This window comes from Gymnoscopelus braueri, assembly GCF_963280865.1.
Source record: "Gymnoscopelus braueri genome assembly, chromosome: 22".
In the NCBI taxonomy this organism is placed as follows: Eukaryota; Metazoa; Chordata; class Actinopteri; order Myctophiformes; family Myctophidae; genus Gymnoscopelus; species Gymnoscopelus braueri.
In genome coordinates this window covers 43,621,983-43,694,071 of record NC_137624.1, presented here as the reverse complement: position 1 = coordinate 43,694,071, position 72,089 = coordinate 43,621,983, and the positions used below count along the sequence as shown (strand labels likewise).

The following is a 72,089-nucleotide window of genomic DNA, read 5'->3' as shown; positions in this document are numbered from 1 at the left end:
ACTGCGCCCCCTACAGATCTGGTCAATAGATAATTTACATTGACCAAATCTGTAGGGGGCGCAGGTGAGTGATTAAAATAATTTCCGTCCGGCGGACATAATTTTCTGCCCAAAACGTGTATTATAGAGAGAAGGTCGGATCCTGAGACGTTTCCCACCCTGGAGAATAGACTTTCAACAACACAAAATAGTCTTGTTTTGGTGAGTAGCGAAATGATTTTGTTTCTTTTTTTTTTTTTACTAAAGACGGAGACTTCGCACGGCAGTGGAATAGTTGGAGAGAGAACTCACTACGGCTCTGGACCAGGGCTAGTGTAGGGAAGACTGTATTGCGTGCAGTGGTTTTCAACCTTTTTCGCGTCAAGGACCCCCAAATTGACACATATTAGCCCACGGACCCCCCATTTGAAAAGATATGCCAGGGACTCAACCATTTTGATTTCTTGGGGGTCCCAATCTACACTGTATCATCATCATTAGTTTAGTGTTCATTTAACTCTGAGAGGAACCAAATGGACCCGTTAGGGTCTAGTGCTCTAGTGTTCATATATCCATTTGAGTGAAGAACGGTCCAAATGGACCCTTTACAGGTCTGTAACTCCAAGAGTTAAAATGGACACTGAAGATTTTACTGTGTGCATACCACACCAGTGGTCTTCAAACGTTTTAATAATAATAATAATAAATGCATTTGATGTATATATTGCACTTTACATTTGAAACACATCTCAAAGTGCTGCAGTAGCCAAAAAACAAACAAATTGGGGGTCGGGACTCCCAGGGGGGTCCCCAAATTATTTTGGGGGGTCCCCAGATGATTAGCTTAAATGTGCAAATTGGACAAATTGTCAAATATTAAGTAAGAAAGAGGTGAACTTTGTGAAAATATTTATCCACAATATTTATCTGTAAACCCGATCAAATGGGGGTCCCCAGTTCAATTATGATTATTTTGGGGGGGTCGTGGCCTGAAAAACGTGGGAACCCTTGGCCTACAGTAATGTCAATGGCACCCACATTAATACCTAGTTGAGCCTATTTTACCACTATTTTAAAATGTTTTGTCCCAGGGACCCCATATAAGACTTATTTTGTTAAAAAGTGTTTTAAAACAAAAACAAACCCAAAAAAAACTTTTTTACATTTCTTCAAGAGTTTTTGAAAATAGCAGATGCAAAGAGAGCTTGTGGATGGATGGATGGATGGATGGATGGATGGATGGATGCATGGATAGATATAGGGTTAAAGTGGTTAAATTCATTTTGATGCTAAGTTTACAAATATATATTTGCTGGGACCCTGCAGAAGGGCACTGCAGTATAAACAATTACAGAGAAATATCAAATAGCCTACACTGCAGACATGATAGAAATAACTGTTGGCTATACGGCTTCTTGAGCTATCTTAAGTTTATGGAGCGTCTGCTATAACTTCTCAAACCAGTGATTGGACCCCCACATTGATATGTATTTGGCCTTAGACACCCATCTGAAAACGTTTTGTGCCAGAGACCCCCCCAGAAGAGGTGTTAAAAAATGCATCATGAAGTGACGCGCTGATGTAGAACTTGTAGATCTGCTATTTTTCAATAGCCAACCTATACATGAATAAAGTGGTTTAAATGATTGTGATGCTGTATTATATTAACACATTTTAGCTGGGGACCCCCTGGAACCCCCCCAAGAACCCCTGGGGGTCCCTGGACCCCACTTTGAGAACCATTGTGCTAAATAACTTAACTAACTTAAATAACTTATAACTTAAATAACTTAAAGTAATACTAGGTAACGTTTTCAACAAAACTAAAGTTAAATTGTATATCTTTTGTCAGTGGCAAAAGTTTCACAACACCCACTCCATGAATTTCACCCCCGGAAGCCTTTTATTTATATATTTTCTATTGAAAGTGGACTGGGGGGACATTCCCGGGGAAATGACGTTCCTGGCCAACGTCATGACGTCGTGGCCGACGTCCCCAGGAACTACCGCAACGGTTTCCTGTTTGGCCAGGAACTACCGCGGTAATAGCAAAAAGGAACCTCACGCTGATGTTAAGAGAATGTAGGATTTGAAGATCGAAAAAGAACAGAAAAAGAAAGCACAGCTCATGGTAACTAATGCTCCACTGGCTAAGAGAAACGATCCGTAGATAGTATAAAACAATTAAAAGATCGCTTTTTGAAACGCTTCCGGCTTCCGGTGAAAACAAATGGAATTCTGGGTAATCGAGGATTACGGAAATTGTATGCAGTGACGGTAGTGACCAGCAGAGGTTGCTAAAAATCGTTATTTGGGATTCTGCATTGTATAACTTTAACATAACTGCACAACTCTGAAAGTGCACAAATGGACCCGTAAGGTCCATTGCAAATACACTCTCAAATGGATAAATTAACACTGAGGATTTGTTTTTACTGTGCAAATATATAAATGGATGAGGATAATTCATGGAATGACCTTTCTTGTAAAGGATAGGTGTAAACCATGTCTCCAAATAGACAAAAAACAAATGTTGAAAGAAAGGCAAAAAATATTATTGTGAAATTCCATCAACTTTTCACCATCTTGCGCCAGTGTTTCTTTTGGCCACTAGGTAGAGGTATTGAGTCACTGAACAGCACCAGGGTGCTCCTCATGATGCTCTTGTTGCTCACGTCACGTCACGGAACACAGGCTACGTAACGTAACGTGACGTAATGGTTTGTTGTTCAGTCTGGAGGATGAAACGTGGCCACGCTGCATTTAAGGTAAATAATGTTTGATTCATATGAACACGACACGTTTTTATCCACCGTTATTCAACACAATTATTATTGAAGCATTTGGGGCTTTAGGGCTGTGTATTATTAGGACACCAAATGGACACGAAATGTGGAATATTGTTGTTTTTTACAACCGAGGATGAAACGAATCAAACGCACGTAGTTCCAAATGATCACAAGCACAACTAAATGTTAAGCCTTTAAACCACACTCACTGATGTGTATAGGGTTTGTAGATCAAACCCTCGCCATAGTTTATTCATTCATTTATAACTTTAAGCTTTAGCCTCGGACCAGGACCGCCACCGCCAGGGAGTTGTTTATCGAGGCCAGGGGTGAGCTGAAGGGGGCGCTATAGGGGGGTCGGCGACCCCTTAGTTCTTCTGACACTATGGGGGCTGGGGGCTCGCGCGTGCTCCACATGCACGAGCTCCACGTGCGCGCGCGAGCACACACCGTCAGCCGCCCGCGAGCCGTCAATCATTAGCACAACAACGCACCGTTAGGGGCGAGCCGTCTTTAACACCTTAAACAATAGACCACCGAAGTCCTGACGTCATTCGCTCATCCCCAGGTTTGCGGAAGTAATTTCTCTATGGAGAATAACATTGGGTCATCTTAGAATCGTCTCATATAAGAATTGTGGTCCAAAAATAAACACACTGTCCCGGCGTTATTGTCAGGGAGGAGGTTCTGTATGGTTTATGATAGTCAGTCACTTATATTTGATACAGTCTGTTTCTGGCGAAAATGTAACTAATTCGGCGGAAGTAACATTAGCGTTTTCTCACCGTCAGTTGATGCTTCATATCCATAAGAGTCAACCCGCCGGGGTCATTTGTTTATTTTTGGAACACAGTTCTTATTTGACGCAATATTAAATACGTCTATGGGATTCAGAACGGGGGTGGAAAACTGCGAACCAGGTAGACAAACAAAGGATGTGTAAATGACGTCAGACTTCGGTGGTCTATGGCCTCAACCTGGCTGCTTTGCATAACAGGCTTCTCGAGAAAAGCCATGGAGTGTGAAAGGGTTAATCGCTTATCAGAGGACACAAGCGCTACAAAGTTATCCCTGTCTAGCTCTGGTCCATGGCGTTAGAAGGAGTTCTCCTTAACTTTATGGTACTTTCCATTCTTTCCCCTCGCACCGCGGTAGCGCAGCCTCTCGTCTGTAGTAAAATAAAAAAAATACACTTTTGGTACTCACCAAAACAAAGACGGTTTAATGGAGTTGAAAGCCTATTCTACTAAGTGGGAACACTCTGAGCCCCCCACCTCACGTCTAAAATACACCTTTTGGCCAGAAAAGAAAATATTTCACCGGAAGGAAGAATCTGGTCAATAGGAACATTCCATTGACCAGATCTGTAGAGGGCGCAGTGGAGTAACCAAAAACAGGTTTTAATTCTGGTGAAATATTTTCTTTTCTGGCCAAAAAGTGTATTTTAGACGTGAGGTGGGGGCTCACAGTGTTCCCATTTAGTAAAGTAGGCTTTCAACTCCACAAAACCGTCTTTGTTTTGGTGAGTAGCAAAAGGGTATTTTTTTTATTTTTTACTTGTTTTAAAAACCACTGTTTTGAAAGCAATGTAAGTCTTAAAAAAAAAGTAATTCAAGTAAAGACAAGTTGACTGATTATTTTAAGTACTTATGTGTGGGTGAAGCTATGTAAAGGGCTTTTATATAAAACTAAAAGGAAAATAAAATAATTAATTAATTGAAACAAAAATAAAAACAACAAATTAACAATGCAACAAAATAATAAGAAATATAAATACATTAATAATCACATGTTGAATACAGTATTTCAACTAGCACTGAGCTGAGTGGATATGTGCACATGCGTGCGCAGTGCGCACGCACGTGCCCGCGCGCACGCACGTGCCTGCGCACGTGACGTCATAAAATATAGCCCCCATAGTTCAAAAATCCACAGCTCACCACTGATCGAGGCTGATGTGTTTGTAGCCCCATTACGAACCTCTCACTCCGCTATGCAGCTCCGAGATGAGGTCCTACTGCGAGCTCTACCGGAATCGGTAGAACGGCCGCAAAGGGTCCGTGGTTTACCCTTTTAGCCACATCGTATCCAAAAACTAATGGTAGTTCCAAACTGTACAGATGTTTGAGGTATGGTCCGGCACCCTAACTTTTTGGTCGGGGCACGAAACAACCGTTTAAATCTCTTATTTAGGCAGCCTGTGGCCATGTTTTCCCATTGTAGCAGAACCGGTAACAGTACTGGCACCGGACGTAGGGAGGTTTTCCCGGGTTGAATGGGAAACATGGCCACATGTTGACTAAATACGCGATTTAAACGGTTATTTCGTGCCGGACTAATACCTCAAACATCTGTACAGTTGGAAACTACCATTAGTTTTTGGATACGATGTGGCGAAAAGGGTAAACCAACCACGGACCCTTTGCATCCGTTCAACCGATTCCGGTAGAGCTCGCAGTAGGACCTCATCTCGGAGCTGTATAGCGGAGTGAGAGGTTCGTAATGGGGCTGATTTGTTTGTAGTTTTTCTTAACGCCCCTTAATAACAACACATAAAGTGGTTAAACCCAAAATAGCAGATCTACAATCTCACAACGCTGCTGTGAGCTTGTAGATCGGCTATTTTCAGTTTTTTGTTATTTTAAGATCAAAGGGTATTTGAAGTGTTTAAACTAGCTATAGAATACATGTTTAGAAGCATTTTCTATAAACATGAGTGGTCTCAGAAATGTCATAAAAGCGAAGGTCAAAGCCTCAATGTGTGATTTCTTCAACCCCGTGGCTGTATGTAGAACATGATAATGATAATACATTATTACACTTTCACTCATGACATTTTAATTTGCTTTATTCCATGTTCGCACCGCATTTTGAGCTTGTAGATCTGCCACTTTTGATGCTTTTGTGTGATGCTGTAGTATGATCAAGTAGGGAGTTTTTTTTAGGGAGAATTTACGAAAAAACACAAAGGTTACTATTAACTTAGAATATGGCGATTACCCTGACTGTTATTATACTTAACATAAAAACTTTTTTTGGACCACTTTTTTAGTTGTCAGTTGTGTTGCAGTAATATATATATCTCTATCACACACACGTGACATTGCATTAGTTATAAAAAATATTTTAAAAACATTTGTTGGAACACAAACTGTAACATAACAGAACTAGAAAAAAAAGGAATAATGTTAGTTTTTGTAGATTTGTTTTTAAACAATTTTAATATTATATGAATTCTACGATATATAAAATCTGGGGGAAAAGTGTAATGTTGATATATATATACACGTGTGTCTTACAGGTTATTCATCTGACTGTGGCGTCCATACGGTGACCTTCTGCAGAGTGGACTAAATCTGCTTTATTCGGTCAGTCGTACTAAAATGGCGCAGCAGGGAGTTCAACTGGATCAGGAACGGTTGTGTTGTTCTATCTGTCTGGATCTACTGAAGGATCCAGTGACTGTTCCCTGTGGACACAGCTACTGCAGGAGGTGTATCGAGGGATACTGGAACCAGGATGATCAGCAAGGGAGGTTCAGCTGTCCACAGTGCAGACACCTGTTCATCCCAAGGCCTGTTCTGAAGAAAAACACCATGTTGGCTGAGGTGGTGGAGAGCCTGAAGAAGGCAGGACCCCAAGATGTTCCTCCTGATCACTGCTACGCTGGACCTGGAGATGTGGCCTGTGATTCCTGCCCTGGAAGAAAACGAAAAGCTGTGAAGACTTGTCTTCGGTGTCTGGTCTCTTACTGTGACACTCACCTCCAGCCTCACTATCAGTCTCCTGCCTTTAAGAAACACAAGCTGGTCAAAGCCTCCAGCGAGCTTCAGGAGAACATCTGCTGTCATCATGACGAGGTGAAGAAGCTTTTCTGTCGTACCGATCAGCAGTGTATCTGTTCTCTGTGCTCCATGGACGAACACAAAGGTCACGATACCATCTCAGCTGCAGCAGAACGTACTGAGAGACAGAAGGAGCTCGATACGAGTCAGCAGAACATCCAGCAGAGAATCCAGGAGAGAGAGAAAGACGTGAAGGTGCTTCACCAGGAGGTGATGCTCATCAACCACTGTGCTGACAGAGCAGTGGAAGACAGTGACACTATCTTTACTGAGCTCATCTCTACCATGGAGAGAAGACGATCTGAGGTGATGGAGCTGATCAGAGACCAGCAGGAATGTGAAGTGAGTCATGCTGAAGAACTGAGGAGGCGTGTGGAGCAGGAGGTCACTGAACTGAGGAGGAGACATTCTGAGCTGGAGCAGCTCTCGCTCACAGAGGATCACATCCATTTTCTACAGTGTTACACCTCCTCCCTCTCAACGATCAGTGAATCTACACACCCAGTCAGCAGCAATGTCCGTCCTCTGAGATACTTTGAAGTTGTGACTGTGGCCGTGTCCAAGATGAGAGACAGACTAGAGGACATCCTTACAGAGGAAGGGACAAACGTCTCAGAGAAAGTGAACAGAGTGGATGTTTCACTGTCAACTCCACCAGAACCCAACACCATAGCTGAGTTCTTACAACATTCACGTTCGATCACACGGGATCCAAACACAGCTCATCAAATCCTGTCTTCAGAGACAGTGAACAGAGTGGATGTTTCACTGTCAACTCCACCAGAACCCAAGACCAGAGCAGAGTTCTTACAATATTCACGTCCAATCACACTGGATCTAAACACAGCTCATCAACTCCTGTCTCTGTCTAAAGGGAACAGAAAAGTCACACGAATGTACAAACCACAATCATATCCTGATCACCCAGAGAGATTCACTGGATTTAGTCAGGTTCTGAGTAGAGAGGGTCTGACTGGACGCCGTTACTGGGAGGTAGAGTGGAGTGGAGACCGTGTTAATATAGCAGTCTCGTATAAAGATATCAGCAGAGCTGGGAATGGTGTTGAATGTGGATTTGGACACACTGATAAATCGTGGTCTTTACGGGGTAACATACGGGGTAAGAAACGAGGTTATGTTTTCAGACACAGCGGCCTTGATACTGACCTCCCAGGCCGTGTGACCGCCAGAGTAGGAGTGTCCAGAGTAGGAGTGTACCTGGACCACAGTGCAGGTACTCTGTCCTTCTACAGTGTGTCTGGCACCTTCAGTGTGTCTGACACCATGACTCTCCTCCACACAGTCCACACCATGTTCACACACAACCTCCATGTTGGATTGTATCTTTCATCAGGAGCCATTGCAGAGTTGTGTGACCTCAAGTAGATCACACTTCTGTTTTGTAGATCTGGTGTCACAAGTCCAGAATGATTTCTTCATTATTATTTTGTTTTAGTTTTTCTCTCAGCCTGCTTTGTGAGCTTGTAGGTCAGTTATTTTTGCTTTGCGTCGTATGATGAAGTATAATAGGGGCTTAAAGTGGCTATGTTAATATTTTCTTCTCTTGTATTCATACACCTTCTTGGTACCATTTGTCTTGTTATGATGTAATCATTACCTTATGGATTTGATATTCCATGTGAAATATTGATTTAATTTTTCCATATTTTCTTACACTCAGAACAAACATTACAGAAGAAATGTGACATGTTGGAATTAATAATTATATTATAATTAATTTATAATACATAAAAACTAACCAACATGATAATAATAATAGAATAAATGTTAGTGTATGAGTATAGTGTGTATATTATCATAAAGAACTGGGGACCTGCAACGTGAGGAGTTGTGTGCTTGTAGATCGGCTATTTTCACAATGTGTGCCTGTTTCAAAGCTAATATTTCACAATTTGGCCAACTTTTGAATTTTTAAAAATAGTTATATACTTATATTTAAGTATAGTTTGTTGATAGCTTTTGACCCAGTAATGGTCATTTTATTTTAGCGGTATTAAAAAAGTCTTAAAATTCCTCCAATTGTCACTTTATAAATGTGCAGATACCCTGTGTTTGAGCACCACTGATCTAGGACACAGTATAAATAATCTTGTGAATAAAGTGACATTAAAGATGAACAAACCAAACATCTCTGATCACTTCTTTGTTCTTCTACTCTAACAGTCTGTGTAGAAAGGTTGACACGGCAACTTTGACTCTAGTTAAATGAACGTAACCACTTGAAGTAGGGATGCACTGAATATTCGGCCAAATATGGGCAAAAAAAGCATATTCGGTATTCGGCCGAATAGATTTTAACACCGAATACCGAATGTATATATATATTTTTTAACTGATCTCAATATGGACCCATAGTGATTATGAGTTTTGCCATAATCATGTAGCTCTATTACAGAGGCACAGCCATGACAGCAATGGTACAACATTTAAATAATTATATATATATATTTTTATATATATATTCGGTTATTCGGCCAATTGTTTCCTATATTCAGTATTTGGTTTCGGCCAAGAATCTCCCATTGGGTGCATCCCTAACTTGAAGGTTAACCCATTAAGACCTGGGACGCATCTGTGTCATTTTTTGAATTGAGCTAAAAAGCATTATTTTACACTTTGGCTATTCAAAAATAGCAGATATACAAGCTCATAGCGCGGCAGCTTGTAGATCTGCTATTTTTGAAAAATCGTGAAAATATGTGTGATGGGTATGTTTTTGTACCATTTTCTTATGGATCTAAAGTGTACCATTTTCCAATTGTATGTGTTAATATGGTTAAAAGTGTCAGTGCCTCTCTGGCAGCCTGCAACAGTGTTTTGGTCTGCTGGGCTCCTTCTGGTATGTCAACAATATTAGATAGCAGGTTAACCTCGATACCCCAACCTTGGTTGCCCAGGAAACTGAGCCATTCAAGCCATAACTTACGGCTGACGTGATGACGAAAGGCGTAACACCACGTTATGTGTATACTTACTCTGTATCTCTGTTTGAACGTCAGAAGAATATATCTGGAACCATGCATGTCCAACGCTTTGTAAGATCTCTTCTCTGGAATAAACCCAAATACTATTATAACACGTTTCCTTCCTCCGTTTATTGATGTAATTAATTCTTATCTGACCGATAGATATGGACCGGTATTTAGTAGGAAAAATAAAGCTATCAGTGTGCAAATCTTTGAATATTCTATATTATGCTTTTATTATTGCTTTTTTCCCCTACCATTTGATACAAATAAAATGTAGCCTGATTATCAGACTGGAGCTGCGTGGAGCTTCAGTCTGCATTGGCTCCAGTGTAGGCCATTACAAGGGGGAGGGGATTAGCCTAAACCCAGTGGTGTTAAGTAACTAAGTACATTTACTCAAGTACTGCACATAAGTAAAATTTTGCGGTATTTTTTACTTTACTGGGGTGTTTCCAATTTTCTGTACTTTTACTTCTACTCCACTACATCTCAAAGGCAAATATTGTACTCTTATTCCACTATTATTTGAAAACTTTAGTTAGATTTGGATTATTATTACAAAACATACAGTAGCCGCTTCAACCCTATATACATTTCTGCCATTTGAAAATAGCAGATCTTCAAGCAAGCTTGTAGATCTGCTATTTTCAAAAGGTTTTTAGACATTTTATACATTTGAAATACTTTTATACTTTACTCAAGTAAATCTTGAATTCTGGCGGTGTGAGCTTGTAGATCTGCTATTTTTCTTTTGCCTCTTTCTTATATTATTAGACAATTTGGCCTGCTATGTTTGACCAGTTTTTAATAGTATAGTTTGTTGATTACTTTTGATGCAGTTATGGTCGTATTTATTTTCTTTCTTTCTTTTTTGAGGTATTAAAACAGTCTTAAAAGTCCTTAAATTGTCACCTCACTCACTGTCATCTGGTGCCCATCATGTGCCCCGACCATAGAGTTAAAAAATAAGGCCCCCGACCCACAGGTTGAGAGCCACTGGCCTAAACCAATCACAAGCAGAGATCCACGGATCCGCCTACATATGACGTCATGTAAAGGCGACCCGTACGGGTGCACACACATTTGTGCGCATGCGTGAATAACACTGTATATGGAGGGATTTATGAGCGGAGAGAGAATAAGGACTACAAAAACTACAACTACACTATTCATTTCACAATGGAAAACAGCGACGATAGTAAAGGAGTGGAGGTAGAGAAGACGTGCCGTCTGTGTAAGCAGAGCCTGTTGTTTAACGGCATCGTGTCGAACAGCAGGTTGTTGTTCAACAGTCTGCTGAAGAGGAGCAGAGAGAAGCCCCTCAGTGAGAGGTTCAGAGACATAGGGGTCTCTCTGCCCTGCAGACCAGGACTCTGCTCCTCTAGGATCTGCAAGGTATGCAGTGGTGGAAAGTAACTAAGTACATTTACTCAAGTGCTGTACTTGAGTACAATGTTGAGGTATTTGTACTTTACTTGGGTATTTCCAATTTCCAATACTTTTACTTCTACTCCACGTACATCTCAGAGGCAAATATTGTACTTTTACTCCACTACATTATTTGAAAACTTTAGTTACTAGTTACTTTTCAGATATAAATGATTACATTATAAAACATACATTTACCAATTTAGCCCTATTTTATACTTAGGCTATTTGAAAATAGCAGATCTACAAGCTCACAACGCGTCGCGATGCGACTCGTTGTGAGCTTGTAGATCTGCTATTTTCAAATATTTAGTACTTTAAGTACATTTTGATGCCAATACTTTAGTACTTTTACTCAAGTAAATTTTGAATTCTGGACTTTAACTTGTAATAGAGTATTTTTTATATTGCAGTATTGGTACTTTTACTAAAGTAAAGAATTTGAGTAATTTTTCCACCACTGAAGGCATGTCTGAACGCGCTGACCAGGGTGGAGGGCTCCTTAAGCACTCTGGACAGGTGGAAGCGTGAGCACAACAACGTGGCGGCGGAGGAGGAGACGCCCCCAGACGACGGAGGAGAGAGGAGCAGAGAGGAGGAGAACACCAATAAGAGGGACCGCGACACAGACACGCCAACGGAGTCGCCACCACGTCCCAAGAAACTCCTTAAAAGTCTCAACCCGGAGACTCGTGTCAGCACGACAGAGGTAAAGTAAACAGTCTAACACAGTGGTTTTCAACCCTTTTCATGCCAAGGACCCCTAAATTGACACTTATTAGCCTGCGGACCACCCATTTGAAAAGATATGCCAGGGACCCCCCATAAGAGAAGATTTTTACGGCTCTAGCAGTGATTCTCAACCATTTTCATTTCAAGGACCCCCAGTTTGACATGCATTAGGGCTACGGACCCCCATTTAATGGCATTTCTATCTCTGGGACCCCAATTTATATTGTAAAATCATATTGTTAATTTAACTCAGAGAGTGTACAAATGGAACCAAATGGTTCCATTTGTACACTCTCAGAGTTACAGACCCATAAGGGTCCATTTGGTTCCTACCCATCATTTACCTGGGAACCCCCTGGAACCCCCTCAAGTACCCCTGGGGGTCCCCGGACCCCACTTTGAGAACCAATGAACTAACAGGACACACTGTCATGCTGAAAGGTGTCAGTAACCCAACATGTTTGACTGTAGTTTAGTTATCTTATCTAGCCCTGAAACGTGACTGTCATATCATCATCACAGTCATGGCGCTACTTGTTCCTGGTTTTTAGAAAATGTTACATTTACAACCCGTACATCTACATAAACGTTCAGATTTCAAATATAAAGTGCTGACCCCACGGCCACGGATGTAACAAGTTAAAGCGCCCGGGTCTAAGTACCTGTATCTCCCGTATTGTTCAATAAAAAGCATTTTAATCCGATTGGTGGCCATTTTCTCCGACTTTAGCCTTATGCTTTCATTTATGCCCCTATCGGTTGTGGGGTGTATTGCACTCTGATACATTTTCTGATACAATAGAAAATAGCCGCCGATCGGATTAAAATGCTTTTTATTGAAAAATACGGAAGATACGCGTACTTAGACCCGGGCGCTTTAACTTGTTACATCTGTGGCTTTGAGGTCAGAACTTTATATTTGGAATCTGAACGTTTATGTACATGTACTGGTTGTAAATGTAACATTTTCAAAAAACAGGAACAAGTAGCGCCATGACGCTTGTGACAGACGAGCGTGTCAATAACCCAACATATTTGACTGTAGTTTAATTGGTATCGAGCTCCATTGAGCTGTGAAAGGTCTGGCTATGTGAGGCTGTTGTTGACTAGTACTGTTTGTAGTGTTTATCATTTTAATAATGATACACCCTTTTTTTTCTATTACTATTGTTATTACTTTAACCTTGTTCAGGACCAGTTAGAATTTGAGTTTGATCATTAATAATGTTTCTCTAGATTAATATTTAATACATACATTAAATACGTATGAACTCCTCTCTTATCCCATTCATCTTTTTAGTTGGTGTATTTAATCCAGACCCAACAGTTGATGAAGTTAAAAAAGGAAAAGTTCATCCCAACGTATATATTTGTGGACTTTTCTCGCGCCTCACTCTCTGTAATCCTCATCCACATTTTATGTCCCTAAACACATAATATTTGACAGGGGGGAGAGAGAAACACAGTGAGATAATGTAACATGACATATATATTTGATTCTCTGTCAAAAAATATTTGGGTATTTAATTATATTATATTATATACTATATTGAATTAATACCCGTTCTTTTGTGGTTTTCAAATATCTTTTGACACAGAATTAAATCTTTCATTGTCATGATTCACCAGGATCCTGGATGGCTTAGTTCTAGGCTTAAAATAATTTATATAAATATTTTCTGAAATCTATGGGAAAAATGTATGGGTCTTTCTATCTGTGGCATCACAAAATGCCCCCCACTGTGCTTAGCAATATTATAGACATACCATATTATAGGCTATTATGTTACTGCAAAATAACTGACTATGATCCTAATGAAAAGTCTTGTCTTTTATTTCATCCTTTTTAGGTGTACATCAATTACCCCAGTAAGACCGCCCCAGAGAAGTATACATGTAACCCTGCCATCAGTGGAGTCATAAACAATCTGGCAAAGAGCAAGTTCACCACAGCAGCCAAACTGATGGTGCAGCATGCAGGTAAAGCATGGCTTCATCATCTCAACACTAACTGATGGTGCAGCATGCAGGTAAAGCATGGGTTCATCATCAAACTGATGGTGCAGCATGCAGGTAAAGCATGGGTTCATCATCAAACTGATGGTGCAGCATGCAGGTAAAGCATGGCTTCATCATCTCAACACTAACTGGTCATAGTTAGATTCTTACCCTTGATAGCCTGCACCTCTGGCTGCGTTGGATTCTACTCTTAACACATTGAGTGCCAAAAACGGTCCGGGCTGTTTTTCATAATCCAAACGAGGTGTGCCGTTTTTGGATTTTTTTTTTTTTTTTTTTTTTACAAATTATTTTCCTTCACAGCACCAAGAGATATCATTTTTCGAAGATTTAGACTTTAATCCACTTCCTGGTTAACTTATGACTTCAAAAGCCTGTATCTCGGCTCCTGTGTACATTTTTTTTTTACTATGTATTTTTGACTATTTTTGACTATTTTCAACTGGCTGCAACTATGGAACGGATTACCGAATGTTTTTAATTTTTTTCCCCCGATTGTACGAGACCTCTATGTGTGTAATGAGGGGATCACCGTGAGGACGGTGATCACTGACAATATTTTGTGACTACTTGAAAAAGGTTAAAAAATGGTAAAAAAATCCAGGGCCTGACTGTACCCTGTTTTAAAAAACCCCTGGCACTCAATGTGTTAACCCAATAAGACCGGGAGCGCATCTGTGTAACCACTTTAACTATTATTTTATACTTTCGCTATTAAAAAAATAGCAGATATACAAGCTCATAGCCGTGCTATGAGCTTATAGATCTGCTATTTTTGAAAAATCGGGTAAATGTGTGCAAATCCTTGAATATATATATTCAAGGATTTGCACACATTTACCCGATTTTTCAATATTATTGTATTATTATTGTCAATAATATATGATTTATATATATATATATATATATATATATATATATATATATATATATATATATATATATATATATATATATATATATATATTTATTTATTTATTTATTTTTAAAGCAAAACATTTTTACTGAAATCTTTGCTTCTGAGGGGTCCCTGGAACAACATATTTTGAGATGGGGGTCCACGGCCAAATGCATATCATTCTGGGTGGTCCAAAAAGTTTGAGCACCACTGATATTAAAGCAACATAGGTTTTTTTTCAGAAAACTGTTATGATTTAGAAGACATTTGGAGAATCCCCCAGAAGCAAAGATGTCAGCTGTTTGCTTTAAATATACCGGTATATACATTCAAAGATTTGCACATATTTTCACGATTTTTCTAAAATAGCAGATCTACAAGCTTATAGCGCGGCACTCTGTGCTTATTGGGGATAATGCTTGCAAGTAGTTGCATGTTGCAAGGAGTTGCATTGGTGTGGACTGGCCTATCGTGTACATTTTGTCCTGTATTGTTCCAAACTTTATATACTGTATAAGTATTTCATTTCTTTTGTTTTAGGATTGTTTGTACAGTTTGTTGCATGCTGTTCTTACAAGTGAACCACAATGGGAACAAGCTTCAGCGTTTTTGTGTATAATCCACATAGTTTATTTTTTTAATGGTGACATTGTTGTGATTTTTTTAAATTGCCAATACATTATTCTATTCTATTCAGGTCTTATGGATGCCCTCAAACCTGTGATGGGAGACGTTATTGACAAGGAGTGCCAGAGTCTCTGCCATCGAAGTGAGGGTTTCATGCTGTGGAAGACTTCCCCAGAAGAACTGAAGAAATTCTCCTTGCACAACCTTCAGGAGGATTTGGAGAAGATGGCACCGTTCATGTTCTCTGTGATCTGCACCGTGTCGGGGATGCAAACCAACCATGCCTGTGCCGCTGCTTCCATTGCCCTTCGAGGGAGAGAGACCCACCTCTCTGCCTTTGCGTACCATATCAACAGTGTACTTCAGTATGGCGGTGCCAAGAAAGCAGTCTTTGAGTGTTTGAGCAGGATGGGGATCACCACCACACATGCCAATGCTGTCCTCAAACGACACGCCATGTCAGCACTCTGTGGAGAAGACCTACAAAAACCAAAAGCTAAAAGCGAAACACCTGCCACAGCACAGGAGAGCATAGAAGAGTCGATTACTGCCAGTTTTCAGGGTAGGTCAGAATCCGAAATGGACAGTTTTCAGAGTCCGTTGTCGGAATCCGAGATTTCTATGTTGTCGGAATCCGAGATTTCTAGCCTTGAATGATGATGATGACATAACACCAACCCTCCACCTGTCTCCTCCACAACCTACACCACCACCTCCTGCTGTGTCTGGAGATGGCACCATGCCAACTCCAACCCTCCTGCTGTCTCCTCCACATCCTACTCCACCTGCTGCTTGTAAAGAGGGCAAATCATTCTGAAAAGGTGTAGGTCCAAACCTGACTGCCTTAAAGGATCAGTAAGTCCCTTCCCGTTCTTACGGTGCGTTTTAACAGCGGGCGATTCAGGATAGTATTTTCCGGAAGTGCATTATATGTCTATGAGATCCGGCAACTACTGGCGATAGGGCGAAGTGGGCGGGGGGGGCGATGAAAGATGGATTTTCTTTATCTTTTGGACGATGTCGCCCGCCGATCGCCCGAGAGTCGACCCGCTGTTAAAACGTACTGTTAGAGACCTAATGGACAATGTTGACCAGGAGATAGGGGTCACTAGTCCATCTGGATATCACAAGAATAGCAGAGAAGATGAGGACATCTTGGCTCTTGTTGAACTATCCATGGAGACGGGGCTTTTCCAGAATGTTCCTGGTAGAGAGCACACAGCCTTCCCAGCCTTTAAACCCGTTTAGGGCGGGAACCCCTATTTGTAACTATACCTTTCGAGACAGGAACCCGTTTTGGGGTTGTTGTTGCCATGTACAGTATATAGCAATATATATTTTTTTATATTTTTGAATAGATATTTGACGTTTTTCAGAAAACTTAGGTCAGGATTTAGAAGGCGTTTTTAGAATCGCCCTCGGGTCTAAAATGGTTTAAGAAATATCTCTTCTCCAAGCTCAATTACAGTGAGTTGTGGCAATGGATGAAGAGCAAGCTAAATGGATTTAGCATGGTACACATCTAAGATGTGAAAACCTTTATTTCCAAATGCCACTTTTTTTTCTTTTATTACTTTGTTGTAGGACAGCATCATGCAAACAGCCCCCTACGAGCCCAACGTGCTGCGTCGCCATGCTTTTTGTTTTAAAGCATGTCCAAAATGGGGCCATCAGGTTGAAAATGTTCAGGTCTATCCGTGGGTTTTAGGTCTATCTGTAATTTAACCAATGAAAAGTATTAACAAGAGCTTGTGACTAAATAACTACCCTTGAGGATTTGTTTTAGTTTCCTCTACTTGAAATGCAGCCGTTTTGGACACACACTGTGTCTAATATTTGATTGAAATTGATAGACATGTTTGTCCAAACCACGAACAATATGTGTTGATGCTTCACATGTATTGAGCATGGATGAATAAATACAGTCATATCCACAGTAAATTTCTTCAGTAATTGTGCACTTTCAGGTCTCACTTTTAAGCAGTGGTGGAAAATAACTTAAGTATATGTATTCAAGTACTTTTACTTCAACTCCACATGTCAGAGGCAGATGTTGTACTTTTACTCTAATATAAATATTTGAAAACCTTTGTCACTACGGTAGGTACTTTGTAGATATTTATATAAAATGTGCATTAACCACTCGAGCCCTTTTCAAACTCTAGTTTGAGAAATGGATCTACAAACTCAACAACGTGTCGCGATGTGACCATTTTCAATATATATTTTACATTTCAAAATGTGTGGGACATTCTGTATTGAGTACTAACACTTTTTTACTTCAACTCAAGTACATTAAGTTCAAACCCATCCCTAAAGACATTGTGGCAACGACCGCGCTACACTTTCCATCACCATTAAATGACGATAAGACATGTTTTTTGTTTGCTTCCAGTGTACCACAGGGTTCCCACGGTCATGAAATTCCTGGAAATATTTTGAAATTAGAAAAACAGTTTTCCAGGCCTGGAAAAGGTTTGGAATTAATCTTTGGGCTATAGTCTCTGTCGGGTGGAAACCTCATATGTCCAAAACTGTTACTTTTCAGGATTCAAGTTCTAAAATGGCAAAAGTAGCAGATCTACAAGCTCGAAACGTGTCGCTTCGCGCCGCGTTTCGAGCTTGTAGATCTGCTACTTTTGATGCTTCTGTGTGACGCTGTATGATTTACAAAAAAACTAAGTTACAATAGATAGATAAGAGGTTTCTGCCTGACAGCAACGAAATACATTGTTGTTTAAAGGATCTACACCATGAATTTAAAAAAAATATTTGATATTTAATATCATATGGTGTATGTCCCTCAAACCTTTTTCAAAAGGTTTGAGCCTAAATCATCACTCAGATATACTCATCCCAAGTCAATTGTCTCTGGCTTATACAGCACTTTCAGCTGCAATACCAAAACGTCCTCTTGGGCAGGGGGGGGCTACTGAGCAATTCTGTCTGTTTTATTATTAAAAATTATTTAATCCGAGCCCGAAGTATTTGTTCGTAGACCCCCACTTAAAGGGGGTAGAAAAAGTTTCGGAGCGATTCGGGCACTTTTCATTTAACATTGGGTTTGCCATCAAAAATGTTTGTGACATCATAAAAATTTCCATTCTGAGATCGCCTGTTCAGACACGCCCATTCTGGAAATCCATGAAATGAGAAGGAATGACTGAATTAAAAAAAAAAACCTTTTTTGGGTACAAGAGACACTGGGGACCCCAAAAAATACACCCTTTATTGATAGACCCTTTAACATTACGTGAAAGATGGGTAAAATGTGGTAAAAATGCAGTGCTACTCGATACGTTGTTAGCTTGTAGATCTGTTCTTTTTGTCACGTGACACCTTCGCTCGAGTCTGTCTCGGGGCATTGATGGCACACTGGTTTAAGAGTCTCATTATTGCCCTGTTTGATTTCTATAGTCCTGGAAATGGGGTAAAATCCATTGGAAAAGTTATGGAAAAGTTTAGAAAAGTCATTGTTAAAGATATGTGGGAACCCTGGTACCACTGTGGAAAATGTCAACGATACGGTTATATGGCTGTTTGTCTTTTTCAACCCACTGACCCCAAGCTCTTTTTTTAAGGCAACCATACACTTTCCCGATGGCTTTTAGTGTCCGGTAATAAAGGATGATGGGTGACATCGACTGTCCTTTATCCAATACCTCCTTTATCACCCAATCAAGTCACTTAAGGTTGAAAAAAAGGTGATTGTTTCATGCAATCAATTCTCAACCTGTTGTTTTCGGGGTGCGCTGGCTTCGGTGCACCCCAACCCTCTCTTGTGTGTTGGCTAGTGAGGCGCGTCCTAGTAAGACCTGACAGAATGGGTTTCATTTGGAGCCAGTATGTCGTTTGGGTTTGTTAACTCTTTGACTGCGGACGACGCGATAACGCGTCAAGTGCTACTTTGTCCAGTTGGCCGTCGACGCGCTCGACGCGCTGGACGCGCGTTCATTGTTTAATCTCTGATTGCGCTATGCTGCTTAATATTCAATGTTATTCTCAAGTTCCACTTACTTCACGGACATCTGCATCCGGTTTCATGGCCTGGATTCCGTTTCCGGTTTTTGATTTTTTTCCCCAGTCATTTTCGTCCAAAATAGGTAAATAAACGGGTTTTCACACGGTATAACGGACAAACGGACAGCTTCTCTTCTATAATCTATGGTCTGGGTGACGATCAGTCATCGCCGTCGTGCACCACAACGTAATTTTCGCTGATCAAAACAATCTGGGTGACGTCACATCCGTTTTCATGTTTTTCCTTGTCTAATCTATGAAGAAGGGTGAGAGAGACCCAACGACATGATCACGCTGTCATGTGCTGCTCCCTGGTGGCGGATTTGTGCTGGGTCTTTATATTATGTGTCCTTAAATTATTTTCATGAGAAAAATTCAAAATAAAAAAATAAAAAAACACGAAAATTGCTGGCACTGGGGGAGTACTTTATGAAAATACTCTGGCAGTCAAAGAGTTAAGGGGTCTATTGCCCCTATTTTTTTAAAGCTGATTAAATAAATAAATACAAGTTTGAGCAATTTAGGAAAACTTTCAGCTATAATGACATGTTCAAAATAGGGATATAAGGTTGAAAGCAGTTAACCCCAGCGGAAACAAGTACGCAAGGACTTTTTTGGTCGGACCTTTTAGACAAAAGTATTATAAATGTAACTGTGTTGTTTTACATTCTTTTGCCTAAAATTTCAATCAAAAATCAATCAATCAATCGACCCACAAGTGCTTGCTGGTCTTGATGGGGCCTGGTGTAATGTGTGTAGCCTATAGCTGTGGTTTCTAAACCTTGGGTTGTGACCCATAAGTGGGTCTCGCTCTTGTTTTTTTTGCGCTGAGAAGAAAATAAATGCATTGTTTACTTTGCTTGACACAATTTTAAGGAAAGCTGTTTAATACCTTATAGATAAAATTCCATGCAATATTTGTGCAGTACAGTACAGACACTATTGCTAAATGTCAGCGTTACAACTGGATTTTCAGCAGGTATAGCTGTCTTTATCTCTGCCACTAGTAATAGACAGCAGGTCATGGATCAAAGTCTATCTACAGAAGTACTGTAAATAGAGGAGTAATACATTAAACCAGGAATGCGTTACGTATCGTTGTCTGCAGCAGTAAAAATAGGAGATTCCTGGGCCTGGGACTATGAGGGGTTATGAGGAGGTCTTGGACAGTGGGGGGGGGTGGCATTTCCAACAGACTGCTTGTATTTCGTGGGACCATTTGTCTGACACATCACCTGACTTGATGAGGTATTTACTGTGAGCAAGAAGAGGAGATTCTCGTCATTCTCAGACACCAGGGTCTTTGGCCATGAAGGACTACGAGGAGACCACAGCCTTCCTTGGACAGTGGGGACTCTTCCAGCAGACCGTGTTCTTCCTGCTCTGTCTCAGCACCATTCCCAATGGCTTCAGTTCCTTCTCTGTCATCTTCCTGGCTGACACCCCCCGCCACCACTGCCTGGTTCCAGATGTCAACCTAACTGCAGAGTGGCGCAAGGCCATCATCCCAGTAGAGGTGAGCTCCTGACGCCAGTGTTTTGTTCTTTATGACAGTGGTTCTCAAACTTTTTCATGTCAAGGACCCCCAAAATGTATTTGGCTGCAGACCCCCATCAAAAAATATTTTGCTCCAGGGACCCCCCAGAAGCAAAGATTTTAGTTACAAATGTTCGCTTAAAATTATATATATTCATAGATTTACACACATTTTCACGATTTTTCAAAAATAGCAGATCTACAAGCTCATAGCGGCGCACTCGGTGCGGCGCTATGAGCTTGTATATCTGCTATTTTTGAATAGCCAAAGTATAAAATGTGGATAAAGAGGTTAAAATGATTGTAACGCTTTATTAACTAATTTTGCCGGGGACCCCCTGGTACCCCCCCAAGGACCCCTAGGGGTCCCCGGACCTCACTTTGAGAACCAACTCTTTACGACATGTTTTCATACGTTAACACGTTCCCTGCCATTGACGGCGCTCTCCGTCATTTCAAATCCAACCGTTGACCGCCATTGACGTAGATCTGACGTAGGTCTTTTAAAAAAAAAAAAATCCACAAGAGGGCGATCTAACACAAGTTAGGAATGATCCTAGGAAGGAATGGACAGATGTGACGTCATCCAAAACAATTACACTCCCGTCCGCTCCTTTATGAGTTTTAGAAAAACACTACTTTCTCTTTTTTTGGTGAAAACGGCTGTTATTCAACTGCCGACCGGGACAAAATGGCCGATCGCGGTAAAAAAAAAAGTTTTTCCAGTGGATAGATCAGACCCTCCCCCCACACTTTTTATTTACATCAGCATGCACGTTGTGGCTTCTGCAGCGCTCCACAGATCGCCAAAACAAGGTGAAAGACGCTGGCAGCAGCAAAATAATTAATTAAATAATACCTGGCAGTGAATGTGTTAATATACATCGGTATGGGCTATCTGTTATCGGTCAAATTGTTCATTATAAACATGGGTATCGGTAGGGGGCCAGGATTTCCATATGGGTTCATCCCTAGTCCCCATACATACCATACATACGGCTTATTGCACTGTAATAGAGGTTATTATAATTGACAAGGTGGTGAACGGACAGGAGGAGCAGAGCCGATGCCACCGGTACAGACTGGACGAGGTCAGGAACCTGTCTGCTCTGGGCTACATCCCCGGTCGGGACGTGAACCTCACTGAACTGAGACAGGAGAGCTGTGTGGACGGATGGAGCTACAGCCAAGACATCTACCAGTCCACCATCGTCACGGAGGTCAGTGCGTGCGTCAGTGGTGGAAAAGGTTCTCAAATTCTTGCACCCGGAAGTTTCAATCTTTCTTTACTGTAAATTCTCAACCTGCAGTTTGACCTGGTATGCAGCAACCAGTGGAAACAACCGTTCACCTCCTCAGTGTACTTCCTGGGAGTTCTGTGTGGATGCTTCTTCTCTGGACAGATCTCAGACAGGTATTTGAAACCCATGGCATGATTATTTAATAATGACCCATGACTTCACAGCCTTCCTAGAGTTGCAGTGGAGTCAAAAGTAAAATATTTGTCTTTTGAAATATAGTGGAGTGAAATTGAAAAAAGTATACAAAACAATACTCAGAGATACAGATACTCATAAAATGTACTTAAGTGCAGTACTCAAGTAAATGCACACCGTTACTGTCCTCCACTGCCCATGTGTGACATAAGGATTCATGGTCATGTGACTGCACCCTTTGACCTTCAGGATAGTCAGTTATCCTGTGTTATCATTGGTCTATCTGGTTTATAATCCACCAATAATAACTAACAGTTTGAGCCTTTGTCCAGATGTGTATGGCTGGCCTGTTAAAAAGAAGATAACTTATTTTATCTGTGAACGTGTATGTTGGGTGAAAGTACCACTTCTAGATAATGTTTTAGTAGAATGACTTTTTTTTATTGTTATAACTGCTCAAAGGTCTATTTGATTAAATGAATGTATTGTCAGTGGTGGAAAAAGTAATCAAATGTTTTACTTAAAGGGATATTTCACTTTCAAAAAAACTTTTGGTGATTTTATCATCTACTCAAGCCTTTGTGAGCCCCCCAGACAGTTTATAAGTTGCACGATTCAGTATCTAGATATTTGATATTCATTTTATCAGACACGCCCCCTTCCTATACAAACCCATTGTAACTTCAAACTCCATTTTAACCATGTTAGATTCATCAAAAACACCCGTCCTTGGTTCTGGTGACTCACCCTGCCCTCCTAATGCGTGAGGGGGCCGTGTTTTTCCGAGAATTCTTTTCATTTATTTTATTTTATTTTTTTATTGTATTTTATGTTTTTCATTTTCCAAAAAAAATATTAAAAATAAATGAAAAAAGTAATTGAAAAAACACGGCCCCTCGCGTATTAGGGGGGCGGTAAGAGTAACCAGAACCAAGGACGGGTGTTTTTGATGAATCTAACATGTTAAAAATGGAGTTTGAAGTTACAATGGGTTTGTATAGGAAGGGGGCGTGTCTGATAAAATGAATATCTAATATCTAAATATTGAATCAAGCAACTTAAAAACTGTCTGGGGTGTTCACAAAAGCCTGAGTAGACGATAAAATCACCAAAAGTTTTTTTGAAAGTGAAATATCCCTTTAAGTAAAAGTATCAATACTGCAATGTAGAAGTACTCTGTTACATGTTCAACGTTTACTTGAGTAAAAGTACAAAAGTATTGGCATCAAAATGTACTTAAAGTACCAAAAGTAAAAGTACTAAAATGTTTGAAAGTAGCCGATCTACAAGCTCACAACGCGTTTTATAATCTTTTTAATATCTGCAAACTAACTAGTAACTAAAGTTTTCAAATAATTGTAGTGGAGTAAAAGTACAATATTTGCCTCTGAGATGTAGTGGAATAGAAGTAAAAGTATAGACAATTGGAAATACTCCAGTAAAGGAAAAGTACCTCAAAATTGTACTTAAGTACAGTACTTGAGTAAATGTACTTTGTGGTGGAGTTACTTTACACCAATGGTAATTTGTTGACTAGGGTTCCATCCATTTACTCTGATCTTTGCCTGCCTGAATATGCACGTCTGCAAAATGTCGAACATGTAAACTGTAAATTCCAAAGGAAAGAGAAACAAAACACATGTTGGCTAATTTTGTCTCCTTTTTTTAAAGGTTTGGAAGGAAGCCTGTTATATTTGCAACCATGGCAGTCCAGACACTTTTTACCTTTGTCCAAATCTTCTCTCCCTCGTGGACGGTGTTCTCTATCCTCTTCTTCATCGTTGCTTTGGGACAGAACTCCAACTATTTGGCTGCTTTTGTCTTAGGTATGCAACAACTACTCACATGTTGAGAATGGATGGGAATGTGCTGAATGTAACATGTAGCCTACTATTTAAGCCTGATTTATACTTTGTTGTGCGACGGAGTCATGGCTGAAAATAACTGATCAACAAGCTCACAACACTTGTAGATCTGCTATTTTCGGCCTGCGACTCCAGCATTAAGAATGCAATGAAATGATACATTAGACATACTGTGCATATTGATATTATTGCAAAATACAGTGTGTAGGTCAGGAGTGTGCAACTTTGATCATGGAGAGGGCCTCTATATTTCCACACTCACTCCAGAGGGCCACAATGTATATAATGTCGGGCAGACACCTCTTATCTCCGTATTATTAGCTATTTTCGGAAATGAATGAATCGCCATTCTATGTCACACAAAGGTAGCAAAAATAGCCGATCTACAAGCTCAAAACGGGTCGCAGTGCGACATGTTTTGAGCTTGTAGATTGGCTATTTTTTCTACTTTTGAATTGGAATCCTGAAAAGTAATTATTTTAGTATTTTTATTGAATTTCAAATGCATTTAGTTATACTTATGTTAACTTTATGAACTTAAATACAAATACATTGGCCTTAAAAAATACAATATAATTGTAATACTAGCCATTAAGCTACTAATATAGACTGACGTAATTAAAGCGGGTCCTGTTTGCATGTTTGGAATTGTAACAGCTGAAATCAATAGCTGCGTCGGGGGGTTGCCGCATTAAGTGAAGGTGGGGGCCGCCTGTTGCCCATGTATGGTCTAGGTTTATGGTAATCTGTGGAACGGAGGAGCTCTAGCCGATAAAGGTGTTTTATTTTGGTGTATTTCTCTCCCTCTGCTTCCCTCCAGGTACTGAGATCTTGACAGGAAAGGTACGTGTCCTGTTTGTGTCTCTGGGAGCGTCTCTGTTCTATGCTCTAGGCTACATGATGCTGCCTCTCTTTGCTTATTTCATAAGGAACTGGAGGTATCTTCTGCTGGCTTCATCTCTGCCAGGCCTGCTCTACATACCCCTCTGGTGGTGAGTTGCAGTCATTGTAGAAGAACCATCACTACTGAGCCAGTAGTAGTGTTTGGATTTCCTTGTCTTTACTTATAATATTGGGGACTTAATATTTTCACTATTACCTATGACAGCTCACTGTAGTATAGATGCTAATAGTATGAATTCAAATTCTAAAGGGTTTTTCTTTAATTTATGTATTTATTTTATAACATTTTATTTCATTTTACAGGAGAAAAAGAACAGGTACTGAATAGGGATATTTCACTTTCAAACATGTTTGGGGTAATTTTTACGTCTACTCAGGCTTTTGTGAGCACCCCAGAAGTTGCTTGATTCAGCATTTAGATATTTTATCTGACACGCCCCCTTCCTATACAAACCCATTGTAACTTCAAACTCCATTTTAACCATGATGGATTAATTGAAAACACCCGTCCTTGGTTCTGGTGACTGATTGTCCTTCTAATGTGTGAGGGGCCGTGCTTTTTCAATTACTTACTTTTCATTTATTTCATTTTATTCATTTGTTCATTTTCCAAAACAATTATTACAAAAAAAAAAAACACGGCCCCCTCACACATTAGAAGTACAATATCAGTCACGTTTAACTGGTATCCTTCTTTGAAGCACTACATTGAAACTGCATACACACTTGTGCACTTCCTCTGGATAAGAGCATCTGCTTAATGACGTTAATGATGTTATTTTCGTTTTTTGGAGACGTCTTTTTCTCTTAAAATTATTACATTTTAAAAGGATGATATTTTCTGTTCGCTGTAATCACCTGTATGGGACCAATTGCTTTTGAGGTAGCCATGGTTCACATGACGCTCGTCTGTCACAAGCGACAAGCGTCATGGCGCTACTGGTTCCTGTTTTTTGAAAATTTTGCATTTACAACCAGTACATCTACATAAACGTTCAGATTTCAAATATAAAGTGCTGACCCCAGTGCTGGTGGGTTAAAGCGCCCGGGTCTAAGTACCCGTAAAGCTTTTTAATCCGCCGGCCGGCCGGCCATTTTCTCTGAATTTTCTCCATATGCTTTCAACTACGCGCCCCTATCGGTTGGGAGCCGTATTGCACTCTGATACATTGTTTTTAAAAAATTGGGAAAAAATGAAAATGGCCGGCGATCGGATTAAAAATATTTGTATTGAACAATACGGAAGATACGGGTACTTAGACCAGGGCGCCTTAGCTCCCCCGGCCGGGGCACTTTATATTTGAAATCTGGACCTTTATGTAGATGTACTGGTTGTAAATGTAAAATGTTCAAAAAACAGGAACAAGTAGCGCCATGACTGTCATGGTATGACAGTCATGTTTCAGGGCTACTTTTGAGGTAAAGCCCTTCCAACTGTTTGAGCGTGAACCTCTCTCTACTCTGGGTTCCATAACCAAAGCGTGGACCTTCTCTCGCCTACCTGTGAGGCAGGTTCATCCCAGAGTCTCCTCGATGGCTGATCTCCCAGGGAAGAATAGAGGAGGCTGAGGCCGTACTGAGAGAAGCTGCTAAGAAGAACAACGTAGAGGCTCCGCAGGTCATCCTTGAAGGTTATGATGTAAGTTGACTTTAAGTCATACTGTTTAACCTTTTCAATTACATTTATTTCTACTATATATAATTCTTCACTTGCATATTTTTCACAATAACCATTCCACATACATGTGTTGTGTGAACACTTCCCTAAACACTATAAAATACTATTTGTAATCCCAGTTTTCTGGCCCCAACACTGGGAATCACATTTCTAACAGAGGTGTCACCAAAAACACTTCAAGAAGCATTGTGCACAGACGTTTTGGAGTGCAAGGCATGAAGCCTAAAGGCGTCTCCAGACCAAACAGACTACTTCAGACTACTTCAGACTGCAACAGACTGCAACAGACTGGTATTCGGTTGGCAAAAGTTGGCATTTAAGTCTGTCAGCCGACTGGCCATTCATGTGCTAATTTGACTTTTAGCCTGCCAGCGTTGCCAGGTCTGCTTATTATAAGCGACTTTGGGCTTGTTTCCCTGCAAAGCCACTTGGACATAGGGATGTTCCCAGCGTTTTTTCTTCACTGACGTGCAGTGGTGTAAAGTAACTAGTACATTTACTCAAGTACTGTACTTAAGTACAATTTTGAGGTACTTTTACTTTACTGGAGTATTTCCAATTGTCTATACTTGTACTCCACAACAATTATTTGAAATGTTTAGTTACTAGTTACTTTGCAGATATAAATCATTATGAAACATACATTAACCACTTTAGCCCTATTTTATACCTATAAGCTATTTGAAAATAGCAGATCTACAAGCTCACAACGTGTTGCGATGCACGCGTTCTGAGCTTGTAGATCTGCTATTTTCAAACATTTTTGTACTTTTACTTTTGGTACTTTAAGTACATTTTTATACCAATACTTTAGTACTTTTACTCAAGTAAATGTTGAATTCCGGACTTTTACTTGTAACAGACTCAGAGTACATCTATTGCATTCAAGCCTGGAATTTCGTCATTTTAGGGGCAAGGCCACTTGGCCTTTGGTGTTGTAATTTTTTGGAGGGCACAAAGGCCAAATGCCAGGGCAGGAAGGCCATCCAAAAAAATTATAAATATTTTTAAGTCCAACAATGATTTTTAAGTCCATGGAAATAATGCATTTAACTTGAAGGTTAAGGATGATTGTATTTTAATATATTATAAGAATAGTATAACTATCTGTGAAATATAACCCATTTATTCTCAATATGTCACATTCAGCCCTGGACTTCACTGACTGAAGTAGGGGTCACATTAATCACATTAGATTCACAGAATGTATTTTACCCACAAGTTATTTTAATTCAAATGAAATGTGAATGAACTTGCACTAATAATGACTTTAGTTGATTTTTCACTCTTTAAAATATAGTATTTCTTAATTATTAATAATTACAGCTTGTAGATTGGCTATTTTCACGATTTTAAATTGTTTTTAAATAATAATAAAAAAGGAACATACAAGATTTACACCCGACAGCCATAATATATAGCCAATATATGGTTCTGTATCAGTATATGAGTCCGTTTTTGCAGATTTCATTCTAATTGGCTACTATGCCTGAATATGAATTTCATGAGCCTGGGTAGGTCACCCTGGCTTGGCGGAGATATGCCCTGTAGCGCACACTCCGCACAGCAGCAGCAGGTGAAAGCAATTCACTTAAACGAGGGTTGTGTTGCACAGTGCACACCAAAAAACTGACTAAAACTGTCACATTCTAGCTGCTGAAATAAACTTCCCATTTAGATCATTGTTGAGTCTGTTGACAAATTAACAGGGGACTGGTGTCTAAAAAAAAACGTATTGACAGGAAAATCGCGCATTGATACTTTTACTCAAGTAAAACATTTGAGTACTTTTTCCACCACTGCTGACGTGTACACAACATTTTTGAAAACTAATTTACACACCTGCTCCCAATAAATTACATCACCACAGCGCAAAAGTAGGTCAAATCAATCAATCTCTCTCTCTCTCTGGGAGCAACAACGAGAAACAGTGAATGTAGGTTTTCATAGAAATGGTCGCTTGTTTCTCTCACATAATCTGGCAACACCGACAGCCCTCTGTTGTCACTTCGTCTCTGCTACATAGCTATCCAGTCGGGCCCCAGTCGGCTAAAAAGCTGAACATGTTCGGTCGGCACTGGGTCGGCCGAAAAGGTCCCGACGGACCCCCCGACGGACCCCTAACCGACTGGACGACGCTTCCCGACGCCAAGTCGGCCCAAAATCGGGCCGACTAGGATTGGTCTGGAGTTACCCTAATAGACACAGTATAAAGGGCCCTGCTACATCTAACATTATGTTCACAAATAGACACAGGATAAAAGGGCCCTGCTACATCTAACATTATGTTCACAAATAGACAGCCACCATTATAATTGATTTCACATTTGTCTTTGATGACAGCGTAGACACATAAAATGTTGGCATGGAGGGAGAATACACAATGAACTGAGAGGGAGGCTGATGCTTTGTGTCCTGCAGAGCAGTACTTACTATACTGTATTTTTACTTTAGTGGAGTATTTCCAATTTTCAATACTTTTACTTCTACTCCACTACATCTCAGAGGAAAATATTGTACTTTTACTCCACTACAATCATTTGAAAACTTTAATTACTTTTTAGATTTAGATTTTTATTAATAAACATAACATTAACCACTTAAGCTTTATATATATTTCGGCTATTTGAAAATAACCAATCTACAAGCTCACAACGCGTCGCGATGTGACGTACTTTAAGTACATTGTTGGTACTTTAAGAACATTTTGATGCCAATACTTTTGTACTTTTATTCAAGTACATTTAGAATTCCGGACGTTTTGCTTGTAACAGAGTATTTCTACATTGCAGTATTGATACTCATACTTAAGTAAAACATTGAGTACTTTTTCCACCACTGCTGCAGAGTGACATGGCAAAGGACAGATGTGACCCAGAGGAGCGTCACAGCGTTCTAGACCTGTTAAGGTTCACCAAAACCAGAAAACCAACACTCATACTCTTCCTAGTGTGGTGAGTATCCACAGGTTGTTTTGCACTCACCTTATCACACATACTGTAGAAGGGTATGTCTATAAGTATGCAATCTGGGAACCCATTGCCAAATAAAAAAGGAAAAACAGCGCCTTCTGCTGTTTTTTACTATTTCACTTAGCTTTGGGGGGAGCAAAATGGAGCACTCGTGCGCAAGGAAGGCTAGGCTAGGAATTTACTTCCTGAAGCCACACTCACACAATCACGCTAAAGCATGCGTCGGCCCCATGTACAGCCATTAGGCGCAGGGGGAGGGGACGCATGCTGCACGTGATTGTGTGAGTGTTGCCTCGCATCTGACACACAGACACACTGCGACTCGCAGCTCGCTGCCAGCAGCGGCTGTTAGAGGCACTCGTCACCGATGATGAACGCACCGTAATGGTCCAAAATATGCCGTGAACGTCCCAATCTGGCAGAGAAAAGCAACGCAGCACAGGGCACCAACCTTGGGGGGTTCACCAAACGGCGTGAGGAAAAATAAACGGCGAAAAACGGCGGAATTTGGAAGCAGAGCGTCCTTTTTTCTCGCGCAGCAACTAAAAACAAAAGCTGAAGGGGTTGGCTAAGAGTCTCATTATTGGGAATCTGTGGAAATTCAGTAATAACAGTCAGTGTGTGTGCTTCAAAACAGTGTACAGTTTTGGTCTGTATCCTACTGAATGTTCTATAGGGAGAAATTCTTTCTCGCTCTCGCTCTCGCTCTCGCTCTCGCTCTCGCTCTCGCTCTCTCTCTCTATCTCTATCTCCCCTGAGAGGGAATTCCCTTTGGCTTTCCACGGGGGAGACCCGGGTTCAAATCCCGGGCGTTATATATATATACACACACACATTAATCCCTATATGCATGCATATATCTATCTATCAATCTGCCCATCCAGCTAGCCATCATCCATCCATATGTCGACATTGATCAGTACTTACTGCTAGGACTGTTGCTGTGTTTGTGTCCCTTCCAGGTTCTCTATAAACACTGGCTACTTTGGCCTGTCCCTGAACACATCCAGTCTTCACGGCGACCGCTTTCTCAACTGTTTCATCTCGGCAGCCTTGGAGGTGCCGGCGTCCTTCTCCAGCTTGATGGCGCTGCAGTATCTTCCCAGGCGGCTGTCTATGGCACTCTGTCTGGTTCTCGGAGGAGGAATGCTGTACTGCATTCAGCTGGTGCCTCAAGGTGACTGTAGGGACTTTATCATAGGAAACTAATGAATGTTGGAAGTTACAAGACTACTCCTTCTCAGTCTAAAGATGAAACAAAATGTCATCCTTAACAGCATTCCATACAGCTTTGGGCATAATCTTATCTAAAAGAGGAAGGCCAGGCTCCAAGAGTGGCTAACTTGGCATTAATGACAAATAAAACCTGTGTGTGTGTGTGTGTGTGTGTGTGTGTGTGTGTGTGTGTGTGTGTGTGTGTGTGTGTGTGTGTGTGTGTGTGTGTGTGTGTGTGTGTGTGTGTGTGTGTGTGTGTGTGTGTGTGTGTGTGTGTGTGTGTGTGTGTGTGTATTCTGCTAATCATTGCCAATTTTGGATATACTGTACATTCAGTAATGTGAAGCACTTGTATGCACATATGTACACAAATACATACATGCATAAATATATACACACATACAACACTAAATAGATAGATACATGCATCTATTCTACTTTATTCTGTTCTTCTGTTTGCTTAGGTCTACCTGACCTGTCCACAGCACTGGAGATGCTGGGTAAATTGGGCATTTCCACCAGTTTCCAACTGATTTTTGCCTACATCGGAGAGCTGTACCCAACAGTCATCAGAAACACAGCTCTTGGCACCTGTGCCATGGTTTCCAGACTGGGCGGTATCCTTGCTCCTTTTGCCATGCAACTGAGTACGTTTCTGTCCATATATATCTGCAATGTCAACTTCTACTCTGTCAAAGAGTAATAACTATTACTATTAGTAGTAATAACTACTATTGCATCTGAACAGATACTTCCTAAGTGAGTTACTGCCACAGAAAAGTGTACCAATTTGACACAGTACTTGGCAAATGGTCTCGCATTTCTATAGCGCCTTTATCCAAATCGCTTTACAAAGTGCGTTACATTCACCCATTCACACACCGATGGTGCAGACAACTAGCCTGGTAAACCCTCCCTCCGGAAATCTCATTTGTAATTTATGTCAGGAGTGAGTCTGGCATGATGGCCCATTCTGCAATTTTGGCTGTGGGCTGGAGTTGGGCGGGAGTAATACAGTTGACTGACAACCCCTTCAGCCAATCAGCAGTGTTCCCCTTCAGCCATAGCATTTTTACCACCTCCAGACTAATGTGATGCAACAGGACTTTTGAGACGGCCATGCCCAAAATAGGTTGCCTTATTCGGATACATGCGTGTCACTGCCCGCCCCTGCCGGTTCTCTGAATTTTTATTTTTAAATAGGCTCTGTCATGATTAATTGACCACATATATGAAGTTAAACAACTACATTCTATCCAAACGATATCTTAAAAGTAAATTCCGTGCCTCAAAATAGAAGTTTGAGAGCGTTTTGAAGTTTAAAAGAGAGTAGAAAACACTGCGGTCAACAAAGATGGTTGCCGTTCGTTTTTGGTCGTTTGCACTCAGGCTGCACTCGGCTCCATTCGGGCTCACTCGAACTCGCCACCGGATTTGCCAACTTTTGCTGTCAATCACAGTACGATGAGCGATGACGCTGATAGGCTCGTCCATTTGGTAATGGGCTAGAAACGCCCAGACAAGCCTTCAGGCCAGACTCTTCCTGAAATCAAATGGAAATGAGATTTTCCGGAGGGAGGGGCTTTACCAGGCTAGCAGACAACCATCAAATGACACAGGTCTACGGTTGGGATTTTTAAGATCTACATAGATTCTTGAAAAGTCTGACTTATACTTGATGGCAGTTAAGCTTATCCCATCGTTCCTGACCCATCAAATCTACTGCTGCTGCTACTATGGGAAAAGATCTCCTCCGACCCCAGCCTCCAGCTGTGTAGATTCTGCTCTATCTCGGTGGGGGGGGGGGGTGGTACGGTTCGAAAATGTATTGATATAAATGTGTGGGAACCCTGTGTAGTGCTGCTGCAGGGAGCATCCCCAAGAGTAGAAGCGTACCACCAAGTCAAACTATTATTGCTATCTCCATATGCAATAATGAGTTAATTAATGACAGAAGTATGGTACTTCAACACTTGTTGAAGTACAAGTGATAGTTTAGTATGCACATGCTGCATACTAAACTATTAAGTCATTAAAATGTGCTCTTCTCCATATGCAGGTATATACTACAAGTATCTACCATATCTATTGCTGGGTTCTCTGGCTCTTCTGTCTGCCCTGGCCACTCTCTTCCTTCCAGAGACCTTTGGTCGACCTTTGCCTGAAACTATCCAGCAGATGCCTGTGAGAGAAAGGTATGCTCCTGGGAGAATTACCAGTCGTGATCTTGGAGATAAAGATAGGACATTTGTCCTACTTTTTTGGGCATGTTTTTAGGCCAGAAATATTTTTTTCCCTAAATGTTAAAAAAATAGCAAGAATAGCCAATCTACAAGCTTGTACATAGGCAAGTTATGCTATTTGTCCTACGACAAAGTATACAGGGCTTTAGTGGTTATCTGCATTTATACACAACACTAATCCTATGCCTTTTATTTGCCAGGATAAAGTGTGCATGTTTCATCATTACAGAGGATGAGACCCCATCTGTGCTCCATCTACGACAAAATTCTACAAAATTGTAATGTTTTTATTTATTGTATGTTTGTAATTTTTTTTACTAGTATTGGTTGAAATGTGTCAATTAATTAATTTAAAATAAACATTAAAAAAAATCCATAGATGCCAGTTTACCACTGTCTTTTCCAAAAAACATACAGTAATGTTCTGAATCTGAGTCTAATATGAGCACAGCTCCTAACTGAATGCACTGTATCGCAGAAGAAGTCTTGCTTTCACAATGTCTCGTTGATGCTTTCTTCTTCTCCTGTAGTCTGAGGGAGTTTGTAACGTTTCCTTTTACAACACCTGAGGGAAACAAAAGACACTGAGCCGCCATGTCTGGGTCAAATGTTTATACATCATTCTTCAACATGATCTGAACCACATGAACCCAAGATTCCCTATTCTGGGGGGCCAACATTCGGTGAAAGCAGATCTACAAGTTCACAACGCATTGTGTTGCGTAGTGTTGTGAGCTTGTAGAACGGTTATTTTAGGTAAAGAGATCCGGTGTAGAGGGAACTCTGAACTGAACACTTAGTAAAAGAGGAGATTGTCATTCAGATCAAATTAAACTAAATCTATTTTTTAAGTCTTTCTGTGGGGGAAGTCAAGCTCTTCTTTTTACCCCATTTCCACAAAAGATACTGTATCTTCCAGTCCAGTACTATTTTCCCCCGGTGTTAAGAATACGACGTGACAGAGAAATACAGCCTCACCCAGGGATGTGAGCGATGGTGTCAGGGAGCAGGAGGCTTAGACACACAGACACAGCTGTGAGACTCCCTATGAGAATGTAAGGCAGTGAAACGGAGTAGCTTCCTGTGGCACAGCGTGAAAAGAAAGAGGAGAGTGAAACAAAGAAAAAGTGTCAAAACTGAAAAAAAATTCTGATCTAAAGCAGCACTGACTTTGTGATATGATAATGGTCTGTGTGCTCCTTCTTGTATTGTTGTACTATGAGGTGCATTGATACACATTGTAGCATGATGATGAGCCATTCATGTGTATTGTTGGCATGTCATATTATTTGAGCTAGATATAACTTGCATTATTATTTTTGAACACTTGGTGGCAGTCATTGGCTGCACAGGGGGTTTTATATGTAGGGACACAGGTGACAGTAGAGTGACAGTGAGGTCACACAGTTTTGTCACCTGACCAGCACAGAGCAACATGCTACAACATAACCTGGTATGTTCATCTATTTGTACAACTATGTCAACAAACAACAACAAACTAAACTGTAAATAAAGACTCTGATGTACTGGGTCTGTGTAAGATGACCTGTGTATTAATGACAATGGGGAAAAGGAAGGACGTTGTAAAAAGTAGAGAAATCACCATCACACACACCAGTAAGTCTACCTTGGACTTCTTACAGGATAACTGCAGTATCAGCTAGGCCTACAGGTAGGATTATTCCATGAAATAGAGCTGCATTTGATACATAATTACGCTGTCAAAAGCAATTTAGAGGATTATTTCAAGTTTTAAATGCACATTGTCCTGGTCAAATAAACTGTCAAACTAAATGTACCAACAGTAGATGTCTGTGTTTACAGATGTCTTACTTTAAAGCATGGCGTCAGAGAAAAGGATAAATCATCTAACCAAAATATATACGGTCACTGCTGACAATCTGATGGGTCACTGTTAAGTATGATGACATTTAATGTATAATTCTTCCTATACAATGATATGACTGTCCATTCATTTGGAGACTGATATGCTTCAAAGTATTTTTGATCTATAGGTGACAAGCTGCCCCCCTTTTCCTGTTGCACCAACTAAGTTAAAGTCCAATTAGGACACGGTGGTACTCACTGCTTGTGAGTATCCTCCAATAATTAAACAAAGCTCTGTTTGTCCCAACATCAGTTCTCCTCAGTTGTAAGTAAGCCTTGCCGAGCCCTGAGGAGGCCCATTGGGTAGGAGCCCTGAGGCCCATAGGGCAGGAGCCTATCTCCTGTTTCCTTAGCGTGAGGCAGCTTGATGTACAAGTAGACGCTAGTTGTCACAGGGACTTGTGACATATCTAACCCTTGATGATGAGTGCCAAGCAGGGAGGCACTGGGTACCATTATTAGAGTCTTTGGTATGACCCGGCCGGGGATCGAACCCCGACCTCCCAGTCCCAGGGCGGACACTCGAACCACAAGGCCATTGAGCTGGTTCTCCTCAGTGGCTGGAGCAATTGGACCAGCGACGCCCGTTTTTTACTTTACCCAAATGTCAGCTGTTTATTAGCGTTTTTATGTAAAATAATCACGTCCGGAGATTTTCGCCGTTACTGAGCATTCGTGGCCACGTGCGCTTTTATAGGCAGCCACGTACGTTCGCATGCACGCACGCATGCACGGCCATGGGCTCCCCAGAGTATGTTAGGTCGAGGACCCCCAAGTGGTCCGCGACCCCGGGGTCCGCAGCTCCGGAACGGGGTTGTGTGTGTGTGTGTGTGTGTGTGTGTGTGTGTGTGTGTGTGTGTGTGTGTGTGTGTGTGTGTGTGTGTGTGTGTGTGTGTGTGTGTGTGTGTGTGTGTGTGTGTGTGTCTCTCTCGCTGGCTCCCGGCTTGCCAAATCGTGAAACAAGAGCCGGTGTTGCCACATCCCTCAAACAAGACCATGACGCGCGTGTGTGTGTGTTGGTGCCAAGTACTAAGTCACTTTTTATCCCTGATGTACTGTCTGTGCACAGCGCATAACCAAAACTACACATACTTTGGGTGCTCATATCCCCCGACGGGTATGATCTAGTTGATAATAATTTATAACTATGTTAATGATTTATTTGGTGTAAAAGTAGTTAAAGCCTCATTTATGTGTTTCAGACTCTGAAAATTCAGCCTTGTCAGCCCGGTTGAGCGTGCTGGCAGAACTCAGGGCTGGGAAACGTCTACACCCAGTGAGTATTGATCACATTAAACCTCATGTTGAAATGTAACCCTGCAGCCAAACACCATGATGAAGATGAAGATGAAGATAAACCAACACACTTCTCAAGGTTTGAAGATCACAAGATAAATCCTTCTCTTTCTGGGAACCGTTTTCTGCTTAACTGAAGAAGAGATAAAAAACATGTACCACAGCAGAGATGACTGTCTAAACATCCTGTGGTTTAAGAGTTTTCAGGTAAACACTTTTTTTTCTAAATAACCTTTTTTAGACGAACACTAATACTAGTCTAAAAACCCAGAGAGGTGTAAGCTGGTGGTTCTCAAAGTGGGGTCCGGGGACAGCCAGGGGTCCTTGAGGGGGTTCCAGGGGGTCCCCGGCTAAATGATTTGATAGTTAGGAACCAAATGGACCCTTATGGGTCCATTTGGTTCCATTTGTACACTCTCAGAGTTATGGTGGTCTAATGCAGGGGTTCTCATAGTGGGGTCCGGGGACCCCCAGGGGTCCTTGAGTGGGTTTACCCAGCAAAAATTTGTTCATATATCAAAATCAGTTTAACCCTATATCAGCTGTTAAAAGAAAATCATGAAATATATATATATATATATTTTTTACATTTTTTTACATTTCCGCGGCTAAATTAATTTAGGGGTCCTTGACATGAAACAGTTAGAGAAGCACTGGTGTAAGCTACTCTCTGTAACCACAGACCACATCCACCTGCATCAACACACAGCTTCACAGGAACATAAACACTCCTAAAATAGACTGAGGTCTCACATGGTTTGACCCACTTTAATTTACTCTATTTCATGTAAGTTTAAAGAACCAAGCTGTGAATGTGAGTGTAGTTATTATCTTTATAACTCAAAGCACATTAATCATTGATTATAGGGCAGCAAATTATTGTACATAATGTCAGCTTCAATCAAACGTTGGCCTATTAGCAAAAATAATTATGTCTATAACTAATATACATAATCAACTGTATGCTCCTAAGACCTGGCATCCACATCACATTTATAAACCATAATACATATGGTGTCTGTGTGCTGCCCTGGGGACCACAGAGACCTGGGGACAACAGAGACTTTTCTGTCTTTTTGTCTCTGCACTGTTTCCATTTTCACTGTGAGCTGATAAATGCCTTCAGTGTAAACACACCATCTTTACTCTGACTGCTTATGGGTTTACAATTGACTATTTAGGCATTTAGCAGATGCTCTTAATCCAGAGTGATTTACTGTAAGCAATGTAAACATGGTTTATGCCAAGGAAGAGCATCACAGATGTGCTGTTCACCCTGAGGCATGGCATGGCATGGCATGGAGCGGCCATAGCTGAGTGGTGGTTAGTGAACCAGATTCCCTTGTTGTCCCAGGTACGATTCCAGGCCAGCAATGTGTCGATGTGTGTCCCTGAGCAAGACTCTTAACCACTAATTGCTCCACACCCCTTGAGGGCAGCCATCAGCTGGTCTGGCATTGGCCAGACTGATCCGTTGGATTCACTCTCACGTTCCTCCCCGGTATCAGTCTGGACTTCGGCCAATAGGGAGCGAGTATGAGAAATCATAAAATGATTTAGATGCTTTTCACTGTTGTACGGACAGCAGTTGAAACGCAGTCACTGATTGGCCCGATCATTTTATGATTTCTCATACTCGCTCCCTATGGGCCGAAGTCCAGACTGATACCGGGGAGGAACGTGAGAGTGAATCCACGTTATCAGTCTGGCCAATGCCAGGCTAGCCATCAGCTGGGTTGAGCTGAAAACTGAATTCCCCCCTTGGGAGCAAGTAGGTCTATATTAGTATTATTATGATGTGGCATGGCATGACATATGGCATATGGTATGGTATGGTATGGTATGGTATGGTATGGTATGGTATGGTATGGTATGGTATGGTATGGTATGGTATGGTATGGTATGGCATGTGGCATGGCATGGCGTATGGTATGGTATGGTATGGTAATGTATGGTATGGTATGGTATGGTATGGTATGGTATGGTAATGTATGGTATGGTATGGTATGGTATGGTATGGTATGGTATGGTATGGTATGGCACCATCTTTACTCTGACTGCTTATGGGTTTACAATTTACAATGTAGGCATTTAGCAGACACTCTTAATCCAGAGAGACTTACAGTAAACAATGTAAACATGGTTTATGTCAAGGAAGAGCATCACAGATGTGCTGTTCACCCTGAGGCATGGCATGGCATGGAGCGGCCATAGCTGAGTTTTAGTCAGTGAACCAACGACAATGACCACGCTCGGGTAACACAGTGGTAAAGTCTCTGCCCACCACCACGGAGGTTGTGGGTTTGAATCCACCGTGGTGCATCCGGCTTTGAACACAACTGGCCCGCGTTCGGGGGAGGGAAGCTGGGCAGGGAGGGTGATATGTGTCATTGTATGTACTCCTACGGGCTGGGGGCGGAGCCTGTCAACAGGGAGTGTTGGGCGGGAGGAGAAGGCTCTCTACGTCCTCCTGGTGGGGGCTCCTCACTGAGTCAGTAGGATAGAACAGCAGTGACAACACAGTAATGTGTGTGGGGAGGAATCTATTGGCATAACGACTAAAACATTATGGCTACTCTAAATATAAATAAATTCATAAATCAACAATGAATTAAATATTTATTATTATATTTATTTTATTTTTTGGACCAAACAACTTCTATTTGTTATCAACTTTGAAAGACTGAAATAATTGATCATCATTGAGGTTTTCTTTTTTTGTTTTTACAAAAACAGCAAATACTAATTAAATTGGTTTGAGACACTGACAGTATGTGTTCCATATTTTAATGGCGATGTGGTTATAAAATTAAGACACATCTAATGACAATAACATAAAATGATGGCTGTTGAACACATCTTCTTTCTGAACCAGTCTCATCCCAAGCTGCACACAAACTGACCATGTCTCTGAGGCCCTGTTTAGACTGCAGTAAAATCACATTTATTTCACAAATCCGAGTGTGGAGTTTGGCAAGTTCCAACTAACTAACTAGTTGCTGCGAGGCTTTCTCTTATGAACTAGTCATCCCCTATATGACACCCACAGATACGTACGTCCCAGAGTCTGAGGAGGCGTCTACCTTTATATGTCTCTGTTATAAACCACTGTGATGACTCTGTGTGTGTGTCAGTCTAGTCAGGAGCTAAAGTGACAATGTGGTTTCTGCAGCTTCTGCTGCTCTGCATAGCAGCCACCAGCCCCGTGACCTCACAAGGCAAGTGACAAGTTTTTATTTAAACTTTTAAAATGTTCCGTTTGTGAACAATACTGTGTTCCAATCATACAATCATCTGTTGTTGAATTTTGAAATGATTGGGCATCTGTGCATCATATGGCCCAATCTGACAAAGGCTTTTAAAATATTTGGTTTAAAAAAACGAAATAAAAATGTTTTACTTCATAGTAAGTGGAGAATCATAGCTATGAAATGAAACATTGGTTGTACAGTTTGAGACACCAGTTTTAGAAAAACAGCTTATAGAATCAAACTGTAGTTTTGTGAAAACAGCATTGGAAGGTTTCTGTCACCTCTCAGACCACACATCCCACAATGCATTGCATCTGATGGGTTGGGGGGGGGCTGTACGGAGTATTCTCATGATGCAATAATAGATTCAATCTGTAGTGAGAGTTACATCAACTATTACTGTGACCCTCACCACAGATACTGTAACTGATGAGTGAAACATGATTATAACAAGGATTCTAGATTACAATCTAGTCTAGAATCAGGGTTGCCAACAGTCCCGTATTTGCCGGGACGCCCCGTATTTTGACCTAAAGAGGCGCATCCCGTACGGGACGTCATTTGTCCCGGGTAAAGGGACAAGGGACAATATTTAGCTTTCTGTGCATGCTCCAGGCAGTGCAGCTGTCTGCCTGCATGTGTGTTTGTGTGCTGTATGAGAAGGGTGCTAGGACCCTGGGGGTGCCGCTCAGTTGACAGGGTAGGCACTGTGTGTGTGTGTGTGTGTCGCGTGCAATTCCCTCAGGTGGTGGCATCATTGTGTGGCATGTGTGTGTGACCTGTCCCGTATTGCTGGCTGGCAATGTTGGCAACCCAATCTAGAATGATGATTCTGTTATCTATCTATACATTCAGACCTGTGTGTGTGCTGATGTTGTGCTGACACAATGTCAGTATTTTCTGATGACATCATGGATCTTTGTATCTCCATATTTTAATAGTTTGTTCATAATGTTATTGTGGTATTGTACCACACTGTGGGTGTAAGAACAACATAATGTTAGAGGTACTGTACCACACTGTGGGTGTAAGAACAGGTACAACAGTTACTTTAACAACAACTACAACGTCACCTTCCTGAAATAATGGCCAACGTAATATTTTTAGGAAAATGATATTTTTGCCTAAATCAGCTCTTAGTGACACTGGTCACCTCTGGTAAATGAGGAATACATTCCCATCCATGAGTCTGATGAAGAGCGTGTAGCTCCAAACCTCACAGAATTGTTTGGTGCAATAAAGCACTTTATCATAGGAGCCCTACAGTGTGAGAGCGTTTCTTTATTGTTGTATCATTCATGCAATTGTTTTAATCTTTATTGTGGATTCATTTACTGTTGTTTGTACTTGTTCTCATCAGAACAGGGATGCTAGTGGTTAATGTAAAAGAAAATATCCTCAGAAAATATTTGTGATAGGACAACTCAGCCAGTCCATCAACATTACCATCTCTGGTACAATCAATATAATTACTGTATATATTCTTTCTTTCTTTCTTTCTTTCTTCAATCAATATATTGTAATGGGTAGGCAGACATTATCCACATACTATCATTGAATGTTAACACAGTTATTGATGTGTTCCATTCAATAGATATGATAGCTATGAGCAGAGCCGAGCGCCTGGCAGGGCGTTAAAGAGAACTCACTAACGCTCTGGACCAGGGCTACAGACAGACACACTTCTAGCTCACCCCTAAAAGTCGACTTTTAAGTGTTAACTCTTTGACTGCCAGAAATAAAACATTGTTTGCTAAACCACTGCCAGCGATACATGGTGTATAGTCTATGTGTCATGTCACATCTTTATTATGAGGACACATACTGCATGTAGGTAAGCTTTCTTTAAGGTTGATCATTGTCATCTTTTAATGTTTTTCTTGTCATTCAGTTGATTATTCAGTGAGGCTGGTCGGTGGTTCAAACCTCTGTTCAGGCAGAGTGGAGGTGTACTACGGTGACAGATGGGGGACGGTGTGTGATGATGATTGGGATCTGGTTGATGCCCAGGTTGTGTGTAGACAGTTAGGCTGTGGAGAGGCTCTGTCAGCACCAGGGAATGCCCACTTCGGACAGGGAGTTGGAAACATCTGGTTGGATGATGTCAGGTGTTCAGGCAGTGAGTCACAGCTTTCACAGTGCAGCCATGGGGGGATTGGAAACCACGACTGTAAACACTATGAAGATGCTGGTGTTGTTTGTGCAGCAGGTAAATATGACTTTTATTGCAATTAATAATGATGTTTGTATGTATGTTCTCATCCTATCCTATATTAAAATTGCCTAAAGGGTGGACGGGCCGGCGGGCCGGCGGGTAGACCTCTGACGTCATGCTCATGTCACCATGATTCAGCCATAACCATATAAGGAGTTCCCAATGCAGCTATGCCCAATGTTGAGCTCATAGGACTAGATAGTACAATCCCTTAGATGAATCAGCACTTGGTGTTTAGTGGGGTAGGGCTAAACGCTTCACTGGGGCCTTCAGGTGGACACCCTCCTTCATTGGTGTTTTGTTGATAGGCCCACAACACCTCCACAGGGCTCAACGGCTAAACCTGGTGTCCCAGGTTTTCATCATCATCATCATCATCATCATCATCATCCAGTATCTAAGTTAGATGTTCATAACTCACTGCTGTTGGTTCTATAGCTGTTCATAACTCACTGCTGTTGGTTCTATAGATGTTCATAACTCACTGCTGTTGGTTCTATAGATGTTCATAACTCACTGCTGTTGGTTCTATAGCTGTTCATAACTCACTGCTGTTGGTTCTATAGATGTTCATAACTCACTGCTGTTGGTTCTATAGCTGTTCATAACTCACTGCTGTTGGTTCTATAGCTGTTCATAACTCACTGCTGTTGGTTCTATAGATGTTCATAACTCACTGCTGTTGGTTCTATAGCTGTTCATAACTCACTGCTGTTGGTTCTATAGATGTTCATAACTCACTGCTGTTGGTTCTATAGATGTTCATAACTCACTGCTGTTGGTTCTAGATGAAGATGTGATCCTGGAGAGTCCTGTACTTCCTGTCCAGGGAGATGATGTCACACTCCGCTGCTTGTACAAAGACAAGACAACCGGTAAACTATCCTCTGACCTCCCAGCTGATTTCTATAAAGATGGATCCCTCATCTGGACTGGGTCTACAGGACAGATGACCATCCACCATGTTTACAAGTCTGATGAAGGATTCTACAAGTGTCACATCTCTGGCCGTGGAGAGTCACCAGAGAGCTGGATGAAAATGAGAGGAGGTGAGATGAAACTACACTTACACTTCATAGTAAGTGGAGAATCAGCTAAATGAAACATTGGTTGTACAGTTTGAGACACCAGTTTTAGAAACACAGCTTATAGAATCAAACTGTTGTTTTGTAAAAGCCTTGGAAGGTTTCTGTCACCTCTCAGACCACACATCCCACAATGCATTGCATCTGATGGGTGGGGGGGGGGGGCTGTACGGAGTATTCTCATGATGCAATAATAGATTCAATCTGTAGTGAGAGTTACATCAACTATTACTGTGACCCTCACCACAGATACTGTAACTGATGAGTGAAACATGATTATAACAAGGATTCTAGATTACAATCTAGTCTAGAATCAGGGTTGCCAACAGTCCCGTATTTGCCGGGACGCCCCGTATTTTGACCTAAAAAGGGCGCAGCCCGGGTAAAGGGACAAGGGACAATATTTAGCTTTCTGTGCATGCTCCAGGCAGTGCATCTGTCTGCCTGCCTGTGTGTTTGTGTGCTGTATGAGAAGGGTGCTAGGACCCTGGGGGTGCCACTCAGTTGACAGGGTAGGCTGTGTGTGTGTGTGTGTGTGTGTGTGTGTGTGTGTGTGTGTGTGTGTGTGTGTGTGTGTGTGTGTGTGTGTGTGTGTGTGTGTGTGTGTGTGTGTGTGTGTGTGTGTGTGTGTGTGTGTGTGTGTGTGTGTGTGTGTGTGTGTGTGCGGCATGTGTGTGTGCGACCTGTCCCGTATTGCTGGCTGGCAATGTTGGCAACCCAATCTAGAATGGGGATTATGTGATCTATCTATACATTCAGACGTGTGTGTGTTTGTGTTTGTGTGTGTTGATGTTGTTGTTGTGCTGACACAATGTCAGTATTTTCTGATAACTGGATCCTTGTATCTCCATATTGTAATAGTTTGGTCATAATGTTAGAGGTACTGTACCACACTGTGGGTGTAAGAACAGGTGCAACGGGTACTTTAACAACAACTGCAACATCACCTTCCTGTAATAATGGCCTATGTAATTTTTGCCTAAATCAGCTCTTGGTGACACTGGCCAGCTCTGGTAAATGTGGAATACATTCCCATCCATGAGTCTGATGAAGAGCGTGTAGCTCCAAACCTCACAGAATTGTTTGCTGCAATAAAGCACTTTATCATAGGAGCCCTACAGTGTGAGAGCGTTTCTTTATTGTTGTATCATTGATGCAATTGTTTTAATCTTTATTGTGGATTCATTTACTGTTGTTATTGTGAAACACGTGTTAACTTGTTCTCCTCAGAACAGGGATGCTAGTGGTTAATGTAAAAAAAAATATTTGTGATAGGACAACTCAGCCAGTCCATCAACATTACCATCTCTGGTACAAGCAATATAATTACTGTATAGCCTATAATCAATATATTGTAATGGGTAGACAGACATTATTCACATACTATCATTGAATGTTAACACAGTTATTGATGTGTTCCATTCAATAGATATGATGTCACATGTTTAAGTGAATTAACACTTAACATAAAAGTCCTAGTGCCACAGTCCTATTTCCAACTTATCTTGACAGATCTGATCAATATAAATGACCATTGACCAGATCTGTAGAGGGCGCAGTGGAGTAAATAAACTAATTTAATAAAGTGTACTATACAGAGAAGGTGGGGTGCTGAGAGGCTTCCCACCTCCGAGAATAGACTTTCAACAACACAAAACAGCCTTTGTTTAGGTGTGTAGCGAAGTGGTTTTGTTTATTTTTACTACAGTTGGAGCCCTCGCAGGGCAGTGGAATTCCTTGTCTATGAGCAGAGCCGAGCGCCTGGCAGGGCGTTAAAGAGAACTCACTAACGCTCTGGACCAGGGCTACAGACAGACACACTTCTAGACGGCTCACCCCTAAAAGTGTACTTTTAAGTGTTAACTCTTTGACTGACAGAAATAAAACATTGTTTGCTAAGCCACTGCCAGCGATACATGGTGTATAGTCTATGTGTCATGTCAAATCTTTATTATGAGGACACATACTGCATGTAGGTAAGCTTTCTTTAAGGTTGATCATTGTCATCTTTTAATGTTTTTCTTGTCATTCAGGTTATTATTCAGTGAGGCTGGTCGGTGCTTCAAACCTCCGTTCAGGCAGAGTGGAGGTGTACTACCGTGACAGCTGGGGGACGGTGTGTGATGATGATTGGGATCTGCATGATGCCCAGGTTGTGTGTAGACAGTTAGGCTGTGGAGAGGCTCTGTCAGCACCAGGGGAAGCCTACTTCGGACAGGGTGATGGAAACATCTGGTTGGATGAGGTCAGGTGTTCAGGCAGTGAGTCACAGCTTTCACAGTGCAGCCATGAGGGGATTGGAAACCACGACTGTGGACACAGTGAAGATGCTGGTGTTGTTTGTGCAGCAGGTAAATATGACTTTTATTGCAATTAATAATGACGTTTGTATGTATGTTCTCATCCTATCCTATATTAAAATTGCCTAAAGGGAGGACGGGCCGGCGGGTAGACCTCTGACGTCACGCTCATGTCACCATGACTCAGCCATAACCATATAAGGAGTTCCCAATGCAGCTACGCCCAATGTTGAGCTCATAGGACTAGATAGTACAATCCCTTAGATTGATCAGCACTTGGTATTGAGTGGGGTAGGGCTAAACGCTTCACTGGGGTCTTCAGGTGGACACCCTCCTTCATTGGTGTTTTGTTGATAGGCCCACGACACCTCTGCAGGGCTCAACGGTGACACATGGTGTCCCAGGTTTTCATCATCATCATCATCATCATCATCATCATCCAGTATTTAAGTTAGATGTTCATAACTCACTGCTGTTGGTTCTATAGATGTTCATAACTCACTGCTGTTGGTTATATAGATGTTCATAACTCACTGCTGTTGGTTCTATAGATGTTCATAACTCACTGCTGTTGGTTCTATAGATGTTCATAACTCACTGCTGTTGGTTCTATAGATGTTCATAACTCACTGCTGTTGGTTCTAGATGGAGATGTGATCCTGGAGAGGCCTGTACTTCCTGTCCAGCGAGATGATGTCACACTCCGCTGCTTGTACAAAGACAAGACAACCGGTAAACTATCCTCTGACCTCCCAGCTGATTTCTATAAAGATGGATCCCTCATCAGGACTGAGTCTACAGGACAGATGACCATCCACCATGTTAACAAGTCTGATGAAGGATTCTATAAGTGTCACATCTCTGGCCGTGGAGAGTCACCAAAGAGCTGGATTGAAGTGAGAAGAGGTGAGATGAAACTACACTTACACTTCATAGTAAGTGTAGAATCAGCTAAATGAAACATTGGTTGTACAGTTTGAGCCTCCAGTTTTAGAAACACAGCTTATAGACTCAAACAGTAGTTTTGTGAAAACAGCCTTGGAAGGTTTCTGTCACCTCTCAGACCACACATCCCACAATGCATTGCATCTGATGGGTGGGGGGGGGGGGGGCTGTACGGAGTATTCTCATGATGCAATAATAGATTCAATCTGTAGTGAGAGTTACATCAACTATTACTGTGACCCTCACCACAGATACTGTAACTGATGAGTGAAACATGATTATAACAAGGATTCTAGATTACAATCTAGTCTAGAATCAGGGTTGCCAACAGTCCCGTATTTGCCGGGACGCCCCGTATTTTGACCTAAAAAGGTGCATCCCGTCATTTGTCCCGGGTAAAGGGACAAGGGACAATATTTAGCTTTCTGTGCATGCTCCAGGCAGTGCATCTGTCTGCCTGCCTGTGTGTTTGTGTGCTGTATGAGAAGGCTGTTAGGACCCTGGTGGGTGCCACTCAGTTGACAGGGGTATGTGTGTGTGTGTGTGTGTGTGTGTGTCATGCTGACATAATGTCATAATATTTTCTGATGACATCATGGTTCATTGTTTCTCCATATTTTAATAGTTTGGTCATAATGTAGAGGTACTTTACTACACTGTGGGTGTAACAGGTACAACGGTTACTCTAAATTCAGGCAATGTCTCTGTGTGTCTCTCTCTGTGTCTCTCTCTGTGTCTCTCTCTCTCTCTCTCTCTCTCTCTCTCTCTCTCTCTCTCTCTCTCTCTCCATACAGTGTCAGTGAGAGTCAGTCCTGACAGATCTCAGTTCTTTAGAGGTGAGGACATCAGACTGAGCTGTGAGGAAGAAGGGAAGTCTGTGCCAGGATGGTCTGTGAGAAGAAAGACCAAGAGGTGGAGTGGAACCTGTGGCAATGACTGGGGAAGGAACTACGGTATGTAGGTATAGATGGACGGACGGACAGACAAACTGACATTCAGACGGATTGATTGATTGATTGATTTCAAGTGAAATGCCTCTTTCTTTTCATTGTGATTGTGTGTAGGAGGGTCCTGTTACGAGTGGCTGTATCCTGATGACAGTGGTGTTTACTGGTGTGAGTCCCAGTCAGGACAAGTCAGCCAGTCCATCAACATTACCATCTCTGGTACAATCAATATAATTACTGTATATAATCAATATATTAATGTGTAGACAGACATAATTCACATACTATCACTGAATGTTAACACAGATATTGATGTGTTTCCATTCAATAGATATGATGTCACATGTTGACTACAGTATGTCTATCAGTATAGTGATTTGTGAGAGTAGCATCAGACACACTTCTAGACGGCTCACCCCTAAAAGTGTATATTTAAGTGTTAAAAAGTGTGTGTGTGTGTGTGTGTGTGTGTGTGTGTGTGTGTGTGTGTGTGTGTGTGTGTGTGTGTGTGTGTGTGTGTGTGTGTGTGTGTGTGTGTGTGTGTGTGTGTGTGTGTGTGTGTGTGTGTGTGTGTGTGTGTGTGTGTGTGTGTGTGTGTGTGTGTGTGTGGACAAATCCAATAGCTTATTACATAGACTGGAATTGTCTTTGTGGGGTCAGTCCAATGCTCCCTCAGTTTAAGGTAAAACATGACAACTGTATGTGTCATCTAGGTTGTGGAGCCTCCAACAATCACATGTTCATAACTCACTGCTGTTGGTTCTATAGATGTTCATAACTCACTGCTGTTGGTTCTATAGATGTTCATAACTCACTGCTGTTGGTTCTACAGATGTTCATAACTCACTGCTGTTGGTTCTATAGATGTTCATAACTCACTGCTGTTGGTTCTACAGATGTTCATAACTCACTGCTGTTGGTTCTATAGATGTTCATAACTCACTGCTGTTGGTTCTATAGATGTTCATAACTCACTGCTGTTGGTTCTACAGATGTTCATAACTCACTGCTGTTGGTTCTATAGATGTTCATAACTCACTGCTGTTGGTTCTAGATGTTCATAACTCACTGCTGTTGGTTCTATAGATGTTCATAACTCACTGCTGTTGGTTCTATAATGTTCATAACTCACTGCTGTTGGTTCTAGATGTTCATAACTCACTGCTGTTGGTTCTATAGATGTTCATAACTCACTGCTGTTGGTTCTATAGATGTTCATAACTCACTGCTGTTGGTTCTAGATGGAGATGTGATCCTGGAGAGTCCTGTACTTCCTGTCCAGGGAAGTGATGTCACACTCCACTGCTTGTACAGAGACAGGACAACATGGATACTATCCTCTGACCTCCCAGCTGATTTCTATAAAGATGGATCCCTCATCAGGACTGAGTCTACAGGACAGATGACCATCCACCATGTTAACAAGTCTGATGAAGGATTCTACAAGTGTAACATCTCTGACCGTGGAGAGTCACCAGAGAGCTGGATGGAAGTGAGAGGTGAGATGAAACTAATGGTCTACAGTGGGTCAATATTTACAGCTGGCAGGCTTTCTTTCTTTCTTTCTTTCTTTCTTGTGAATAATGTGAAAAAAATGTGAAAAGATTTGAAAACATGTGAAAAAATGTGGAAAATATTCTGATAACAAAACAACAATATATTGAATTATAGATTTACTTCCTTGTTCTACTGGCAACGTACACAAGACATTTAGCTCTGATTGGTCCAGTGGTTTGTGAGAGTAGCAGACAGACACTTCTAGACGGCTCACCCCTAAAAGTGTACATTTAAGTGTTAAAAACTGTGTGTGTGTGCGGTGCGTGTGCGGTGCGTGTGTCTGTGCGTGTGTCTGTGTCAGTCCGTGCGTGCGTGCGTGTGTGTGCGTACAAATCCAATAGCTTATTACATAGACTGGAATTGTCTTTGTGGGGTCAGTCCAATGCTCCCTCATGCTTTATTTCCCTCAGTTTACGTTAAAACATGACAACTGTATGTGTCATCTAGGTTTTGGAGCCTCCAACAATCACATGTTCATAACTCACTGCTGTTGGTTCTATAGATGTTCATAACTCACTGCTGTTGGTTCTATAGATGTGATCCTGGAGAGTCCTGTACTTCCTGTGATGCAGGGAAGTGATGTCACACTCCGCTGCTTGTACAGAGACTGGACAACATGGATACTATCCTCTAACCTCCCAGCTGATTTCTATAAAGATGGATCCCTCATCAGGACTGAGTCTACAGGACAGATGACCATCCACCGTGTTAACAAGTCTGATGAAGGATTCTACAAGTGTAACATCTCTGACCGTGGAGAGTCACCAGAGAGCTGGATGAGTGTGAGAGGTGAGATAAAACTAATGGTCTACAGTGGGTCAATATTTACAGCTGGCAGGCTTTAGAAATGTCTTTCTTTCTTTCTTTCTTTCTTTCTTTCTTTCTTTCTTTCTTTCTTTCTTCAATCCATATTGCCAGATTCACAACATTTAACACAATTAAAAATTTCCCATTCGGTCTTTATCAGCTTTTTTTTAAATAGTGTTTATACTGTACATTTAACATGACATGTAACCATGCAGGTGTGACCAGGCTGATCCTTAAAGGTGGCTCCAACCCATGTGAGGGTTACATTGAAATCTATCATGACTATGAATGGGGCCTCGTTGGTCATGATAACTGGAACCAGAACAATGAAGATGTGGTGTGTAGGAGTATTGGCTGTGGACAGGCTGTGAATGGATCTTCATACATAATGAAACACAAGATAACTAATATACCTGATAAGGTATGAATCAATAATGTGAACTGCACCCATATTATAATGAAACACAATATAACTAATAATCAATAATGTGAACTGCACCCCTATTATAATGAAACACAATATAACTAATATTTAATAATGTGAACTGTATCTATATAATAATACACAATAACTAATATTCCTGATAAGGTATGGATCAATGGTGTGAAGTGTAACGGGACAGAGGATCAGCTGTGGAACTGCCAGAACTTCAGTGATTGGGGGGTCAACGTCTCCAACCAGAACTTCAGTGATTGGGGGGTCAACGTCTCCAACCAGAACTTCAGTGATTGGGGGGTCAACGTCTCCACTCAGGACTCAGTGAAATGGATCACATGTTCAGGTAAGAACACACCTCAGTATTAATATCATCACTTTGTTGTTGACTGTTTTGTTGCACGCACGCACACACTCACACTCACGCACACTAACACGTGCACACGCACGCACGCACGCACACACACACACACACACACACACACACACACACACACACACACACACACACACACACACACACACACACACACACACACACACACACACACACACACACACACAATATGCGCGAAGGTAGTTCCAGGCTTTAGTCCTGGTTTTGGTAGGCAGATATTTAAGCCATTTAAAATCTTAACAGACAAATTCAATCCTTAAATCCTGATGAGGGGATATTGCTTTGTGATTAAAACGTATTCTGTTGATCCCAAAATATACTGAAACATGTCATACATTTTGGAGATGATCAGATCCAGTTCATGCAGGGTCCCTTAATTAATAATTTGATTAGGTCATCCAGTGCAGGCACTATATGTTGGAAAGTGATGGTTTATTTTCCTTGCTAAATCATGACTATATTCTCACAGAATATTCACGTTTTTTTCTCTCACAAATTGTTTCTCCAAATATTACCCTATTCCATTATGATTATTTACACCATTGTAGAAACATTATGAAAATATTTCCGTTTCAGTTCATTAAACATTCTTGAGCTTGGAACAACATTGATAAGTTATTTTTTGGGGGAACGAAGCTGTGGTGAGTTATGGACATCACATAACTCTAATTTCCAAGTCACTGTTTTTAAAATTAGATTTGTCTTTCTTTCTTTCTTTCTTTTTTCAACTTGTAGATAAGGTTGAAATAAGTTTGGATGGTTTTAAATGTGCCGGAGCTGTCCAATTCAACACAACGTCAAATGAGGGAAATTCACAATACTTTGTTTGTTCTGACCACTGGGGTAAGAGTTACACTACCTTGAATATTCTCATTTGTCATCATACATTCCTGTGTGATCATTTATGGACCTTTGGACTGTATTAGAACATAACTAAATTCCCTTTCCCACTTTCTTTCGTGGATTTGTCCAGTCTGGGCTCTATTATTATTATAAGTAGTAGTAGCAGCAGTGATAGTATTTCTCATATCATTCCAAATCAAATATCTTATCTGTAACGTTGGTTTTCTCCAACTTAAAGGAAAGGAACAAGCTGACCTTGTGTGCAACAACCTCAAATGTGGAATCGCAAAAGATGTACCTGACCCGACCAAAATGACCTCACCAGAGGGGTTCACCTCCAAAGGCAAGAAGAGAATTCATTGTACAGGCACCAGAAATGAAGACCATCTGTGGCAGTGTGATCCTAAAGACCCTCTGCCTGCTACATGCTCTAAACCTGCTTTCGTCACATGTTCAGGTACGTTTGTTTACCTCACTGTGGTTTACATCTCTGTTCTTATCTCCAACAGCTGTCAGTTACAAACCACACATACAGACATGCATTAATATGTGGAAAGAAGCAGCACTCCGTTTGTAAGACTGAACTCAGTTCCATTTTCCTTATTCTGATGCGTTTCAGCAAGTTACATGCATAAGTGTCATACATATGTATGCAGATGCACACACGCACACATGCACGCACGTGCGTGCGTGTGAGAGCGCGTGCGCGCGCGCACACACACACACACACACACACACACACACACACACACACACACACACACACACACACACACACACGTACAGACATTTATTATACATGCGCACGTGCACACAAAATACAATGCATTTGCTTGCTGTTCAATGAATGTTCAAATGTTCAAATTCAAAGTGTTGGTACATTTTTGTTGGTACATTTTCACATAAAGATGTATGTTAAAGTGTTGGTACATTTTCACATAAAGATGTATGTTAAAGTGTTGGTACATTTTCACATAAAGATGTATGTTAAAGTGTTGGTACATTTTCACATAAAGATGTATGTTAAAGTGTTGGTACATTTTCACATAAAGATGTATGTTAAAGTGTTGGTACATTTTCACATAAAGATGTATGTTAAAGTGTTGGTACATTTTCATGTCTGTTAACAGATCACCCCATGTTACTTCTACAAGACGGGGACAATGTCTGTTCTGGAACCTTGGTGGTGGAGGACGGTGACATGTGGAATATTACCTGCAATGAAAACACCACAATAACAGCTGATATGATGTGCAAACAACTGAGATGTGGAGTCAATGTCACACACAACTTTACCTGTGACAGGAACCAATCAGTTCCACCGACACTGAACTGCTCAGGTAATATGAATATTCATACATCTCATAGTTTCAATTCAGCAACAAGAAAAAGGAGTCATCTCTCGTTTTAAAGGGATTTTTCACTTTAAAACGTTTTTAAGTTGCTCGATTCAGTATTTAAATATTTGATATTCATTTAACCATGTTAGATTAATCGAAAACACCCGTCCTTGGTTCTGGTGACTCATACTGCCCTCCTAATACGTGAGGGGCCGTGTTTTTTCAATTACTTTTAATATTTTTGAAAAACAAAACAAAAAAAAAACAATAAAATAAATAAATTAACCGAAAAACACGGCCACCTCGCGTATTAGGAGGGCCGCGTGAGTCACCAGAACCAAGGACGGGTGTTTTCGATGAATCCATCATGGTTCAAATGGAGTTAGAAGTTACAAGTTAGACCATGATATTTACTTTACTTGCTTTACTTTTACTAAATCTCTTTTGGTCATTCTTTCTGTGACTTCAAAGATGATATGAAACAGATTAAACAGAGCGTGTTTATTTATGTCTTAATTTAATCAATTAAATGCATTTAATTTCTTGAATGCATTTTAGTTTTTCATTTACCGTAGAATCAAATTGACTGAACCTGCCTTCTCTTAATGTTTTAACAGAAAAGATCAACATAATTCTCCTGGACAACCACAGTCCCAGTGATTGTTATGGTGCAGTTTATATCAATAGTTCTATGGGTCTGCAGCCTGTGTGTGGTTCAGACTGGGACAGACATGATGGAGAAGTGGTTTGCAGAGAGTTGGGCTGTGGCAAGGTGAGATCTCATTCTTTATGGTTAATATGCAATGATAAAGTTCTTATGGTTACATTTTTACATTTTAAATGAAAATTCTGCATTTTACAGTGTACTGGCATTTCCAGTACATTTCTAGTGCTGTGGTTCTAAATACAATGTTATTACTACTGTATCTTTCTACTTATATCATTTTTGCACAATTTCTGCACAAGTTCCTCATCCACATCAGTAGTCAGCAAATATTCTATATTAAAATTGGCTTACACACACTCACACACACACACACACACACACACACACACACACACACACACACACACACACACACACACACACACACACACACACACACACACACACACACACACACACAGTATCACTCATACAGATAACTTCACTCAGAAATGTTTTGTGTGACAAAGGAAATTAATTTTATTCAGAATACATTGAATGTGTTCTTGCAGGTTATTTACACCAGCACCACCAGAACTGGACATCATGGAATACTGGACAATGTCAACTGTAATGGCACTGAGACGTCACTGTGGCACTGCAAGGCCAAGTACAATGACTCTGTCCCATGCACTTCCACTGCTCATGTCACCTGTGAAAGTAAGAGCATGATGATGCATGATTATTGTAGTATTGTATATTATTGCAAGTGTTTGGGGATGTTTTTTTGATAATTTATTGTAACCTTTAGTCAATGTCTATCATTACTACGAATGTTCCTTAAACAGTAGCAGCAGCACAGTTAAATTCAGACAAAAACATAAGATAACAATAATCAAATATAAATAGCGTAGAAATGTCCATTCTTTAATGTTGTGAATGGTGTGTGTGATTGTCTCACTCCATTTACATTATTGGCTCATCTCGATGCCTCTTGTTCTGTTTGCCCATGCTGGACTTAAATAATGTCATGATTGGTCTGGTACTGTATACAATTGCAATACAAATACAAATTAGGCATTTAGCAGACGATCTTATCCAGAGTGATTGACAAGTGTGAAAGCAGAGTAAGCATGAACACTCACCAGACAACAGCAACAGTTGGTAAGAGTGCAAAGAGAATACGTTCTGACCCAGTGATGGCATGGTCAGAAAGGTTGTCAGGTTCATTGTATCAAATGCTGCTGATAGGTCTAGAAGAATTAGGACTATAGAGTGGGAGGCAGCCTGGGCAGCATGAAGAGCTTTTGACTTTCAGCGGAGTGGGCTGGTTTGAATTCTGACTGGTTGGGATCCAGGAGAGAAAGCGGGGTAGAGACAACATGTTCAGAGTTTTGGAAAGAAAGGAACGCAGCGGAACCAGTCTGTAGTAAAGCACACATACGTTATAGTTTTTAATAATTCATCCTCTTTTCAGACAATAAGATGGTGTTCATGAACAATGGAACGTCCTGTTCTGGTCAGGTGGCAGTAGAGCATGCTGGGAAGGACTACTGGCTCTCAGGGACCAATGAGACGTGGAACCACACTGCTGATGTGGTGTGTGGACAGATGCATTGTGGGAATGCTACTAATGTCACCCTGTTCCCTCATGTTCCTTCTGGAGAACCTGGAATGGAGAATGAGGTTTGGAGTGAGTCCTATAACTGCTCCTCCACAGAGACATCAGTCTTCCACTGTCCAAAGGACAACACAACTTCATCCAATCAGAGCCTCGCTTTGGTGGAATGTTCAGGTAATGTGTTACCCTTGTAACGTTGCTGTAATGTTGCTGTTGTGTGTGATTTGATGTTCACTTACAGAACATAGTTTGATATGATGTCCTCACTATTTACTGTTTGATTGTAACGTGTATTTCAACAGGTAATATAACAGCAACGCTCTCAGAGCAGTGTTGGGGGACAGTTCAGGTGTGCACCCATGCAGGCTGTGGGGGGGTGTGTGCACACACCTGGACTGAAGCTAATTCTGAAATGCTGTGTAAAGACCTGGGCTGTGGACCTGCCTTCTCTGAGATCCACCAGAACATCAAGGGGGATGTGACCATCCTGGCAATGTACCCGACCAATCACACCACCAACCTGACTGAGAGCATCATCGTGAAAAAAGACCCAGAGACCAACTGTGATGACAAACCGGCCTTCGTTGTTTGCTTGGGTAAAACACCTACACTAAAGTTAGAACACAATTTGTTTGGTAGATTGTTATAGGCAAGGCAAGTTTATTTGTAGGCTATAGCACATTTCAACAAGGCAATTCAAAGTGCTTTTCACAAAACATTAAAAACCTGAAATTAAAATTTAAATGAAACAGATGAGATAATTAAATCACAATGACGCAAAAATTGTTATGGTTATACTGTAAACTATGTACCTCTTCATAATAGGGTTAGCAATACATTGTCTATAATATAGTCATTTCAGTGGTACTTGACTATATAGGCTACGGCCAATAGAAATACTAATATTAACCGCAATCGTGAAAGTATATTTATTTCATTAAAAATATATATTCTTTATTGTATATTATATTATATTATATTATATTATATTATGTTTATTGTTTTAGTGGTTTTAGTGAATATGTTATCTATGTACATGTGTAGAAAACCTGTTTCACATGAAGTTTTTATACCGTTTCCATGCAGCCAGTGTCAGGGCTGATTTCAAGGATTCCAGAGATCATTGTTCTGGAAATGTGGAGATACTTTATCGAGGCCAACGATACCCTGTCTGTAAAGAAACCCTGAATGACACCAATGTCCAAAATACCATCTGCAGAGAGCTGCAATGTGGAGAGACCGGCGAGCCTGTTGAATTCTTTGGACCTTTACCGTTAAGTCCACCTGAAGTCGTGTCAGGACTGAGCTGTCCTGCAAACAGCCACAAGGTGGCAGACTGTAACATTACTTTACAGGACAAAGGACATTGTTCTCTTGGTGGCCTCCAGTGTTCTGGTACGTTTTAAATGCTTTCATCTGATTCCAACTGACTTAAACAAATAAGTGTTGTACAGATACTCTGCATGTTACAGTAACAGCCCATTTGTGAACATGGACTATGGTAGAATATGATTTTACAGCAACAATCTGAGGCAATGATTCATATTTATTAGTTTTCATCAACTATGCTGTGTCTCTGCTACTTCTCATCTCAGACTGGCAGAAGATCAGATTACAACATCCAAAACAGCATGGAAGACACTTTGAGGGACATGTGTTTGTTTACAGTCAGAATGGTTCCAGGATGGTTTCTAGCCATGGCTGGACAGACAAAGAGGGAGACAAACTGTGCCGTGATCTGGACCGTGGCGGTTATAAAAACCATACAGCATCAAATAGTTCTTCTGATCTGTGGGAGAAGAGCTTCACCTGTAGTGATGTGAAGAACCTGAAGACCATCTGGGACTGTGAACGTGAAAATACAACCTCCGGGAACCAAGGGGTCTACCTCCAATGCCAGAGTAATAACTTATTATTATAACTTATTATTATTAGACATCTCTAATGCTAGAGTAATGAATAACTGTTATTATTAATATATCTCCAATGCCAGAGTAATACATTGTATTAACAAACAGTGTAATCCAAAACTAAAACAACAACAATGAATTATAATAAATACTGTAATTTATTTTTATTATAAATAATAAAATAAATTGACACCAAGGATTTTACCAGTCCATTTGTACACATTAATAGTTATATTAACATACAGGATTGTGTACAAAAGATGATTTAATGTTAAGACAGATGTAATTTTAAGTGGGGGAAGGACAGTTTATTTTTAATTGATCATAATTGGATGAGGAATATTCAGGCCTCATCAGGCCCAGTGGATGTATGGCTCATATTTCAAGTAAATGGTTTGAATGACATCTCTACATGACCCCATAACATATTTTTTCAGAGCTATCACATCTGTGTGGTTGTGGGATTAGGGATGTATTAGTTTTTGTTGATTTGTTTTTTCTGTTTTCCCAGATAACCCTGTGGTTAGACTATCAGGGTATAGGGGATGCTCTGGTGGTGAGGTGAAGATCGATGGCATCAGGGTGTGCAGTGATCACTGGGATGACAAACATTCACAAATAGTTTGCAGAGAGCTGGGCTGTGGCAATGCTCTGCCCTTTAAAAAACATGGAAGAACTGGGTCAGATGTTTACCACGTCCGTTGCCAGGGCTCTGAGTCCAGTCTTGGGCAGTGTGAGACGGTCCTGGGCCGGTGTGCTGGAGAACTGGTGTCTGTCTACTGTTCAGGTGAATTATTGTATATACTTCTACACTTTAGCATTTTGTATTTTATATAGTAGTTACTGTATGTCATTTTGTATTTTGTATAAAAGTTACTGTATGTCATTTTGTATTTTATATAGTAGTTACTGTATGTCATTTTGTATTTTATATAGTAGTTACTGTATATCAGACTATTTAAGAATTCTGTCCATATTTTACTTCAGTATGTGTTACTGATGTATTATTTTCAACTGAAAAAAATAAATGTGTATATGAGACTGCAATGACATATAGTTTATTAATGTAAAACAGAAATCCTGGACATTGAAGTGGATAAAGACCTCTATAGAAACTAAATGTTAGATTAACCTTAACTTATTTCCAAGTTTCTAGACATAATAAACAATGGATTGGAATTGAGATCAGATCCGTTTTTATTTTCACTTGAAACTGTCAATGGATGTATTTATTTTTTCTTCCTCCTATTTTAGTGGTTGAATAAGCTTCCTAATTGTTTTCTCTTGCTCCTTATGCTAATTAATTCCTATTATATATGCTACTAATATTTATCCATTCAAAAGTTTGGATGCAATATAATTTCTACATGACAGGGAATAAAGCAGAGGTTTTTCATTTCTCTTGTTACAGGTGGCATCAGCTTCAGCACCACAGAGTGGTGTGGAGGTACACTTACTGTCCGATACCAAGATAAGTGGGAGCATGTGTGTCCCCTACATTTAACAAAGGATTTTAAGAACCTGCTGTGCAAGGAGCTTGGTTGTGGTGAAGTCATAGAGAACATTAGAACAAATGTGAAATCTACCGAGGAGGTAAACAACTGTTTTGTTTGCTTTGTCCTTTAAGTCTCATTGATATCATAAGACATCTTGTCACTCCAGTCTCTTCTGTACATTATTTTGTATGAAATGTGTTTTTGTGTGACATTCCTGACTGAAAACAGTGAGGAAAAAAACTCTCTCAAACACTAAAGGAAGTTTTGATTTTGATTTTAGGATCTGGAAATGACTCTGGTTTGCACAAAAGATCATTTGAACATCAGAGACTGTGTCCACCAGAAGTCTTGTAAGAAAGTCAAACCAGCTGAAATCTATTGTAAAGGTAACACACCTACTTTCACTGATCATGTTAAACTAAATGTGTTATTAGTTACTGTGGTTTTACCTAGACACTGATGAGTGAAACAATTCTGATGATTATGTGTGATGATGATGATGATGATTATGATCTCTCATTTGCTTTATTCAACCAACAAAATCAACAACACAAAGTGATTCATCGTTTTGGATTAGTGGATTTACTGGAGGTCCTTAGGATTGTCACAGTCCTTGTGATTGTGCTGCTGCTGATTCTCCTCATTCTGTGTGTGAGAACACCTGCTACTGTTAATAGTGAGTAACATTATATTCATGTATTCTATTCTAGTGGTTGTCTTGAATCATGTCAACAATCATGTAAATTCACCGTTACATGTTTTAATTTTTGTCCAGTCATTTAGGAAAAAAAGAAACTGATATTTGACAGAAACACAGCCTGATTGTATTCATGTAGATGAAGTAATACTACTATCTGGTCACAAGAGGCCAGTATTTTAACACAGAGTATCATCTTGTTTCTCGTAGTGCAAGTTCAAATGCAAATATTTTTCCTTTATTGTCTCCACCAGGCCGAAAGGCATGGCGGGAGAGTATGTTTTACCCCCTGTCCGTCTGTCCGTGTGTCCGTCCGTGTGTCCTGTCCGTGTGCGACCAGCTAATCTCCGGCACCGTTGGCCTGGTCGCTGCGAAACTGTGCACACACACTCCCTGGATGCCAGATGCCCAAATTCTTCACATGGGCCCGTTGTAGCGCCACCAGGAGGCCGATTTGTGCAAAACCCATTTTTTGATATTACTCCTACAGATTTTATCCAAACGTCATGCAAATCGGTACACAGTATCTCTATAGTCATATGATCAACACAGATCTGTCCGATTTCCCATATTCCATCCTCATTGCCTAAGGTTGGCCTCCAAAGTTTGCAGGATTGGTCCGTTCTGAACAAAATGCCTCAAACTATGCACGCAGCTTGCTATTTCCGTGAAATTTCACACGCACATTCCCACTAGGCCGAGGAAGAAATGCCACCCTTTTCACATTGGCCTGTGTGTGTGTGTGTGTGTGTGTGTGTGTGTGTGTGTGTGTGTGTGTGTGTGTGTGTGTGTGTGTGTGTGTGTGTGTGTGTGTGTGTGTGTGTGTGTGTGTGTGTGTGTGTGTGTGTGTGTGTGTGTGTGTGTTACTACTATCCTATATAGTAATAATGATGATGATGATGATTATAATAATGCTCTGCTTTGGCAAGTATAAGTACGATGATACTGATGTGCAACAGTAAAGCAATTATAGGTTTTCTTCTTTCTTTGACATCTTGTACCAGTAGTTTTCTAACTGTGTTGTCATTTAGTAATAAAATCTACACAAAAAGACAGAGAGGATGAAGGTGTTGAATATGAAGAGATTGGCATCACTGCAAATGAAATGAAAGTCTTGGATCAACTTGGTGAGTGATATTTAAATGAAATGAAAGTCTTGGATCAACTTGGTGAGTGATATTTAAATGAAATGAATGTCTTGGATCAACTTGGTGAGTGATATTTAAATGAAATGAAAGTCTTGGATCAACTTGGTGAGTGATATTTACAAGTGTGAGATCAGAGTCAGCAGCATGAACACTAGTCAATAAAAACAGGGTAAACCATCACATAAGTAGAGTTCAGAGAGAACAATGTAGAGCCTCAAAGAAACTATAGTATATCAGGTAAACAATGAACCTAGCCTCTGTCTAAACAACATTCTGGATATTTGAAACTATAGGATACCAGGTAAACAATGAAATGTCTAAACAACATGGTATCTAAATAACATCCTGTATATTCATAGCGGTCATAGCAGAATCATTAGAGAGCACGTCTGTGGAGGCCCTGGTTGTCCCAGGTTTGATTCCAGGCCAGGCCAGCAACTGTGAGTAACGTTATATTAATGTATTCTATGAACATGGTTGTAGTCATATAGGATGTTCTCTTTTATATGAACCATGTGTCAATTGGACGCTTGAACATCATGTCATGTAAATTCAGTGAATGACATGTTTTAATACCTGTCCAGTCATTTGAAAGTGTGTGTGTGTGTGTGTGTGTGTGTGTGTGTGTGTGTGTGTGTGTGTGTGTGTGTGTGTGTGTGTGTGTGTGTGTGTGTGTGTGTGTGTGTGTGTGTGTGTCACATTGTGAAGACATTTTATCCTACATAACAATGATAATAATAATAAGTACAGTAATACTGCATGTACAACAGTAAATATATAGTTTTTCATCCGTAGTTTTCTAACTGTGTTGTCATTTAGTAATAAAATCTCCACAAAAAGACAAAGAGGATGAAGGTGTTGAATATGAGGAGATTGGCATCACTGCAAATGAAATGAAAGTCTTGGATCAACTTGGTGAGTGATATATACATTCTCATCAGACAGTGATACACATTCATTATCTAACTCTGTCTCACTGACTTGTGTCGCACACACCACTGTACTTTATAATACAGTATCACTGTACTGTATAATACAGTATTACAGTAATACTGTATTATACAGTACAGTGATACTGTATTATACAGTACAGTAGTATTATACAGTAATTTACTGTATAATACTGCTGTACCCTATAATACAGTATCACTGTATAACAGGGATTTTTTTAGAGTAATCAGAGTAACCAGAGTAATCAGAGTAAGCATGAACTAGTCAACAATGACAGAGTAAATAGTCACATAAGTAGAGTTCAGAGAGAACAATAGTGTGTCAAAGAAACCATATGATACCAGATAAACAATGAACCTAGTATCTATCTAAATAGCATTCTGTACATTTGCAGCGGTCATAGCAGAATCATTAGAGAGCATGCCTGCGGAGCCGGAGGCCCTGGTTGGTCCAGGTTTGATTCCAGGCCAGGCCAGCAACTGTGAGTAATGTTATATTAGTGTATTCTATGAACGTGGTTGTAGGTAGATGTTCTCTTTTATATGAACTTTGTATATGAACTTTGTCAATAGGAGGCTTGAACATCATGTCATGTCAATCTTTCCAACTATAATTCAAGCCCGGTCCGTCTGCGTACGGACTACTAGATCAGAGCCAAGCAGTTGTCCAATTCTCTCCCAACTTGCTACAAAAATCCCTCATGGCTCTGGCTAGGTTACCATCTACTTTTCCACCTTCGTCGTACATTGCACGATTTATATGAAACTCTATTATTATGCAATAATATTCTAGAAGCACCGGAAGTCGTCTGACGTCATTTACGTCACCAATTTGAGAAGAACAGATCTACAAGCCTCGACGCGTTGTTGCCTTGAATATCTGTTCTTTTTTCTCATACTTTCACTAGCCCCTCCCCTTTTCACTGGACACAGACAGAGAGAGAAGTCATTTTACACTGCGGGGAGCGAGACACACACACACACACACACACACACATACACACACTAGCGAGCCCTTCGCCCCACGGGGGTCCACGGGAGTCCCACGGGACACAAACAGTAGGGCTGTCAGTTCTCCTCTATAATCCCATTCAATGCTTTATTATTTTTAATATTCGAATATATTTGAATATTTTTCTATATAATGTATAATTATATAAAATAATATATAGTTGTACAATAATAAACACACACGTGCACACATACAAATGCTCTAATAACAGGCTAAACAAAACAGTGAAACCAACTATATTAGTTAAGGGTTTTGGCTTTAATTTATGTAAATTTCCGTTTTTTTTCTTTTTATAAGAGGAGAGAAATATTAGACTACAACTTCTTACCGCACGTATATAATGTGTGTGCGTTCCTGCCTTGCCTAGTGCCTGTTTTTGTTTCGGTGTACAACGGTGTCGCGCAGGAACACTGCTGACCTACAAGCCCACAACGCGTCGCATTAGCGACGCTTTGTGGGCTTGCAGATCGGCTGAGGCTCAACTGCATGTTGAAGGGACGGGTGGGTTTGCGACAGACAGAGGCACAGCTGAGATCCTCTACATTACAGACGGACAATGTTACATCAAAACTTTCACTGTTGTCATAATTATTAAAGTGTCTAAAACGTAACTTTCAAGTGATGTTTATAGAGGGAAACTTTAAGGAAGGGAGTCTTGCCTCCCTCTGCGCTGAACCATCGTAGTGTGACCAGCGTGACCACACGCACGCACGCACGCACGCACACAGGGTGGTATGGCAGTGACTATACGTTCTTAACTTTCTGTGTGCAGTGCATGCACTCAAACTTTATTGTTGATCATGCGTGACATGATGAAAGCATTTGTTTTCGCATTGTTAGGTCAGGAAATTAAAATAATAAAAACACGAACACGATTTTTTGTTTTTTGAGATTTGGATAAAATCTGTTGCCGTAATGCTGGTAGCGCTATAACAGGCCAATGTAAAGAATTTAGGGCTGAGGTTCTTCCTTGGCCTCCAGGGAGTGTGTGTGCAAAGTTACGGACGGACGGACGGACGGACACAAGGACGGACAGGGGCGAAAACATAGTCTCCGGCCTTCAACCGTCCAGCCTGGCAGAGACAATAATGATGATAATAATAATAATAATATATAGCTGCGAGCAGCAATACGGGGGCCTTCCACCTCAAGGGGGACCTCCAGGAGATTGTCCATAGATTGGGCGACCGGGCCTTCTATTCAGCTCAGCTGCCCCTCCACTGTGGAACTCACTCCCGGACCAGCTAAGAGCTCCACAGTCTGTTGATGCTTTTAAGAGAGGACTTTCCTTTTTAATAAAGGATTTGGTCAGCTATTCTGATTTTACCCCCAAGGTTTCTTTGCCCCCATGTTTTTAATAGTTTTAGACTCCTTTCTTTTAGAAGCATTTGTTTTTTTGCAAATGTTTTTTTATTCTGTACTGTAGGAGTTTGAGATTTGTTTCAAATGTTAAGTGCAATATTAAAACAAATATGATTACTATTATTGTGTGTATAATACAGGTGCAGTGATCTATGAGGTAGAGGATCCACAGGAGGTGTATGATGATGTGGACACACACCCTGACATCACAGCTGAGGTCCAAGATGACCCCCAACCTGGAGACCCCCTACAGCCGCTTATGACGAGACTGAAAGTAATAGTGTCATTAATATTTTTTCTGTTTATTGTATTTTTGGTTCATACTGTGCTATACTTATATGTCAGACTTTCATACTTTCAGTGAAGTATAGCATACAATTTCCCCATCCTGGCACGTGGACTCCCATTCAATATTAGTGATGTTACTGTACCTTTTGAAAGATCATGGAATATTATCCGTGACCTCCTTCCTCACGGAGATCGTCTCATTACACGCACAGGGGTCCGGTAGAATAAAAAAAATATTATTGGCCAGCCACGATCCTTCATTCCAGAGCTATGGCCGCTTGAATGTGGCTTTTTTTTTTTTTTAAAGCTTATTTTTATTTTTTTCGAGCAGAAAAAGCAGAGAAAAAAATACTTTTATAAATCCTTTAACATGAAAGGTGCTACTGTACATGTAGCTTTTTTTGTCAAAAAAAATCAAAAACACATCTAAGACGTCCTTGGAAACCTGGGCGTTTGGACAAAAAAGACGTCAAGGACGTCCTTGGCAGTGAATGTAAACAGACATTACCATGTTCACCATTCTCAAAGGGAGATGGAAGGGAAGAGATATAGTTTTAAAAAATAGAGGACATGAGATAATGACCATAAGAAATGAGCAGAATTTGTAAATAGGATTTAATTCCTAATCTAAAACCAAATTAAAACGAACAGAATAACGTAAATATAATATGCAACAATCACAGCCTTTAAAGCTGACTGTAAATAAGGACGTGACGAGTTTTAAAAGTGATGTAAAGTCAAAATATTTTGTTCCAGGGACCCCCCCAGAAGCAAAGATTTGAGTTACAAATGTTCGCTTTTAAAAAATATATATTCAAAGATTTGCACACATTTTCAAGATTTTTCTAAAATAGCAGATCTACAAGCTTGTATATCCGCAATTTTTTAATAGCAAAGTATAACATAATGGTTAAAGTGGTTAAAATGTAAAATGACAGATGCTTTCAGTGTGTGAGGGAGCAGGGCTGGAGGGCTTAGGGAGGACATTAGAGTTGAACCATTGTCCTCTCCTGATCGCCCTTAGAGATGCCATCCATCCATCCATAGATCTGTCACAATTATTACATAATCACCTAATCACAGTTATTTGAGATAATCACAATTATTTTTTATGATCATCATAATCCTTTCACATGTTGAAAAATACATTTTCATACGTTTTCCAAAAATAGCAGAAATAGCTGATCTACAAGCTTACAACACGTCCCTTTGTGTTTGTGACGCGTTGTATTAAATATGTCAGTCGTGTATTTGTATGTGTAAGTTATTTGTCATCTGTCCTGTACAGAGTGTGAGTAGATTATTACGAAGCCTAAAAGGTCAACCAGAAATTACATTTATATTCATACTGAATGTGTCAATGTTCAAACCAAAAACACAATGAAATCGTTAATCACAATTATTTTTAATTTTTAATTAATTAATGGTCAACTTAAATATTGTAATGGTGACATATTGATAGATAAAGACACACATTATCTAAGCTGGCTCTTGTGAATATAGTGTAGTATGTCTCCATGATATGAGACTGTGTTGTATTTTGCTGAGGTTGTAAATAGAACTCGGGGAACGATGCAAGTTGGAAATGCATGCCCCGCCCAGTTATGCAATGTGTGCAATATGTTTTATTAATGTACACATTTGGAGAGTTCTGTATCTGTCTGTGTTCCTTTTGTGCCCATATATGGAGTTCTGTGATGGCATGAGTATATGGCAGGGCTCGGCAACCTTTCTGACATGAAGTGGCATGTTTTCATTGTCTTGATAGTCAAAGTGTCATAATGTACATACATTTTAATCATAACCACATGCAAACACAAATATTTCTAACACATTGTGATTGTCCACATACAGTATACATAACATTCTTAATTTTGTGTATTCTTATTTTGAAATAAGTGCAAACTGAGTGTGACACCTACGTCACACTGCTGATCTGACTGATATGCCCATATAAGGAGATGTCGTGGATTACAGACACACATACGTACAGAGATTCATTGCATTTATTGTAAGATTGTATTTTTTGAGGACATAATATAGTATGCATGGTATTGTAATTTTTATATGAGAAGTATACTTCTCTACAAAGCCAGAGTGCAGTAACAGCATTTTTTTATTACAATTGACTTATAACAAAACATTTACTTCTTGATATCTGTTTTATTTTTGTTTTGATATCTGTTTTATTTTATACTTGTGACGAATTTTACATTTTGTCAAACCATGGCAAACTGCAGTAACTTACTGCCGACTGCCATTGGTTTTAGATGGATTTTTAAACTATGGTTATAATTGGTTTTCTATGAGCTGGTTTATGATGATATGTTACTGGATTAGAAAAGCAAAGACGGTGTCTTTTTTTCAAAGCCCTGATGTGTTGTGTTTGTAAATACTATTAGCGGTTTAATTTCTTCATGTTGAAATGTATTTGACAGTGTTCTTGCTATTTCCATGATGTATTCCTTACTGTACATTGAATATATTACAAGTTATTATTTGTACCAATATTAGTAGGCTATTATACTGTATGTACCTTTTTTTAAATCCATTTTAATTAAAGTCTTATATCTACATTAAAACGTAGTTGTTATTGAAATACGTTTACATGTTTTTATAATAAACATGTTAAACTTGTAGATAAGCTGTTTTCACTATACTTTTTTTTTTTTAAGAAAGAAAACTGAATTTACATAGAAAACTGTGAATTTACCCCCTAAATGAGCCATATTCAACTGCCGATAACATAGAAGAGATCCAGAAGGGTTGATAGAAGAGACCCCCCCCCCCTCCCCCACTCCCCCCAGACAGCTTTTGTTTACATCCGTGTCCACATCGTGGCTTCCAGTGTGGGTCTCTGTGGATCGTCAGAATAAGGTAAATATGATGGCAGAGGCGGATGAATGAATGAATGAATTAATACCTGGCAGTGAATGTGTTAAAGTGAATGTGTTTTATTATTATTGTTGTTTTCTCTTTCTTTTTTATGTTTTTAATCCTGTAGCACTTTGAGATTTGCTTCAAATATAAAGTGCGTTACAAATAAAATGTATTATTATTATTATTATTATTATAAAGTACAACAAAACATGACAAATTGAGGTACTCTTCTTTAATATTTCAATATGAAATAAAAATAATTAAAAAAAAAACAGAACACATTTTTCACCGATTTTGCTGCTTTTTATAGGGTCCCCACCCTATAAAAAGCAGCAAAATCTGTGAAAAATTTGAGTATTGTTAATAACACTAGCCCATACCCGGTCGACCCAAGACACCAAGACGGACAGACAGAGGTTACTCCAATTATATAGTAGGATTCGTTAAAAAAATGTAATGGGGCTGGTAACTTCTCCTTTGGTTCATGTCCCATTCCTGGGACATGAGCCTTGTCCAGTGAAGGCACAGTCTAATTGCATCAGCTGACCATTGTGGGAGTATGGGATTTAGTTTTACCCTCATATCACTAACGTTCCTCAGACATCAGCAACATTATGAAAATCACATAATTACAATTGTTCGGGTGAGATTCACCTATGGTTAGTGTAGGGTTAATTTGGCCTATAATGCAAAATCACAAAATCAGGCTATATATATATGATATACTAAGCTGTGGATAAGCAACATTACACAGCCCTGGGTAGGCCACCAAGCCTGGTGGAGATCTGCCCTAGCTGTGGCGCAAACCTTTCTAGTTGGAAGCTGCATTTACTGTGGTTTGTGTGGAGTTTCCCATTTCAGAAGCACATGAAGTGACGCATGTTTGTTTCCAGTCAACAAGAAAGGTGTGAATTTACTGAGAAACCACCTGATGATGAGATAAGTAAAAAGCCACTGCTCTGCTCTTATACACCACACACACACACACACACACACACACACACACACACACACACACACACACACACACACACACACACACGCAGGCAACACATGCTGCACACACATGCACGCGCTAAGCAACACAGAGACTGCAGCTTTCTGATCTGCTATTTTTGAATAGCCAACATCTAAATAAATGGAATAAGTGGTTCAAATGATTGTGATGCTGGTGTTAACTACTTTTGCTGAGGACCCCCTGGAAACATCCAAATGTACTTAAAGGAGGAGTTCACCCAAAAAATGACATATTTTCTATTGCACACCCCATGAAGCCTTGAGGCATTCCTAAGCCAATAATTTGATGACCGGGTGTGTATCCGGTAGGAGACACAAATAATCTACTTTGTGTCTCCTACCGGATACATTAGCCGGTAGGAGACGAGAATCAAATTATTGGCTTAGGAATGCCACAAAAACAAAAATAAATCCATGGATTCAAGGCTTCATGGGGTGTGCAATTGATAGAAAATAAGTAATTTTTTGGGTGAACTACTCCTTTAAAGTACCAAAAGTACTAAAGTACTAAAATATTGGAAAATAGCAGATCTACAAGCTCAAGACGCGTCACATTTATTGTTTTTATTGACAATAAAAAAACAACGAATATTTATTCAGAAGGATGCATCCTGCCCCATTGCTCAATACACTGCAGGCCGTCTATGCTGCAGGCAGCATTACGGCACCCCCTGGAGGAGAAGGACCGTACTGCATCCTCAGGCAGGAGGAGGGATACAATGTCATATATAGCAGTGGTTCTCAACCTGTGGGTTGAGACCCCCAGGGGGGTCCCCTTATGATTTTTGGGGGGTCCCCAGGTGACATCGAAGTGATAATTTAAGGACTTTTGAGACCGTTTTAATCTAAAAGGGAAAAAAAAAAGAAATAAGACCATTACTGCATCAAAAGTAATCAACAAATTGTCCAAATAATTGTCAAATAATGTGAAAAAAGCCGATTTACAAGCTCACAATGCCTCGCAGCACGAGGCTTCATGAGCTTGTAGATCTGCTATTTTCACAATATATCTGTGGAACAGAGTCAAACTAATTGAATGCCTCAACTCTTACAATTCCAAGTGCTTGTCAGGGTGGGGGGTCCCCAGTTCAAATATGATTTATTTAGGGGGTCCCCAGTTCAAATATGATCAATTTAGGGGGTCCCCACTTCAAATAAAATTAATTCAGGGGGTCCCCCAGTTCAAATATGATTATATTGGGGGGTCACGGCCTGAAAAGGTTGAGAACCACTGATAGTAGCGGCATGAGTTATGACATCTACAACAAATGACTTAAGAGTGCACTGCCACGCCTCTTTTGCACACTAGGGCCTGCTGACGCACGCCGAACATATATTATAGCTGATCTACAAGCTCACAATGCCTTGTGAATTCAACACATTGTGAGTGTTAGATCCGAGGTTGGTCTATATAAGGTTTCTCACACACCGTCCAACCAATCAACTTCAAAATTGTGTGTGTATTGCCAGGATGGTGTAAAGTAACTAAGTACATTTACTCAAGTACTGTATTTTGAGAGATTTGTACTTTACTTGAGTATTTCCAATTTCCAATACTTTTACTTCTACTGCACTGCATCTCAGAGGCAAATATTGTACTTTTACTCCACTACAATTATTTGAGAACTTTAGTTACTAGTTACTTTGTAGATTTTGATTATTATTACAAAACATACAGTAACCACTTCAGCCCTATATAGTTCGGCCATTTGAAAATAGCAGATCTACAAGCTCACAATGCGTCGCGATGCGACGCATTGTGAGCTTGTAGATCTGCTATTTTCAAAAGATTTGTATACATTTTGAAAACTTGAAATGGGACATTCTGCATAATGAGTACTTTTACTTTTGCTACTTTGAGGACATTTTGATTATTGTTGTACTTTTACTCAAGTAAATTTTGAATTCTGGACTTTCACTTGTAACAGAGTATTTTTACATTTTGTATTGATACTTTTACTTAAGTAAAGAATTGTGAGTACTTTTTCCACCATTTGCAAGTGGCACGTCATCTGTGTCCCTTTTATGCCCATATATGGATATCCCTGATGTCTTCTATATGACGTCATAGTACTGAAGGTATAGACGTGGCCTTTGATAATAAGTACTATGATAGTATAGGTACTGCACTAAATACTCTGACAATGAGTACAACAGGTATTGCATAACCGGAGGGACATGCATTCCCTACAGACGTCAGCCGAGTCAGTTCAAACTGAAATGGAGAAACTTCCTGGGGTCAAAATATTGAAGACCCACTAAAATCAATGTATACTTAGAGTTGTGTAGACTGGAGCCAATAGGAAATGATGGTAGGATCATGTGGAATTCCTTGGCAAGATGAATATTCATCACCAATATCAGTATGATAGAATAAATCAATGTCTACGCTTAATGCTTGTGTGTGTGTGTGTGTGTGTGTGTGTGTGTGTGTGTGTGTGTGTGTGTGTGTGTGTGTGTGTGTGTGTGTGTGTGTGTGTGTGTGTGTGTGTGTGTGTGTGTGTGTGTGTCTAGGTCAGTGGTGGAAAGTAACTACTGTACATTTACTCAAGTACTGTACTTAAGTAAAATTTTGAGGTATTTTTACTTCACTTGAATATTTCCAATTTGCAGTACTTGTACTTCTACTCCACTACATCTCAGAGGCAAATATTGTATTATTTTATTTGAACATTTTAGTTACAAGTTACTTTGTAGATTTGGATTGTTATTACAAAACATATTAACCACTTCAGCCCTATATACGTTTTGGCCATTTGAAAATAGCCGATCTACAAGCTCACAATGCGTCGCATCGCGACGCATTGTGAGCTTGTAGATCTGCTATTTTCAAATGATTTGTATACATTTGAAAACTTAAGATGGGACATTCTGCATAACGAGTACTTTTACTTTTAGTACTTTAAGTACATTTTGATGCCAATACTTTTACTCAAGTAACATTTTCAACACAGGCCTTTTACTTGTAACAGAGTATTTCTACAGTACATTGCGGCATTGATACTTTTACTTAAGTAGAAAGTAGTGAGTACTTTTTTCCCACCACTGGTGTCGAGGTCAAACAGGACAGTGACATGGGATTGGCCTCTCAGTGGTCACATGGGTCTGCAGGAGCTGGCCCTTCATTGGTTTATGACTGAGATTCTTGATTGGCCCAAGGTGTAATCTGCACGGTGGTAATCCCCTGGTAAAGTCTGGAGCAGCGGATGAGAACACTTCATCCACTCTTCCTACCGAGGAGGGATTGCAGCTTTCCAACAGGTACAGTAGGCTACTGTAATCTCTCTCTCTCTCTCTCTCTCTCTCTCTCTCTCTCTCTCTCTCTCTCTCTCTCTCTCTCTCTCTCTCTCTCTCTCTCTCTCTCTCCCCCTTTAACAATGTATTGATACCAGTGGTGGAAAAAGTACTAAAATGGATTTACTTAAGTAAAAGTACCAATACTGCAATATAGAAATAATCTGTTACAAGTAAAAATCCAGAATTAAAAATGTACTTGAGTAAAAGTACAAAAGTATTGGCATCAAAATGTATTTGATTGTACCAAAAGTAAAAGTACTAAAATGTTTGAAAATAGCAGATCTACAAGCTCACAACGCGTCGCGATGATCATAATTTATGTCTGAAAAGTAACTAGTAACTAAAGTTTTCAGATAATTGTAGTGGAGTAAAAGTACAATATTTGCCTCTGAGATGTAGTGGAGTAGAAGTAAAAGTATTGGAAATTGGAAATACTCAAGTAAAGTACAAATACCTCAAAATTGTACTTAAGTACAGTACTTAAGTAAATGTACTTAGTTACTTTACACCACTGATTGATACATTCACCTTTGGCTTTGAGGTACTGCATGCACACATCTTATGTGATTTATATGAACAGTAAAGTAGTGCAGAGTTGTCTGATCGATCACTTCTAAAGCCTGATTTATATTGAGTCGCAGGACGGCATCGCGCCAGAAATAGCAGATGTATGCATCATCACCTATAGGCTACCTCTGCTATGTCTGGCGCGACTGAGTGGCCTATAAATTGAGCGTAACGTGCTGCTGATCATAAGATTGATTTGACTTTCTCTGAGTTCAGAACCTCTCGAAATGCCAGGCCGGGGTAGAAATCTTAGACGCAAGTAAGCGACTGACTGAATGAATCAGTTCACATTGAATAATTAGTTATTCTCAGTGTCAATGGCATGAAAACCAGAGTTGTTTATGTTCATGACTTGTTTTAGACGCGGTAGATAGCAAATACAAGATGACCTTTGATCAAACTTGATTGTGCAGTGTCTGAATTTCAGACAAATATTTAAGGAGCCATCTGTTAAATAGGTTTAAGGTATAAGGACAAAGATACAATTGCAGTGTGTAAAAGTCCTCCTTCCAATGTGTAAAAGGCATTATTTAGAATTTTTCAGTACTATATATGTTTCAGCTTCTTTTTTTGCTTAATAAGCTGTCTGCATTTAGCACCTAACCCCCCCCCCCCGCCCCCCCCCCCCCCCCCCACAGCTCTGTAAGCAGTTATAGTGAAAAGGATTAGCTCTTAATTACTATAATGAGGTCTAATGTACAATAGTGTGCTTGCACC

The 72,089-nt window shown here is 40.4% G+C and overlaps 3 protein-coding genes and 1 long non-coding RNA gene across 4 annotated transcripts; 3 read left to right on the top strand and 1 right to left on the bottom strand.

The window, feature by feature from the left end:
* The first annotated feature begins 2,721 nt into the window (after positions 1-2,721).
* Positions 2,722-8,696, top strand: LOC308078646 (tripartite motif-containing protein 16-like). Its single transcript, XM_080419903.1, has 2 exons — positions 2,722-2,747; positions 6,070-8,696. Exon 2 carries the CDS (start codon positions 6,152-6,154, stop codon positions 7,997-7,999), a length of 1,848 nt encoding a protein of 615 aa, XP_080276029.1. The 5' UTR covers positions 2,722-2,747; positions 6,070-6,151; the 3' UTR covers positions 8,000-8,696.
* Positions 4,445-4,711, bottom strand: LOC308078364. Its single transcript, XR_013932505.1, has 2 exons — positions 4,645-4,711; positions 4,445-4,589 (listed from the first exon to the last, which is right to left on the bottom strand). It is a non-coding gene; the product is annotated as an uncharacterized lncRNA (long non-coding RNA).
* A 2,086-nt stretch (positions 8,697-10,782) lies between the features above and the next one.
* On the top strand, positions 10,783-16,177 carry LOC308079061 (uncharacterized protein; the record flags this gene model as incomplete). The annotated part of the gene is made up of 4 exons (XM_080420399.1): positions 10,783-10,998; positions 11,498-11,740; positions 13,614-13,743; positions 15,378-16,177. The coding sequence occupies 4 exons, from the start codon at positions 10,783-10,785 to the stop codon at positions 15,962-15,964; spliced, it is 1,176 nt and encodes a 391-aa protein (XP_080276525.1). The 3' UTR covers positions 15,965-16,177.
* A 4,459-nt stretch (positions 16,178-20,636) lies between these two features.
* Positions 20,637-65,546, top strand: LOC308079060 (scavenger receptor cysteine-rich type 1 protein M160-like; the record flags this gene model as incomplete). The annotated part of the gene is made up of 35 exons (XM_080420398.1): positions 20,637-20,843; positions 21,901-22,083; positions 22,174-22,277; positions 23,971-24,125; positions 24,985-25,156; positions 26,580-26,706; positions 29,593-29,699; positions 30,680-30,894; positions 31,397-31,579; positions 32,992-33,116; positions 36,386-36,437; positions 41,501-41,728; positions 42,133-42,225; positions 42,613-42,699; positions 44,943-45,260; positions 45,855-45,941; positions 47,219-47,320; positions 49,301-49,447; positions 49,681-49,886; positions 50,055-50,247; positions 51,380-51,598; positions 53,099-53,253; positions 53,700-53,847; positions 54,605-54,922; positions 55,051-55,344; positions 55,835-56,143; positions 56,344-56,601; positions 57,170-57,445; positions 58,070-58,105; positions 60,359-60,439; positions 60,819-60,914; positions 61,345-61,431; positions 63,464-63,597; positions 64,900-64,902; positions 65,511-65,546. The coding sequence occupies 35 exons, from the start codon at positions 20,637-20,639 to the stop codon at positions 65,544-65,546; spliced, it is 5,541 nt and encodes a 1,846-aa protein (XP_080276524.1).
* Positions 65,547-72,089: the final 6,543 nt, after the last annotated feature.

Bases quoted from the DNA above. Each gene is read 5' to 3' on its own strand.
- LOC308078646 (XM_080419903.1), top strand. From the start codon at position 6,152: ATGGCGCAGCAGGGAGTTCAACTGGATCAGGAACGGTTGTGTTGTTCT.